Source organism: Carex rostrata, chromosome 2 (assembly GCF_964058835.1).
Source record: "Carex rostrata chromosome 2, lpCarRost1.2, whole genome shotgun sequence".
In the NCBI taxonomy this organism is placed as follows: Eukaryota; Viridiplantae; Streptophyta; class Magnoliopsida; order Poales; family Cyperaceae; genus Carex; species Carex rostrata.
The window spans coordinates 12267247-12339335 of record NC_135919.1 but is presented as its reverse complement, the minus strand read 5'-3'; the positions used below and the strand labels follow the sequence as shown (position 1 = coordinate 12339335).

The following is a 72089-nucleotide window of genomic DNA, read 5'->3' as shown; positions in this document are numbered from 1 at the left end:
AACCAAATACTAGCTTAAGCTTGCTGGGTCCATGGGGCAAGATGCATGTAGAAGCCAATAATGATTCAACAGGGCATTTCAGCAAACACCTCGTGAGCGTAGGGGAAGCGTAACCAAATTAACAACATGGATCCCAATAATGACAACCAATTTTGACAGCTAATTGCAATAATTAATCTTCATTAGTAGATTAAATGACGCGACAACAACTTTATCATATGCTAATATTTTTTGTTAAATAAAATTCAATCTAAATAAACTAATTATTTTGCTAAATATGTTGTTTCCCTCTCTGTCAAAATAGCTTTTGCGCACAGAATAAATAAACTTACCATGATCAAGGAATGCAGCAAGACGACATTTTTGTTTAGGAGGAGGCGAAGAAGGAGGCCGGTGAGCATGAACGCTGGTGCTTTTACGAAAGAGATGAAGGAAATGTGGAGGGAAGTTCTCAAAAATTTAGGAGGGAGTCAAAAATTAGTTTGCCAAAATGTGGAGGGAAATGTGTATAATTCAACCCAACATTGGTCGCCGAATTCAAGGTAGAAAATTGGTTTGGCAGCAATCAAAATATGTGGAGGAAAATTGCCAAAAAAGAAAGAAAGAAGGGAGATCAAAATTAGGAGAAAGTCTGAGAAGGGAGTCTACTGGTGAATTTGTATTCTCTGAGATATCTCTAGGGGTGTACAAAAATACTGCTGACCCACCTGACCCGTCCGACCCAACCTGTATTTTACCGGGTTGAGATGTTACTGGGTCGGGTACGGGTTGGATTTTGACAAACCCGTTACTCTGGGTCGGGTCATAAATTTGCTCTTAATAACCCGTTTATATCCGGACCCGGTCTCAAATCTACGTTTATACATTTTTACCACATTTTTATTTTTGATTCAAAAGGCCCGTAGGTTTGCACTAACTCATTCATACAATCTTCAAAGCTATCTACATCCATACCTATTCCATCCATTCACCCTACCCAAATTTGCTAGTGAATGTGCCTTAATCAAATCCTCATGCTCCCTGTTGCAGTATACAACCCTGAATTTAGATTGTGACTCAATCATATAAGCTTGCCAAATTTCTAGAAAAGACCTCCAGTCAGAGATATTCGGGAGCCTTGCGTTGATGGATAGAACCATTTCCCTTGAATCTGACAAGACCAGCTCTTCACCATTTGCCAATTCTTGTAAATTTTTGAAACCTTCTAGAATGGCTTGAGCCTCTGCCTGAGCCGGACTGTGTGCCTGGACAGCCTTTGACACCCACTTGACCATATCACCATTCTTCAATAAGCACATTCCTATGCCTGCACGGCCCCCTTCATCCCAGGAACCATCAACAAAGCATGTGAAGTTGCATACCTGATTAGAGAGTATGGAGCCATCAGCCTGTACCAGCAGCACTCCGGGTCGATTTTGTCGGGCAGCGTTATTTCTATTTTATTTATGTTTGTCACTTTTATTTGTACTTTAATAAAAAATAGTAAAAAGGTATATAATATATTTTCGATTAAAATTATAACTCGTTTAACCCGTCTAACCCGCATAACCCGTAATAACCCGTATAAAAAATAGATGGGTTGGGTTGGGTTATGGGTGGGTCAAGTAAAGAATTTTTTTAACCCGGTGTAATCGGGTTGGATTCAAATTTTAATAAAATATCATCAACCCGCTCGTTGTACACCCCTAGATATCTCATATGTTGCGTGACTTTTTGCAAACTCTCAACCATTCAAATACGTTATGTACGAATCTAAGAGCTCAAATATTACTAGCCCCTATGCCATCTTAAATGGAAACCAGACACGTCGGTCACTCAAAATATGAGATATCTCAGAGGAAACACAGTAGTCTGCTATCAAGCGGTTCTAGTGAATGGACACAAAAGGTTACAGTGAAAATAGCCTATGAAATGGAGAATCCATTGATAATATGCACACTTCATCACAAATCAGACGGCTCATATTTACAGCCCTGATCTGATTCTAAACACATGTACAGAATTAAATATGAAAAAAATCTAAAAAAAAGAACTAGTTTTTAACATCTTATATTTACAAATCATAACAAATATTGACAATTTTATAGAATTTCATTATTTTTAGCCTCTTCAAACTGAGCCAAAGATTGCAGACCGTTGATTTCTGCATGAGCATTCAACGGTTGATCTACAATAAAATGACGCCTAATTTCTTTTAAAATGATCAAGTTAGTACCAGGAACCTTAATAACAAAAAAAAAAAGAGTTCCAACAATTATAAGCTTCGATCCAATGTGTAATATTTATAGCCCTACGATTTTGCTATATTCGATCGTTTGGATGGATGTGTAAGTGAAAGTCAAATCAGATCAAACTCACCAACAATGAAGTTAGTGGAACACTCTTTAATTTTAATGGTTCCGATCGACCAATGGACGACATTTATCGTTATTCCTTCGTTAACTCACCTAGCAAGAGTTGATGTTCCATGGTCATATATGTTTGACATAAGTCATTGATACAACATGATGTACAACTATACAATTTAATTTGTCAAAATTATTTAACAATGCAATAAAAATGTTCTAGGATTATATTTTTAGTATAAATTTGATCAATATCATTTTAAATTATTGTCATTTAAACAAATTAATGTTGGATTAGTTTATTAATTGCTTAAATTTCACTAATCTGTCTACAATATAATTAAAAGATTATGGGAATGATAATAAAAACTATAATTTTACAGAATAAAAAAAAATTTAAAATTATAATTTTTACTATCATGAATTATACAGACTTGAAATCAATCCTATCACATGTTTTGTAAATTTTCATGCCGTCCGATTAGTGAAAAACGGTCTTGATTTATTCATCATGAATAGCTGTGGGTGGGAGTCCCTATACTTTGAGGTAACATAATATTTATGTTTAGATCTGGCGATAGGTAATGCATAGATTCTTTGATAGTGGTGCGTGAAGATGATTACACAGTTCGATCTAAACACACATATTACGTTACCTTAGAGTATATGAAAACCCTTTCTATCTTTTGATCTGTGGGTAGCGTTTTTTTTTTACTCATCACTCCAAAATCTCTCCTCTATGTGCTCTATCTCCACTCCCTAACCAAATGCGATCTCAAAATCCTAAAATTTTCACTTCCCTCCTAAAATTTCACAAGTTATCATCTCCTGCTCCCTCTTTATCCAGATTTTTTTTTCATCTCTCACTCTCCTCTTCCTTACTAAACCCTAGCCACTACTTTCCCTTAGGCTTTAACCCCCCCTCCTCTCAGCCGCACCCTTACTCCTCTGCCTAGCCGCCCTCTACTCCACCCAGCCGCACCCAAAGAGAGGTAGCTCAGATCTAGGGTTTTCGCCTCTTTTCCAAGTTTTCTGCCTCTCTCGCCTCTGAACAAGGGTGATCTATCAAGGTATATCCAATTTGAATGTTTTACAGTCCATGATATTTTTTTTGAATTATTCTTTTTAATTGCGTGTAGTTGTGGGGAACTTAATTCCTGACTTGTTGCTTCAGATTATCTGGTTTTAGTAACATTTTTGAGTAAGAAGAAATAATTTCAAGTTCGCTGATGGCATAATTTTTCAAGGTTGTGAGACTGGAAACAAAAGGCAATAGTCATTTGGTTCTGTTTTTTTAATTAAAATCATAAGTAGAATATGCTTTCTTGTGTTGTATGATTGTGTGAAATCATTTATTTTGGACAGAAACTTGAAAATTGATTGTGTAATTTGACTCATTTTTCATGGATTAGATAGAAGAAATCGTGTGGTTGATGTGAATGATCTTATTGAGGAAATATAACTTAAGTATTTTGGCCAAATTAGGTACAGTAATGCACAAAACTAGAAAAAAATTGTTGTGTAGGGGTCAATATTGGTGAGCATGTCCATATACTATATTGGATTGTCAGAGAAAGATCGTGTATAACATTAGTTCGTTTTGACTCATGTTTGTTGTTCCTTAATTTCCTTTTGCTAAACTTCACTTTTAATTTTGATTGAAGGCTAAAAAGGGAGCTGAGAAAAAGAACGTGCCTTTGATGGATGGTCAGAAGCCACAAGGCTTAATTACCAACATATAAATACGCGAACAATTCAGAGAAGTATATCAAAGATGATCACAAGGGTGAGAGAAGATCTCCGGCATCGATCACTTATTGTGTTTTTCAAAATCAATTTGTTGATGTGTCATGATTGCGAATGGAGATTTCCAACGCATTCTTTGTCTTGTCAAAACTAACGTCAATAGAAAGTAGAAGATCATGATCAAGGGTATAAGTCGCAAATTCGCCAACATTGTGTGCAAGAAGGCTGATATCTACATGACCAAGAGGTACTTGTAGTTCATTGTATCATTTATTGTAGTTATTTTTCTCTGAACTTTGTTTTAGGTTTCCTGTTTGGAAGTTAGAGGTTTGATCCCTTGGCTGATCTCGATTAGTTTAATTTGATGGTGTGTCTTATAGTTAATTAACACTCTCATTCTTCCATAGATCAGAGTATAATTTGATTGGCAAATAATGAGTTAAATTTGAATTTTATTTTATGAATTTGGCCTTACGGCTGTTCCCAACTGTTATGGTTAAGATTGATTCTAATTTACATGTATGCTTTTGTAGATGATTGTCCATACGAGGACTTAAAGTTAAACAGAATATACCTACATACATGAGAACTTAATATCTGCATGTATGTACTTGTATAGATTGAGAAGTTTGTCAATGATGCAACTTCAAAGGTATAATTGGTGGTAAGTTTAATTTCCTATATTATTATTTTTTCTGTTATTTTTTCTCATAGTATTTGAAATGAGCTGAATAATTTCAGCATTCGTGTTGCATGTTAGTTTTAATATTTTACTTTGTAATTTCTTACATAAAATGGAAATTCTTTTCATGCAGAGAGAACTTCATGACTGGCCTTTGTGTTGTCTTTGATTGGGAATCTTGGGATGGCAACATTTTGATTGTAAGTACTTGAATTTTCAAATCAGGGCAAAACTGTGTTCATAATCCTGTAAAATTATTTTTTTGTAAAAAAACAGCCTTTTTTTTTATCTTTGACTAATTATGGCTTTAGATAATATGCCCTTATAGTAACTATGTGCTATATTTCTCTCCTGTAAAGCAATAGATTGTTGATTTAGCTCAGTCACGAAATGAGAGTGTGGTCAACTCATTCCCTTATTCCAACAATTGCTTGTACAAAGTTAGAAATAATAATAAGTTATTTAAAGGCTTCAACTGCATAAATAATTTTTATAACAATAACATGTTCTAATATAATAATTTGATATACATAGGATGTTGCTGGTTCTATACAACCAAATCAGGGGCCTTTTCAAGCATTGCTGAGTTCTTAGAATATGCAAGAAATTGCCGGACATGATGTCGCAATGTTCGATTGGTTGGCCAATCAACCTTCAACATGAAGCAGGGAGGTCTAGTGTGGTTGGCAATATTAAAGGTGAAGTATTTTGGTAATATTTTGGGTATATTTTGCAAACTCAGTGGGGATTTATTTTATTTTGTTAATGCTTGAAAGGTGGGTATATTTTGGTTATATATAGAAGTTATTTTTCTTATCTTCTTATCTTGATAATTGTTTGAAAGGTGTTGTTTTACTGCCTTTATAATGTTGGAAAAATATATGATGACTATAGTCTTTTGGTTATATATTGAAGTTAATTACTCTTCTTATCTTGTTAGTTGTTTTCTATGTATGTATTCTTCTGTGTGTTTTATGTAAATTTTGTTGAATAGTAATTTGGGAATTGGTAAACAGTACTGGGTTGGTACCAGATTGGTACAGAGGAGGATTGTAAAATTGGATTATGTTTTCTTGCCTCCAAGTAGCTAATTTTAGACGTCGAATTTTCCATGTAAATATTGGTAAAGTATGTGCACGCAAAAAGTGCAAATCAATCATATCCGTGCAAATAGTCATCCATCTAATAACTATATATTCTTCCCATGTTATAACAAAATCATCTCCCATGCAAATAAACATATGGGGCCTACGTTAACTAACCTTGCAAATAATCAAGTAGGTCCCACGTTATCTATCCTTGCATATAGTCTAGTGGGTCCCGTGTTCCTTGCCTTGCAAATACTATGGTGGGACCCACGTCCGCTCCCTGCAAATAGTATGATGGGACCCGCACTCTATTTCCTTGCATATACTCCAAACTTGGTCAACTCTCGAAGTAGTTGCATGGCTAGTTATTGCATGACAAGTCTCATATAATAGACTTTTTACATGGCTGCCCTTGTAAATACTGACTATTTGTGGGAAGGCATTTGCATGGTTGCACTTGCATGCATAAGGCCATGCAAAAAGCCATTTCGGGGCTTGTTGCATGCCAAAGGCCATGCAACAAGTCATTTTCGTTGTCATGCAATAAACGATTATTCTAGTAGTGATGCAATTCAGTTAAATCATTCTGAGAGGAACTTCCTGCTTGGGGAGTGAAAGCTTTACCTTTTGAAGAGGCCACTGTGATCTCTGTGTTAACTTGCGTGACAAAAGAGTAAAACCCCTGAAAAGATGACTGCTTGCCTTGAAAAACCAAGTTATTTCTACTCCGCCAGCCCAGATAGTCAGACCCACCTCCTGTCACAAAGACTCTGGGGCCATCTCCATTAGATTAATTAGGGCACTGTGGATAGTTGGACCAAAATGATCCGATCTAATTGCAAGTCTCCCCCCAAGCCAGACTGATCTGGAAAACAGGCATAGCATCGCTAGATGGATGACATTTTCCTCTTCTTGACCACATATCTGATAAATAGGGTCTCCCATCCTCAATCTAGAACACATCACCTTCCCTAACGAAATTGCACTATGAGCCAATTTCCACAAGAAAACTCGCAATCTGGGAGGCATTTGACCTGCATGCCAAATATGCTTCCATAGCTTTGTTAGCCTCTGGTCATTTACCTCCAGCCCCTTACTTGATTGGCGACTCAATTTTGTCTACAAGGATGCATATGCCTTTTTGACTGAGTAAAGGCCATTTGAGGTGAGTAAGAAAATTAACCTGTCAGCTCCCCGTCCCATAGCTAGTGGCCTTATGTTGGAGATAATCGCCATTGTAGAGGCATATCCAAACCTTCATGCAATCAAATCCACTCGCCATTGTCCTGTCTCCTCATCCATTAGAGAGTTCACTGTTGCAACCTTATCTTGCTGCGATTGAGGTGTGTGAGATAGTGCTAGAGGGAACCATGGTTCTGCAAAAATTCTGCAAGTAAACCCATCTCCTAACTGCCATGAAACCATAGTTTGGAGATGCTCTCTCAAAGCTAATAAATCCCTCCAAAACACAGTGCATCTGGACCCCTTTTGTTGTGCCAAAGTTGACATCTGGGTAAGTACTTTACTCTAAGTTGTTGAGCCCATAAAGCCTTTGACTGTTGGGGTTCACGCGGTGCTAACCGGAACCCGTTTAGGCTTAAGGTGCGGAATGACCGTAGTACAATAATTTCTACAGCCAACTTAAGCTCATGATTAAACGGGGTATGTCAGGAAACTTTCCAAGGTGGTCCACCTTCAGTATTCCTTTGGCATCAAAATCCAATTTAATCCTTTTACAGATCTACTCCATGATTGATTTCTAAAACTTGAATCTACTTACCAATTAAATAGATTAATATAGCATATTTATACCTTGTTTCCAAATCACAGTTGGAATGCAGACTGAGCGAGTAGAGCCTCACCAGAGAAGGAATCGACTCGGAGTATCACACGTGTGATACCTCTATCGGTTATCCACCAGGACTAACCGGAGAGCGGTTTATTTCTTCTGCCAGAAATACCGTAAACCGCGGAATTCTGCAAAAACACTATTCATGGGGAAAAGACAAAAACCCGTAAACACGAATTTTCGGTTGCTCAGTTTCATCAATATACAAAACTGACATACCGCTAAATTCGGTAAAACACTATTCATTAATCCCGTAAATATACTCCACAACAACCCGCAAGATTATACGTCAACTACGTATAACTTTCTTTTCTCAACCGAAACACTATTTGAGAGAGAAACCGAGAAAGAGAGAAAATACCGATTCGATTCTGCACGAAACGATACAAGTGAATTAGCTATTTTCTCTCTACCCCTCCACCCTTATTTATAGTGTTTAGGGTCGGTTGCAAAAGACCAAAATGCCCTCCAAGTTCGGCCTATTTACAAGGTATGCCATTGACACCTCATCCTTTTATCTGTGAAATGACCAAAATACCCCTTCCACACCCTTCCACACTCTTCTCCATGTTTCTACACATGCAAGGTGGCATAGGTGTGAAATGACCATTTTGCCCTTGTGGATAGGATTGATGACATGTCATCTGGATAGGATCAATGACATGTCATGCGGATAAGGACGAATATGAAAAGACCCGAATGCCCTCGGCCCGAACACAAATAATATTCGTATAATTATTCTGAACAATTATATATATATTTTTCTTGTGGTTTGTTGTTTCGGTAATTTATACAACGTGTCCTGCACATTTATAAATTAACCGGTTAACTTTTATACAACGTGTCACACACGTTTATAAATTAACCAATGTTTTTGCTTGTTATTTTTACATAACATTTATAATTTAATTATAACACGTATAATTAATTATAACCATCTTACTATTGATCATAACCAATTTATAATCAATCACAATAAGATTCTCCGATTAACTCCTATATGGTGTGACCCAATAGGATCTGTGTTATGTTGGTAAATAGAATTAAAACTGTTTTAACTTCTATAATCATGGGTGGCATCTGGCAACACATCATGACCATCCAATTACACAGATGATGCTGTACTGTACAATATCACGATCCAGTAAACAATTTACTTGTGTCTGTTCTTCTGTCTCATAGCTATCAGATCAGTTTCAAGGTAGATGTGTGTCATCCTTGCTAACTGAATCTTTTCTTGATCTTGAGCAGATTATCAAATATAATTACTCTTGTAATTATACCGCTAGCAGATAATCTAACTCTACCAAGGGGCCCAGTGATGCTATAGCTCGTATAGAGATACGAGGGACAAATAGTATTCTTGGTAAACTATCACTTCCTCAGCTAAGCTATACATATGGAAAAGCTACCGTTATGACTGCTTTTTACGGACAGCGGTGGATAACAATCACACATACATATTTCTCAGTGGGAACGATAAATACCTCATACTGTAGAACGTGACACTGAATGAAAACATAAATGACACGAACACAATTCTATTTAATGTTTCATTCGGGGTCTATCAAATACCATGTTCCTAGAACATGTATCTATGTGATTAAAATGACATCTCGTGTCAGGTGGTTTGTAAAACTTAACCATCTTTTAATCCACATACTAACCTTATCGCGGTAATTAGTGTTCCTGCTAATTACCTTAGTCAGTGACTTTTTAAGAGTATATATCATCTATATTATGGAGTTTCACAATTTCAGTCATGAACTCGAAATGATCAATAAATTCAATAATACTCAAGGCGACAAAATGATATATAAATAAACATTCAATTCATGAACAAAGCTTTATGATAATTTATCGTATTATTGACTTCTAGATTATTACAAACTAACATTGACCCCATTGCCATTTTCCATAGCATTTTCATCAACATTGCCTTGTTTATAATGTATAAATCATGCAGACCAAGGCCCCCTAATCCAATTGGAGCATAGATCTTCTTCCATGCCAATAAAGCCATGTATCTCTGCTTATCAACCTTACCCAGAAAAACTTCCTGATCAAAGCGTTTAACTTGTTGATGACTTTTGCTGGGATCAATATAGTAGCCATGAAGTAGATTGGGACGGCTTGTAGAACAGATTTGATCAAAACAATTATCCCCGCTTCTGATTAAATCTTACTCTTCCAAGAGTTTAGTCTAGAGGAAACCGCCTCTATCAGAAAATCAAAGGCTTGAGCCGTCGTTTCGATTGGGGCCCTTAGGTAAATTCGGGTTTGAATAAGAAGAGGATTTAAAAGAGTGCAACACCTCTCTAATTAAAATCATATTTTCAGATATTTCTCTACCCGGGATAAAAGCAGATTGGGAGCTAGAAATGTTGGTCCCAAAGGCACCCAGAGGGGGGGGGGGTGAATAGGTCTTTTTATATTTTTTTATCTAAGTTATAATATTATAGCGTGTCTATAAGTTATTCTTGGCGGAAACTAGAATAACTTTGTCCTAAACTAAATGTAAAGTAAATAAAGTAAATAGTAGAGTTTAGAGACACTTGACACGAGAGTTGTTTACGGAGTTCGGCACTAACGCCTGTCTCTGGGGCTCATGACCTTCTAGATGTCGCACCTTTCTTTACCCAATGAGAAAGGAGTACAAGGTGGAACCGGTGAGCCCTTACAATTATTCTGGGAAGTCACACGGCCCTAACAACACAATCTAAATCGCAAGGACTTCAAGGATTGCAAGGTGAGCACAAAGCTTGAAGTAGTAAATGATTCGATCACGCATGATCACTCTAGGAGTTGGTTGATTGATTGAATAAGCTTGAGATTGATTGTGTATATTGAAGTTGGAGTGCACAAGCAACAACGGCTTTCTCTAGATCTGTAAATACAAAATATTGAAGTTTGAGGCAGCTAGAGTGATACTCCAAACCTTGGTATAACTTCTATTTATAGAGAGCTGATAAAAAGGAAGTAAGTGGTGCTAACCGTTATAACGGTACAGGGGACCGTCACAACGGTAGGTCAATCCGAGTGGTTTGGAGTATAACGGTGGTTACTGTTGATCACGGTAGATGACCGTGACAACGGTTCCCACCACGAAAATCCTCTGGAAGAGTTAGCGTTCGGTGACTCTAAAACTATTTTAAGCGTCATAGGATTTGTACAGGATTTATTTATTCCGTTGTCACGGTCCAGTCACGGTCACTGGACCGTGACAACGGTAGGCCTCACTTAGGTCAATCTCAAGCTTATTTTACTAATCTTACATATACGTTATCCTTAATCTTGAGTTAATGCTTTAGCTATCCAGTGTTTTGTGCCTTCATGACCACATCCATGATGTTGTATTGCAGTGTATTAATTCATCGTTGATGTGTAATTACTAGTCCTTCACTTGTCATGAACCTGCACAGATACTCAAGAGGAAAGCTGTAAAAATGCAATTATGTATGTTTTGTAAATCTAGTCAAACAGATAAGTCGAGGGCTCCCAAAAGCCAACAAGAGACACAATCCGCAATATAGGGTTTTAATCGTGTGGTTAGGATCTTGGATATGACTTTGTAGATCACGTTGCACACGAATATGGGGCGATAGTCTCCAACTTGACAGGGGTCTCTGACCTTGGGGATTAAGATAAGATTAGACTCGGGAATGTTTGAGGGCATTACCCCAATAACAAAAAACCGGCGCACTTCTTCAGAAACTAGAGGCTCAAATACATCCCAGTACTGTTACAATATATGGGCATTGAAACCGTCAGGCCCAGTTGCCTTATGCGGTCCAAGAGACGTAGCAACCTTGTGAATTTTCAGATTTGATGGAATTAACTCGAAACAGGGCCCAATAAAGTTCAGAATTTTTGGAAAAATCTCCAACAAAGCTGCACTATATACCGAACCGATATGGGCTGTCGGGCCTTTTATGTAGATGCCTTTGAAGTGGGAGACAAAAATGCGTCTGATTTCTCCTTCAGATGTAGCCCACCCTGTACCCAATACGAATAAAGACCCGATTTGATTCCTTCTTCTTCTAGTCACCATAGAGGCATGAAAAAAGGAGGTGTTACGATCTCCCATCACCACCCACTTAATCCTGGATCTCTGGTGCCAATACGATTCTCTCATCAAAAGACACCTTTCATGCTCCAATTGCAATCTATCTTCTTCCTTTCTAGAGATCAAATTCGGCGACCTTGCATTTAATTCTGCCATTTGGTCCTCTACTTCCTTGAGCATTTGGTTTAGTGATTTGCACTTCTTCACCCAAGCTTGCGACTCTGATCTGAATTGGGAGTGCATGTTTTCCCATGAAGAGCTAGTTTTCTGCACCACCTTCTCACAAACTGATCAGTTTTCTGCACCACCTTCTCACCAATTCTCACAATGAAATGGTGCTTTGGGATTCTTTTTAAAGGGGGTTGGCCTTAATAAGATTGGGAGATGGTCGCTGTTGAAAAGCGGAAGGTGATAGATAGTCGAGTTGGGGTAGTGTATAGTCCAATTTAGGTTCCCAAGAGCTCTGTCTAGTCTTTGGCTGATGTTCATGCTCCCCTGTTTCTTATTTGACCATGTATATGCGGGTCCCCTATGTTCCAAGTCAATTAGACCCGATTCGTTAACCCAATTGCGGAAAGCCTTGTTACTGAATTTAAAAATTGGAGACCCACCCCACTTTTTATCCATGGAAGCAATGGAATTGAAATCCCCGATTACCAAAATCGACAAATTCTCTTCCTCAATAATCTCGTCAATTTGTTCCCAAATTCTTGGATTGGAGGTTCTAGCCGGGTCCCCATAGATTAAGATAATGATCCAATTTGATTGGGGACCTTTTCCCTTAACCTTAGCTGCAATCAAATTGGAGTTCTTCAAAATTTGATTAACATCATAAGCATCATCCCAAAGTAACCATAACCCCCCCCCCCTCTTATTTGCCTTGTGAGGGAACTATAATTGAGTTCTTAAGCACCAACTCTTGAATTCTCTGAGTAGCCTTTCTAACACCACATCTTGATTCAGAAATAAAAGAAAACTTCGCATCCATACATTGGAGGTAACGGTTGAGTATAGAAACTGTTGAGCCCCCGCTGTCTCGACAATTCTAAGCCAAAATATTCAAAATTCCCTTGTCAGTGGTACCTGCCCCCACTGACTTCGGATTTTTGAGAGATTCTTAAGAGGATGAAGAGGGTGCCTGCGTTGTTTCCCCCTCTAAAACATCGGCAGAGTAGTTTAAATGCACCAGAGAAGAAGAAATAGAGTAATATAGGCCATACTGCCTAAGGTCCGGATTAGGGGATGGTTGTGGAGGAGCAGTTTGGTCAAAATGTCTTTTCAACCTGGGTCTAGGCTATGCTATTTGGGCTATTGGTATTAAGGTGGCATTTGTTATCCAGGGCCCTCTGGTTGGGGAGAGGAGTTGGTGGCCCGAAAATTTGGCTTCATTTTCTGGATTCTGTATTATAGTAGAGAGCCTGGTATGATCTGGACAAGAGGGTAATTCATGGCCCAGGTGCCCGCAGAATACGCATATGCGATTGACCTTTTCAAACACACAGTGGGCAGCCACCTCCCCAAGGACTGGATGAGTCACTTTGACTTTGTCTTTCAGAGTTTTAAGAAGGTCAACACTCACCTTGATCTTATAGAATCTCTTACCCCCTACGAACCCTTCCACCGGCCTTGAGACTAGAGTACCAACTTCATTCTCCAATAGGAGAAGACCATCTTCAGAGAAAGCATTAATGGGGACATTAAAAAATTGCACCCATAGTTGAACTCGCTTGAAATCGGTTGAATGGAGATCCTCATGGGACTTGACTGTTTTAAAAGCAACTAAGTCCCCTTTAAAAGTCCAGGGGCTTTTATGCAAAGCTCTTAGTAAATCAGACTGGTCAGAAAACTCAAACATGAAGGTATTTTTGGCCACTGAGCGAACTTTTATATTAGGATAAGCATCCCAAGCTTTCATCATGGCCATTTGCAGTTGGGACTCGATAGTTGTGCGATCAGAGATGACATAAGAGAGGAGGCAGAGGGACCAATCGGTGCTAGTGGTTGCTCCCACTGGAACCCGAATGGTTGGGCCTTGCTTGTCCTCTGTATGCAGACCAATGAAACGTTGTATTAGGGCTTCATCCTCTTTGATAAGGCCCACTATTTGAGAGAATGGGGAGGGGAGAATGGGTAGGGTGTTGTTTTGATTAAAGGGAGGAGAGATTAGAGAGATGGTTTTAGGGTAACGGGTTTGGGAAGAGAGTAATTTAAGAGGAGAGGATTTAGAGAGATTAGAGGTAAACGGAGCTAAGATGGAATTGGAATTGGCATTAGGTAGGAGAGATGTTTGTTTTGTATTTGCAAAGAGAGGGGGCACGTGATCTGAGCCTAGGCGTACCATAAAAGACAGAAGGTTCCCATAATTGTTTTGTAGTGGGGGAGAGGTTGTATTTTCGCTTGACTAGAATGAAAAGGGACAAAAAGAGATTCAGTTTTTTTTGGAGTCACCATTTGAATTAAGGGGACACGTGTAGCCTCTTGGTAGGTTAGGGGTGATTTGGGAAATTCAGCTACTATGGATATTCGTTATCCTTGTCGCGTAGTTCTGTAGGGAGGCTAACATCCTGAGCTGGCCAGTCATGCGTACCCCCACCAGGTTTGAACGAATTTGTCCTGCTCCTGGCTCACTTAAGAGATTAGTGGACCAATTCTGTCGCCCCCCTGAGGAGGTGGCCAGAGCGCCCTTGTGCGCATGATCATCGGCAGGCACTTGAATGTTTAAAATTCTTCTTCGCCATGTTGGAATGTAAAGGTGTCCAAACTGAGTCGAACCAGTTTGTAGGCCTTGCTGATGGTTCTCCTCCTCATTGTCATCTAAGTCTAGAGGGAGTGGGGGTAGAGATGAGGGGAAATCCAAGTGCATGTCTAATCTCCCCTCCATCAGAACTTGACAGTTTGTCGACTTGCCTTGATGTCCAACCACCAGCTGGAAGGGAATAAGGCCAGGGTCAGGGGTGTCCAGCCATAATCTGATAGTGGTGGAATCATCACCGGAGATGCAGTCTCGATGCATGCTCCTTACAAAACCCAAACCCGTCACTGCTTGCCTGATATAGAAAGGGTGCCAAAATTGAATTGGGAAATCCAGATAATACGAACTGTATGAAGGGGGGTAGTGGATCCAACCCGTTAAGGGCTTGCCATGGTTGGGGAATCAAGCTGTGATGCTCCCAATAGTGCGAATCTAGGTGAAGCTCATCCTGATACATGCCTAGATGGATGTAAATGAGGAAGCCCTTGGGAACTAGGCGCACTCTCCAAGATGCCCGACGGCCTCCATATCGTTCCACCAGAATTCTCTTAAGTTGAATTCGATTTAGGCTTGGTACCTGAACAGTGGAGTAGAGTAGAACTGTGGAGTCTAGGTCTTGCACCAATCTCTCATGACCCTCCATTAGGGACAAGAAGCAGTATTTCGTGAGAGACTGGTTTGGGATCGGAAAGTCGATCTCCATTGTGGGTTTAGGGAATTGGGAAGGTTGATCACCAAGCTGAGAGAGAAAGGGGTGATATTACGGTACAGTGTGGCAAAATGAGAGGGGGTGGCAGGGAGAAGAGAAAGAGGGAGTGGCTGAGCAAAGGGGGAGTGGGGGATGGCTGGGAGAGAAAGGGCTATGATATTTGCTTCTATTTCAGCATAAAGAAATTTACTATTTATTTTTGTTAAAAGTAATAATGTCATATATAAACATTCAAGGTATATTTGATTACAAAATAATAATAGCTCAAATAGTCAAATCAAGAATTGCTATTGTTTGTCTTATTAGAATAGTAAAATCTCAAAACTCTTAGAAATAACTTTTTCTAATAAGACATAACATTTGAATTCACTATTCTAGCTATTCTAACCTAACCAAACACCGAATAAGCTATTCCGAATAGCTTAACTCCAAAAATAATCTATTCTCAATCCAACCAAACATACCCTAAAAAAAAAAAAAATAGTCAACAGAGCATTTGTGGTTCAGGAATTATAAAACTATTATTTTGAAAATCAATAGCTAAATATTTTTATTTATTTTGTGATTTACATATTTTGTAAAAAATATTTTATTTAGGTATATATGATCCGTAATGAAACTCAATTGATAAATCCAACAAAAATTTATAATATCATAACACAAGAAGAATATCTTTTAGAAATTTCAAAAATACGTCTACAAAATATCTTTTAAATTTGTGACTCGCTCCATAATAACTTAATCATTATTAGTCTGAGTTGTTAACGAGCCAACTCTTTACAGACTTGGTTCAGATTAAACGAGTTTGAGCTGGATAAAGGTTAGGATTTACAACTTGTTTTTCTATTCAATATTAATCAAGGTTCTAAATAGCGATTATAGCGGCATAGCGGGGAGACCAAAAAAAAAAGCTATTGCGAATAGCGTAGCTATAGCGGAAGCTATCACACATAGCGATTTCCCTTTTCAAACTTTATATTCTATATTTCTACTAATTATCAACATAATCAATATTAGAGAATTGATGTAACAACTAAATGACAACTAATCTAAGTCTATACTTTTTATCAATTACGCAAATAAGAAGGAAAAAAAAAATCTAAAAAGTAACATTATTTAATAGTTTATACTTCATGTTATTACATATTATAATAGACAAAGAGCAATTAATTTTATAAGGTAAATGAAGTCAATATACATATTTAAACATTTTATAATTATAATAATAATCAAAATCAGCTTTCAATTGAAACGAACGATAATAATTTTACAAATGAATACTATAAAAAGAGTAATCAAAATGAAGAATTAGTATTTGAATATTTCTCGATATAGAACGATAGAATAAATCACAAATAAAAATAAAAGCATATAGTTTGGTTTAGTATACTTATCGTAGAAGACCATGTAGCATTAGAAATAAGAATAGAAGTATAGAAGTCCATATAAATTGCAAAAAAAAAAACCATGTAGCATAGCGGTAGCTATAGCGGGTCTCATCTAGCGGTAATAGCGGTCAGCTATTATAGCTATAGCGGTCGTAGCTGAATTAGCGCAATTTTATCTCATAGCTTAGCGTTTATGGTCCGGAAAAGCTATAGCGTAGCTATAGCGCCGCTATAGCTAGCTATTTAGAAGCCTGATATTAATTCATACATTTTTATCATTCTACGAATTGTGCTATGTTTGAAGCTTTGCTTGATGAGCTTGTTTCATTCTATTAATTATATTTGGAAATTAATATATGATGCTTTGTTTTATGAGCTTCATTATCTATTTTTTTTTTAAATTATACAATAGTAATTCCAATAAAGTTCAGGAAACTAAACAAGTCAGTTCGATTCTGCTTGTTGCTGGCTTGATCTGATTACAAGCTAAGATTTTAACTCAGTCCTTAATCTCGGAATGAGATATGTTACTCTCTAAATCCCTTCTATTTTCTACTTTCCTCTTTATCTCTCTCATCTCTCTGTCCTCTCTCCTTATGAAAAGAGAAATAAAGATAAAAGACTGCTGTTATTTTTCTTGAAATTGCAGCAGATTTAGATTCCTAGTTCATTTGACTGAATTTTTTTTATAAGCCATAATTAGAAAAAAGATTTTATGAAACCAACGTGATTTTTTTTTTTTACAAAAATCATAAGAATCAAAATGTCATTTTGGTTCCAGCCATTTTCACAAATTTCAAGAAAAACATTGAAAATTTGTAAAAATTCCTGGGACTGAATTGTCATTTCGGTTCAAAATAAAAAAAATTTCAGGACTGAAATGACATTTCAGTTCTTATGATTTTTGTAATAAAATAAAATAAATAATCATGTTGGTTTCACAAATTTTTTTTTTCTAATTATGGTTATAAAAAAAATTCCAATTGACTCGCTCAGTTGCAGACTTGCAGAGTTGCAGTGACAATCCGATCACATTTACTTCTCTTATTTTTTTGGCGAATGGTCAGCTCAAACAGTGTCATCACGGAATTCGCAGCCCCGTTTTCTAAAATATCAATGATTGTTATTATATTTCCGAAACAATAATTTTGAGACTAATTAAATATTTAACATAATAAAATTGCCAGTGCTAGGGCCTACAATGTTGCTTTATATTCTTTTTTTTCTTTCTGAAAAAGAAATTCATTTCTATTCTAGATTTGTACAAAATGTTTTGGTGCAGTGACAAAGGGAGGAATATATTCTCCCCTACTACTTGCTTTCTCTCTCTGTCTTTTCCACTGTCATCATAGATTCATACCCCATAGAATAACCCACACGAGAAGCCAAATATCCGCCTTACGCATATCTTTCTGTATCATAATATAACTTTAATCAAATCCGGCTGTCGGAGAAATTAATGTGAAGGTAAATTATATTGCAAGTTTAAAATATGTAAAGCCTAATATATATATAACCAGCTTATACACTATGTTGTAAGTTAATGAAAAATGTAAAGGTAAATATGTTGAGAAAAGTTATATAGGTGAAAATTAGGTGATTAAATGAGCCCAATTGAAAAAAATGTTAATCATGCTTTAAATAGTCAAGTGCTACCATACAAAAGGGGTAAAATTGAAAACAGAGAAACCAAAATAATTTGGCAGATTATTTGTCAAAGAAAGGGAGGGAAAATTGTTGGAATTGCACAGCCACAGGGCATTCCTTCCCTTGTTTTGGTCAGTAGAATTCTTGTAATAGGATTTATTATTTCAGATAGGGCATTATGTTTTATGGGGAGATTGAGTTGTAAGTTGCCTAAGGGCTTTTGAATATATATATATATATAGAGTTAGGCTGGGGTGCTATGGATAGCATAGTGGCCTCTATGCTACGGCTCAATATTTGAGTTTTCAAAATCCAAACGGTCGATCCGAACCGTTCATCTTATTCTCCATATTAATATCTGCTTGGAGACCAAATTTTATAATTTTCTGAATTTTTTTACTATTTATTAAGTATTTTACAAAATTGTTGATCCAACGGTGGCTGCACAAAACAGTAAAACCGTTGGATTAGCGATTTTCAAAGTGGCTTAATAAATAGTAAAAAAAATTCAGAAAATTATAAAATTTGGTCTCCAAGCAGATATTAATATGGAGAATAAGATGAACGGTTCGGATTGACCGTTTAGATTTTGAAAACTCGAATATTGAGCCGTAGCATAGAGGCCACTGTGCTATCCATAGCACCCCACCCTAACTTTATATATATATATATATATATATATAGAGTACGGCTAACGCGCTTCCTCTAGCATATGGGCCGAAATGCTTCTGGTGGAAAGTTGAAATTTCAAAATCCAAAAAGTCGATCTGAACCGTTCATCTTCTTCTCCATATTAATATCTGCTTGGAGACCAAATTTTACATTTTTCTGAAATTTTTTACTATTTATTAAGCCATTTGAAAATCGCTGATCCAACGGTAGCTTCTGATTTTTACTGTTTGGTAAGCCACCGTTGGATCAGTGATTTTCAAAATGGCTTAATAAATAGTAAAAAATTTCAGAAAAATGTAAAATTTGGTCTCCAAGCAGATATTAATATGGAGAAGAAGATGAACGGTTCAGATCGACTTTTTGGATTTTAAAATTTCAACTTTTCACCAGAAGCATTTCGGCCCATATGCTAGAGGAAGCGCGTTAGCCGTACTCTATATATATATATATATATATATATAGAGTTAGGCTGGGGTGCTATGGATAGCATAGTGGCCTCTATGCTACGGCTCAATATTTGAGTTTCCAAAATTCAAACGGTCGATCCGAACCGTTCATCTTATTCTCCATATTAATATCTGCTTGGAGACCAAATTTTATATTTTTCTGAATTTTTTTACTATTTATTAAGTATTTTACAAAATTGTTGATCCAACGGTGGCTGCACAAAACAGTAAAACCGTTGGATTAGCGATTTTCAAAGTGGCTTAATAAATAGTAAAAAAATTCAGAAAATTATAAAATTTGGTCTCCAAGCAGATATTAATATGGAGAATAAGATGAACGGTTCGGATCGACCGTTTGGATTTTGAAAACTCGAATATTGAGCCGTAGCATAGAGGCCACTATGCTATCCATAGCACCCCAGCCTAACTCTATATATATATATATATATATATATATATATAGGTGGGCTACGGTGAGTTGGGAAGTAAAACGCGTTTCTATTTCACGCCGTATTTTTATTTTGAAAGTCCAAACGACCGATCCGAACTGTTAGATATTTAATCCATATTGAAATGTGCTTGGAGACCAAATTTTACATTTTTTTGAATTTTTTTACTATTTATTAAGCATTTTTTTAAATTGTTGTTTTGCTGAGAACAGTAAAAAACAGTAAAATTTTCTGGACCATCAGATCAGCGACTTTCAAAATTGCTTAATAAATAGTAAACCAATTCCAAAAAATGTAAAATTTGGTCTCCAAGCACATTTCAATATGGAGAACAAGATGAACGGTTCGGATCGACGTTTTGAACTTAAAAATTGCAAAATATGAGCGTGAAGAAAAATAGTCGCTTTACTTTGCAACTCACCGTAGCCCACCTCTATATATATATAAAACAGAGAAGAAAGTGAAAACATTAATTGGGAACTCTCGTTTAAAGGTAGACAAATGTCCAAGATAATTTAGACAAATCTATAAGTTTAATTCTTTTTAATCTTCGTTAATCAATTAATGAAGGCTGCGTAGATCATCTTAAATTGTTGCCAGGTCGACACACCTTTTCTCCGTTGTTTGCTCTCGTCCCCTCAGAAATAGTTAATCGTTGCCCTTTACAAGCTTTAGGAACCACTCCGTTATAAGCTTTACAGATGTAATGTTCAAATTTCTCATAGTCCTGCATCACACAAAATAGAAGCAAGGGGAAATCGGCAAGAAACTTGGAGCTCAAACAAAACGAAAATGTATAGTAGCAGTTACATTGCAGGTCTGGTTTACAGTACCATAATGATAATGATATATCACCTAACTTATTTTGTTATATTTTATCTAGGAGCTAGGGAATTGCTGCCTATGACTATGATACATGTACAGCTAAGGCAGCTGTTACAACAACCTCCAAATTATAGTTTAAATTTTTTATAGGCCATTTTTTTATATATAATGAGAGAAGAACTTGTGAACACACAGTACTGAATTAGTAATATATACTCACTACCCACTATTACCTTATATGATAAAAAACCAGACAGGCCAATACTTGAGTTTTTGAATTCAAGAGCCAGATTGAAATCAACTACTGCCCTATACTGATAAACTACAAGTTTGTTATGAAAAATGAAATTAAAAACATAAAGTTTTATAAAGTACCTCGTAAAGAGGCTGCCCGTTGACGACAACCCAAGGCACAAACTGGCGAGCTGGCTGAAGGGAATTTGTTTCCTTCGCGTATTGTACCTCAAGCTACATGGTATCCACGATTTCGTTAGTCTCGCATAACAAAAGAGCAATAATGGACTTCTAGAATTTACTAAATTTAAAAAGCATATCCTAACTAGAGTGGAGTAGGTCCCATGAGCATCGGACATACTCTAGGTTAGAGCCATAGGCTCCAAGACCGTCCGATCCGCTTTAAACCGTGTGCTCCACTTTGATATTCATGCATGTCCACTTCAATTTTCATGCTCACGGATCATAAAGCGGATTGGACGATCTTGAAGCCCATCGAACCCAAAAATAGATCTGATGCCCATCCGATCTACTCCACTGTATGTCCTAATAGCAAGAAAAAAAAATATAATGATACTAATACCTAATCTTTCTGTTTCCCAGCGTATCAAATAACTCCTTTGATCTACCTAACCAAAGAAATTTTTTTTTTGGCGATTTAATTAACAAACTTGTCTAGTTCTAAAATTGCCATTGGAACAAAATAACTATTTGCCTCCCATAATACTAAAATATCTCGATTTTTTTTTAGCTTTTTGAAATCAATGTGCATTATACAAGTGAAATTAACATACCTGTTGGCCGTACCCACTGTTGTAGCAATTTACGATTGGTTCTGAACTTAAGCCGGTGGCTTGGAAGCATGATCGCCAACCATTCCCTTCCCGAGCTTGAACTGATTTCTCTACACATTGGATGAAAGGGAAGTGCTGTTGCTGTATTGGGAAATTTTGAAAAGCAATTATGGACTTAGTCCCATGTTTGTTTTGCATTTTTTACTTGTGTTACCTGGAAAGAACTTTGTCCAGTGTTAAATTAAAAAAAAAAAAAAGGGCAATTGTTTTATGCAACAAAGAGGAGCCACGAGTAAAAAAAAATAGTATGATAAGTTACCACATCAGGCCAGACTCTAATTGCACAAGCCTCTACGGCATTGAGAAGACATTCCCCTGTACCATGCTGCATTAGAAAAAAAAAATTGCAACTAAGAAAGTTCACTATATAGTTTTCTAGACATGTTATAAAAGGGATGGTAATCAACTATTCAAAATTGCATGACATATTTTCTTGTTAGCAAAACTGCCTTGGCAAAATTGAAAGCATAGCAGTTGGCAGGATTTGGTTCCTATTTTCCTTTCTTTTTGTGAACCACGAATTAGGTGCCAGTCAGTAGAAAAATCATACAAAATGTAAAACAAACTGTTTTTTATTTTTTATTTTTAAATTAAATAAGGCCTAGCCCTGTTTCATTAAACTGAAATTTAAGTTACCAAGCATGAGTCCGGCTAATACGTTTATATAAGAAATTCAACACTATATGCTTATAAGTCGCTTTTACGTTTTCAAAGTTCAAATAGTAGATCCGAACAGTTCAATATGACATCCATACTAAAATGTACTTGGAGACCAAATTTTACATATTTTCAAATTTTTTACTAATTTTTTAGGTAGGTAGAAAATCATTTTTTTAAGATCATCTTCTAAATCAATGGATTTTCAACCGAAATAAAAAAAAATAGTAAAAAATCTGTCTAATAAATTTCAGCAGGCAATTACATCAGTCTTGTTCTGGTATATAAAAAATGCGGTTCATAATCCCAATAATCTGAAAGGAACTCACCAATTTCCTTGTCTTATAATAAATTCGAACCCAGCAAAATATATATAAAAAGAAAAACATATTCTAGAGTTATTATCCTCAACAAATTAAGACTAAAAGAAAAATATTTTACTGATCTGACCTGACAAATAATAGATCCATCAGATGTGACCACTCCATTACCAAAAGGAACGAGGTTAAGATCCACGATTGAGATCAACCCATTTTGAAATATCTTGGCAAGATTATTGACTATAAAATCGGAGCAGTACGGACAGAGAGCCTCATAGTAGAGAGAAACAGAGACTTTATTACTGGCTGACACAGGGGACGGGGTGAAACAGAGGAGAAACATAAGTAAAATAGTTGAAAGAAGGGATGTAAAAGACGCCATTAAAAGTGAAGAGTGAGATCTGCAAATTCAGAGTTGGGGAGCGGGAAAGGGAGATACCAGTACCATGTGTACTTTATGTAGATAAGGTTTGAGACTGAGGAACTTAATTTCTCCATTTTTCTGAATAAAAGATTGTAGGCCAGACTGCCAGGCTGCCAACCCGGATGTGGACCAGTAAGCTTATACACAAATTGCATCTCTCATATACTGTTGTTTTTAGTATCATCATAATTCGGTCTTTAATATTATAACTAAGCCATTCCAATGTTATTTTGTTTTATAATATTTCCCGAAATGTTGCTCTTTTGCTTCCGCTTTACTTTTTGCATCTTCACTTTTCAGGAGTCCTATATACAAAGACAAAGTTCGCATGTTACTTTTGCCGAGTTAGATGCTTGAAACTCTTATCACGGCAGTTGTTTACTTTACAAAGCAAGAAAGAGTACCAAAAAGTCCTCAACCGGTTTCAGACCTCTCCTTTTGTAAATGAGCGCCTGATAGGTCTGAGTTCCTGATTGGCCATTGTGGTCATGTAAGTAATATTAAAAGATACATACAGGTCTGCAAACGAATCGAGCTAAATCAAACTTATTTCAATTTGATTTTGACTTTGAATAAGATTTGAATCGAACTGGTTTGATTTGTTTCAGAACGAACTTCAATTAATCGAACAAATTAATTGTAATTTTGTTCGAATCGAATTGAAGTTCATCAAATCACAAACTCGGTAGTTTATGAATTAGTTTTCTTCACGCGGAACAAAATTCACACTGATTAATTATGGGTCAATTCAAAATTCTCTTACCTTTTACACTGTTGGAATGATTGAAATAACAACATGAACCTAGTCAAATGAAACTTATTTTCATTGTTAATTTGTTATGCTGCTAAAATATTTTCCTATTATAAGTTATCATTATATTAACAATTTTGAACTCTGATATAAGTTTGGTTTCTGCATTATTAAAAATTGATGGTTGAAGCCATTAGTTGCATTATTTGAGATTCGAATATAAATAGTCCACGAACCAATTTCGAACGAACTATACTCAGTTTCAGTTTGAGTTAGAATAAGATTCGAATTGAACTGGTTTGATTTGTTTTAGAACGAACTAATTTCAAATCGAATTAATTACGAACTTTTTCCAAATCAAATTCAAATCAAATCACGAACTACAAACTTTTTGTGCAACCCTACATATATACCATAGATTCCCCTTCAGCTTGGAATCCGACTCTGCTGTTTTTCTTATAGAAAAGCAGGGTCCTGCTTTTTCGATTTCAACTATTCAAAATTTTTCATTCACATATCTCTATGAAGGAACTTTTTCATGCACAAATCTCAACAAATTTGAATGGCTGGGATTGAAAAAACAGGACCCTGCTTAATTTTCTATAAGAAAAGCAGAGAGTCTGTTCGCTCAGCTTGAGTTAAATCCAAACGGTCCGTTCAGATTCAAGGCCAATCCGACTCATGCTTGTAATGCACGAGGCTCCATTAAAATTTGCGCTAATATATAACAAATAAACCGGATTCAAACACAAACGGTGAGATACCTTAGGTAATATTAATTTGGTAACTGAGGCGATACAATGGATACGAACTTTAGCATTTCGTCTAATCTATTGACCCACCAAGGTGGGGGAATAAAATTAAAAAAAAAAGACTATATTAAAAATATTCAAATCCTATCCCTCTCCAAGGTGGGGGAATAAAATTTAAAAAATTGACTATATTAAAAATATTCAAATTCTATCCCTTTCCGTTAATATTTTATGATCTTCTCCAAAATGTTAACTCATATTAGTAAGCTATTCTGAACTCTGTTTTATATTTGAAGTAAATTTAAAGAAGTAAGATAGAAGTAAATTTAAAGAAGTAAGATAGAGTAATATTTTAGTTAATATGAAATAAATTACTCAAACCTTTTACTTGTGAATTCCACAATTTGAATAACACCTATCTTACAATTTTAACATCTATCTTATAATTTCCTCTCTTCTTCATTTTACTCCACCAAACTCCAACGAAACATGACTAAATATATCTATCTTAGGTTGAAGTAAGCAATTTACTGCAGAGTAACTTTACACCACAACCAAACACGACCAATATTAAGAATCTCTTGAATTAGCAGCTATTTCGTTATTCCAATAAAAAAATTGAATTAACGGCTATTCCAAGCTCTCGGTTTAACTGCTAACTACATGATTTATCCAAATACACCAATATAGGACTCAAGAACAAGACTTGAAAATTTCTCTGCGGTACTTTTAAACATTGTAACTATATCGGTAAATTTTAGAAAAATGTTCATTTTAAATAGAAAGACAAAAAATCTAGACTTCCAATTTCCATTTAATGTCCATAAAAATTTCCATCTAAATTACAAACTCATAACCTCCTAAACAGAAGATATTTTCCACTGCCACTACATAAAAATTGGTTCTTAAAAAGTCTATTAAATGCACATATTTAGCAAAACAACTAGACCTCAATGGCCACATATATGTTATAAGATGTTTTATTTAACATATAAGATGTATAATATAGCTATTTTTATGATATCTTCAATTTGCACTAAGTAAGGGCGTGTTCGGCCAGATCACTATTCACGTGGGAAAAAAAAAATTCAGTTGAATTTTTTTCCCACGGGAACAGTGTTTTTCAGTTCAAATCCCGCGCCCGCGCCCATTCCCATTTGTCGGCCGAACACGCCCTAAACGTTATTTCTCATTGGACTTTATTATACTAATTATTGATTTTTTTAATATCATTAATGGATATTGTTGAATAATTATTCTTTTTATTGGCCCATTTCATTATGAAAATATGTTATTTTGTATGAGATTTTTATTGTTCACTTATAATGTTCTGTTGCAACGCACATGTACGATACTAGTAAGAAAATAAATGAAGCATTTACAAAGATTTAGAATAAGAAGTTGAACTCTCTTTTGATTCCCAAATTGCAAAGTCAGAGTCCAAGTTAAAGCGAACGAATTACTTCATTCCAAGTTAAAGCGAACGAATTACTCTCTTTTCATTTCAAGTTGAAGAGTTTATCAAAGGCATAATCACATGGCCTTGACAATATATAATACTTTCAGATAACACCACTTTAAGCATCTTATTAATATTCATGGTCAAATAATATATATTCTCTTCATAACTTGAAAGGGAAATTAATCTAGCTTCTCCTTGACAAGATCATGTTGTCAAACACAAGGCGGGCACAATCTCTCTCCTACATCTATCTATATATAAGTGCCCATAAATCCAAATTAAAATGCATAGACAAAACTAATGGTACTAGATAAGTTGCAAGCTAGATTAGCCAAGAATAAGTGGATACTTTGATAGCCAAGAATGATTTGCCTATAATCTTTCTTCAGAGAACTAATTAATAGTCTTTTAGATCTCTCATAGTGATTTTATGGGCAATCTCCTTGGCTATGTAAGTGTCATTTATTTTCCATTTCATATAGTCAGTTGTGTGCGATCGATGAATAATATATAGTTAGAGAAAATTTGTTTTCTTCTTATTGTTGTGTTGATGCGCAATGTTGTTATTCTGTTATATTGTAACTCAAATTATATTTTTGGATCATCTATCATGTATTTTTATTTTACGTTTATATATATATATAGTTAGTAACATGGAATTATTGGAGAGAAAATAATACAATCAAATTTCATCTTAGTTCTCTCTTTCCGATCACTCTCAACCTTCCTGATGTCGTTGATATACCCTAGTAATTTCGGTACAAGAAGAGCCATACATTATAATAACTAGTAAGATGTTGCTTTACAGTCCTTGATGTGCCTATGATCTTTTCTGAGACATAGTTAATATATCTTTTATTAATGCTTAATTAATATGATCTTGTGGGCATATCTCTTTGATTATGTAAGCTTATGATTTTATTCTTATAGCCTATTTGACCCACATATAATCATTTGTCCTCACATGTTTTATGGAGGGCTAGAAATCTCTTACAAGTACCTCCAATAATCAAATTGCTCTGTAGAAGCCTCAAAGGGTATAATATAATTCAGACGAAATTACATTGTATTTCTTGAGTTTGCTTGACCATGAGTTATGTGGAAGATCATTTTACATGTACATGATGATAATAAAATCTTTTTAATAAATATTAAATTCCATTCCAGTTAACAAATTTTGTTTTGTTTTTTTTTCTAAAATAATCAAATAAGTCGTGATTAATTCATTGTGCCTCGACCACCCAAGCCACTTATATTTTTTTGCTTTTGTCGACATGGGATTTTTTTTCATTTTTTTTTATGTATAAATAATAACTATTCCTTACAGCAGATCGATGGAGCTTGAACTTGTGTCAGAATTTAAAAGTTGGTATCAAATTAGTTAAGGGCGAGGCACAATTAATGTAAATTTTGTTTGTTCCTCTTTTCGAACTTTCCTTTTTCATTTATATATATTTCTTTAAACACTAGTAAAAATTTGACACCTTTGGTGTCCCATATTAATTGAAAGCATTTTACATGATAATTTAACTCTACCATGATAGTCATTTCATAACAGTGCCGATCGTTCAGGGCAACAACTTAATTACTAGGTCATATATAAATTAATGATAATGTCTCAATTGGAACACTTCCAGTTCATGCATTTTTGTTTTCAGCAAAATTTTTGAAAAAATTTCATGCATAAAGTACAAAATCTTATTTTTATGTGGACAAGTTTTAATTTCGGTGGCACAAGTGGATCCGGGCATGGATCAGGTGCATGAGATAACAAAGAACAAAAGATTATGGGAATGATTATCCTTAAATTTATCCATTTGGAAGCAACATTCTCCTGGTCTCCTGGAGAATAATACATATCTCAACTCCTTTACGTAACAGAAAAAAAAAATGAAAAATATATATTTTAGGACCGGTCAAACCTTGTCTCGTGGTTCCTGATGCACATCCCCGAAATGGAATATGCGAAGTAATATAGCCTGGTCCATTATCGGCCCATAAAACTCAGCCCATTAAATGAGATGCATAAAGCCGAGAAAAAAAGGTCCATAGTAGTGTACAAATCTTGAAAGGAGTTAGGTCATAAACCAGGCCCATTGTTAGGGTGAAAGCCATCAGTTGCTTTTAGGCCAATTGTGATATTTGATTTGATTTTTAAAAGATAGCATTTTTTATATGCAAATTTTCTTATAACTTATACTATTTTTCAGAGTAATCTTTCAAAAGTTTAACAAATAGAAACTCTTTTAAAAATAATAAAAAACAATTTCCTATTTGATACGTCAATTAAATTGAATAACTTTAACCTACCTTTCCAACATAAAAAGACGTAAATGAATTTTTAAATGCAGAGACCGATTACGCTAGAATTCAAGCCACCATCCTATCTAGGGCTGCTAATGATTAAGGTTCGTCTGAAACTTGGCTCGGCTCAATGAGAGAAACAAAATGACTTGGTTCTAGTTCGGCTTAGTTTTGAAAGAAAAAGCTCGACTTAGCTCGGCTCATGTAAACACTTGATTTGACTTGGTTCGCGAGCCAGCTCATATTTTAAGTTGATGTTTTCAACCTACTTAACAATATTATATTAAAATTAAAGCTGCTGATAAGTGATAAGTTGCTAGCTCCAAGCCCCTTTACTATGCACCTGTGAGCCTGTACCTTATTCCACAGTATCTACACCGATCCTGTGATCCTGTACTACAGATGCACCAGTCAGATCAGACAGCTCTGATCGATTAATGGGACCAAGTTCTGGATCTTATCAGTATAACAGTACTTAACCTATTCATACTAAATAGACCTGGTCTCGAACAAGCTCTTTTTGTATTTCATAAATTATGCCTTAGATAATTAATTTTTATGAATTTTTCAAAATGATTGTTTTTCAGATTTAAACTTTCATCATTTGTAATTAATGTTGACTACTTAATTGACTTATAAACTTATCGCCACTAATTAAGAATCTAATCATGTTTGAAATTTCTAAGAAATACATACGAAATAATTGCATGGAGGGTTGGATTCTAGATGTGTAGGCCCGATTTGATCACTTTTAGGCAGCGGTTCATGTACAGACTTTATCTATATTTAAAAGCCTTAATTAGTACGAGAAAAATGTAGTTAAATTTGTACGGGAAAGGGACCGTTAGAATAGTTTAATCGCGAGATAAGAGAGAGAGGAGAGAGAGAGCGAGAGACGGAGAGAGCCAGAGAGGGAGAGAGCGAGAGAAGGAAAGAGGTCGTGATGGGTTCACGAGCTGGCTCAACGCATTAGCAGCCCTATTCCTATCAATTTCTTTTGCAACTTTTTTTTTTATATTTTTTCAAGGAGACGATCATGTTAAAAAAAATACAAAATAATGTTCATTCAACTAAATTAGGAAGTAATTTAATCAAAGGATATTTCAATTATTCAATTATTTTGGTATTTAAATTTTATTAATTTGTATTTATCTTAAAATTCATATAATTCAATTATCCGATAATTATTTGTTTCGTAACTGCATTCGAATCCGTATTTATAGATTATCCACTCTATATCCATATCCATTTAAGATGAATTTTGTTTTGAATTTTGACATTCATTTACTACTCGTATCCGTTTGTTGAATTGTGAATATTGAATTTAGTATAAGAATTATTCACTCCAAATCCACTCAGTTTACACCCCTAAACCGAGCTATTTAAACTTAAAAACTATTTAATGCACTAATAATATGTGCACGTTCAAAACTAAATAAACCGGCCCAAATAACCCCCATATTCGGAGGCATCCATATATTTGTCCCACAAATTCGCCATAGAAATAAATCTGCTTTGGAATAACATAAACATATTATTTCGATCCTAACTGTTAATCTTTGTTAAGATTCGTACATCAAATAACTTATTTCGTTAACATTCGTGCATAAAAAAATTTAAACTGTTAGCTCAGAATAACAGATTCCTGTTATTTTCAAGAAATAACAACATATTTTTTTCCAATTGGGATAAGATAATCTCTCTTTGAAGGACATGGTGGATGTAGATTTTTTATTTCAGTGCGTATTCTTGGTAGTACCGCCGGAAAATATAGAATAAATTTGGCTGAATCATAATTTTTTTTTTATTTAAAATATTATAGAGAAGTTCATTTTTAAGATTCGTGCAAATTTACATTGAATGATTTGGATTTAATATAAAAGAATCAGTTATCTTATATTTATGTCTGATCTGAATTCTGATTAGCTTGCCGTATATATGCGCATCATTAATCTATTTAATTAGCCGCCTAATCAAACATGAATATTAAGGCCCAAAGACCAAAGTTTTAAAAGCGACTAACCAAGCCATTCAAATAAATAAACAAATAAGGCCGTCAGTTGCTAGCATGATGGTAGGTATAATCCAACTTTTTCTCTCAACTAAGAAAATTGTCAAATTGATTTAAGAAAAAACAGAGAAAATTGTCAACTAGATAGAGTTTATTATAATTAAATTAATATTTTTATTTCAAAAACAATGAGCTAGCAAATAAATCCAAGTTCAACTTCACACATATCACAGCTGGTTTCATTTTCAAACAAATCCAATGTTGTAACGGATACTTTGCAATAACCGAAATTTTTATTAATAACATATAAAAAATTCAAATTCCAGAAAATAACACGTGTTTCTGAGAAATTCTGAAAACAACATTTCTGTTGGATTATCCAATGAATATTCAGGCCAATTTAGATCGGCCTTCCAGAGTATAAATGATTTCAAATTGTAAAAGAGCCAGGTAGCAGAAATTGTGTAATTTAAAGAGCTAGCAATCTCTGGATATCTCCATTTTTATATTATGCACGTAGTTGTTCTAATCCATCAACGGTTGAGATTAAAAAATGAATTTTTGAATTGAATATCAACCCTCCAATCATATAATATGTCTTCTTTTAATTAAATACATCTATTTTTATGTATAGAAATTTAAATTAAGTTAAAAACATGTTTGCAACACAGACTTCTATATGGTTTATCACATTAAAACTAAATAAATCTTTAGCAATTTGTTTCCTTATTTCTCCTAACAACTATCTTCTATTATTGCAATTAAATTATTTCTTTATTTCTCTAATTTCTCCATTTCATTTCCCTGCCATCTATAAAAACTAATTAATCTGTGCATGCCATGTTTTGTTAACTCTCAATGAAGGTTTTTACAATAATCGATTGTCATTAATATGTGTAGACTAACTTATATAGAAAGCTTTTTAAATACCGAAAAATTAACTCACATAATGAACAAAGATAGAAAAAAAACAATCCAATGTATTTTATGAAATAATTAATAATACCACAAGTTATCTAGAGAATAGTCATTATAATGAATATAAAAAATAGAAAAAAAATTAATAATAAGAATATCACAAGGTATTCTTTTATACAAAGTTATTCAGATGAGAGTTTCAATATAACAAATTTAAAATGTACAATTTGAGTTATAAATTTTCAAATATAAACAAAAAAAAATTGCTACAAAATGTAAAAGTATTATAGTGAATTTTTTATTTTTAAAAATTATTATTAAATAATATAAGAATATAGATTCAGTACATGAATTTTTTTATGGCTTAGAAGGCGCTGAGTGGGTAACTCGGATTTAAATTTTGGAATTGAGTTAGTAGTCTAGGTCCAAAGTTTAAGTCTGAACCACTAATTCAGCTTCAAAGTTTGAATCTGAACTACTAACTTGGTTCAAAAGTTTTAATTCAAACCACTAACTCAAAGTCTTCTAAACCATTGAAAATCTAATGTACTCAATCTATTTTTCTATATTATTTAATAATAATTTTTAAAATTCAAAATTCTCTGGCAATTTTTTTGTGCTATAAAATGTTCAAAGTTTACGTTTTCATTTATATTTGAAAATTTATAACTCAAATTGCACATAAAATTTATTGTATTGGAACTCTCTTCTATATAACTTACTTTTTTTTTATAAAAAAAATTCTTGTGATAATTTGTAAATTTATTTTACTTGTGGTATCATAATATAAGAATGGAGATTTCATAAAAATAAACTGTATTTTTGTTGACCACGTGAGTCAATTTTTCTATTTTTAGAAATATTAATGACGGATCAAGTATTTAATTATTGTGAAAACCATCATTGAGAGGTCCAAAACATGGCAGGCCATGATTGGTTAGTTTTCATAAATGGCAGGAAAATTCTGCCCGTCTGTCCACTGGTGGACAGATGATTTGATTCCTTCATTTCTCCTCTCCCTCTATAGTTTTGACAATGAAAATGAAAATAATCATATCTTTCCGTATTTTGTTTAGGATTATTGTATTTTTGTGAATAGATGAATAACATATCTTGTGCTGACAAAAGCAATAAATCTTTCTAATATGAAGAGAAAATGAAGAATATCTAAGACTTTTGTGTAGAGAAATTTTTTATTTGAATCATTTAATTATATATTTTTCAAATTTGTTTCTTTACATATCATCTCCTCTAAACCGTTTAATGATATTAGTTTGTAATAATCTAGAAGTCAATAATACGATAAATTATCATAAAGCTTTGTTCATGAATTGAATGTTTATTTATATATCATTTTGTTGCCTTGTGTATTATTGAATTTATGGATCATTTCGAATTCATGACTGAAATTGTGAAACTCCATAATATAGATGATATATACTCTTAAAAGGTCACTGACCAAGGTAATTAGCAGGAACACTAATTACCGCGATAAGGTTAGTATGTGGATTAAAAGATGGTTAAGTTTTACAAACCATCTGACACGAGATGTCATTTTAATCACATAGATACATGTTCCAGGAACATGGTATGTTCCAGGAACATGGTATTTGACAGACCCCGAATGAAACATTAAATAGAATTGTGTTCGTGTCATTTATGTTTTCATTCAGTGTCAGGTTCTACAGTATGAGGTATTTATCGTTCCCACTGAGAAATATGTATGTGTGATTGTTATCTAACACTATCCGTAAAAAGCAGTCATAACGGTAGCTTTTCCATATGTATAGCTTAGCTGAGGAAGTGATAGTTTACCAAGATTACTATTTGTCCCTCGTATTTTATACGAGCTATAGCATCACTGGGCCCCTTGATAGAGTAAGATTATCTGCTAGCGGTATAATTACAAGAGTAATTATATTTGATAATCTGCTCAAGATCAAAAAAAGATTCAGTTAGCAAGGATGACACAGATCTGCCTTGAAACTAATCTGATAGCTATGAGACAGAAGAACAGACACAAGTAAATAGTTTACTGGATCGTGATATTGTACAGTACAGCATCATCTGTGTAATTGGATGGTCATGATGTATACTGCCAGATACCGCTCATGATTATAGAAGTTAAAACAGTTTTAACTCTATTTACCAACATAACACAGATCCTATTGGGTCACACCATATAGGAGTTAATCGGAGAATCTTATTGTGATTGATTATAAATTGGTTATGATCAATAGTAAGATGGTTATAATTAATTATACGTGTTATAATTAAATTATAAATGTTATGTAAAAATAACAAGCAAAAACATTGGTTAATTTATAAACGTGTGTGACACGTTGTATAAAAGTTAACCGGTTAATTTATAAATGTGTAGGACACGTGTATAAATTACCGAAACAATAACCGCAAGAAATATAATTGTTCAGAATAATTATACGAATATTATTTGTATTCGTGCCGAGGGCATTCGGGTCTTTTCAGATTCGTCCTTATCCACATGACACGTCATCGATCCTATCCAGATGACACGTCATCAATCCTATCCACATGACACCTCACCCCCCTAGGTGGCATGCCTTGTCATAGGGGTATTTTGGTCTTTTCAAATCATTTTAGAGGCTATAAATAGAGGGGTGCATGGAGATAATAAAATACTAATTCATTCGTATCGTTTCGTGTCGAAACGAATCGGTATTTTCTCTCTTTCTCGGTTTCTCTCCCAAATAGTGTTTCGGTTGAGAAAAGAAAGTTATACATAGTTGACGTATAATCTTGCGGGTTGTTGTGAAGTATATTTACGGGATTTATGAATAGTGTTTTCCTTAATTTCGCGGTATGTCAGTTTTGCTTATTTGTGAAACTGAGTAGCTGAAAATTCGTGTTTACGGGTTTTCATCTTTTCCCTGTGAATAGTGTTTTTGTAGAATACCGCGGTTTATAGTATTTCTGGCAAAAGAAATAAACCGCTCTCCGGTTAGTCCTGGTGGATAACCGATAGAGGCATCAGATGTCTGATGCTCCGAGGAGAATCATTCCCGTGATGTAGCTCTACTCGCTCGGTCTGCATTCCAACTGTGATTTGGAAACAAGGTATAAATATGTTATATTAATCTATTTAATTGGTAAGTAGATTAAAGTTTTAGAAATCAATCATGGAGTAGATCTGTAAAAATGATTAAATTGGGTTTTGATGCCAAAGGAATACTGAAGGTGGACCGCCTTGGAAAGTTTCCTGACATATCCCGTTTAATCCTGAGCTTAAGTTGGCCGTAGAAATTTTTGTTCTACGGTCATTCCGCAGCTTAAGCCTAAACGGGTTTTGGTTACCCCGAAACCCAACAAATGACCTGTCTCGCTTGTGGAAAAAATTAGATATTAAATCGCAATGATATTAAAAAAAACATTCATGTTATATTTGCTCGTTTTTTTCATTTGTTGTTGTTTCTTTTATTGTTATTATTATTTGGATATCCGTTTTTTTTTTCAATTTGTCTTTTATTTTTATTTAATTTTTTTTAATTTTGTGTGAATTTCAAATTAAAAAGTCTCTTTATATTTTATTTAATCTTATAATATATCTCCGTTGCAACGATGTGCACGATACTAATATTTTTTTTATCGTCATAAATTAATCAATAATCATTTCTGTACCCGCGCTACAGTACCCACACAGTACACGCACTACAGTAACTACATTTAGAGGAATAATGTATTATGGTCCCCACTAATTATATTATGTCATTTAATTATTATTCTAAAAAGATATTATATAGTCTCAACTAATTATTATTCTAAAATCCCAGTAGCACTCTTTCAAAGCCTCGGCACTAATTCCGTGTCAACATTTCTGAAACAAAAATAGTTGACCTCATAAAAATAAATACTTCAGTCCATAGATATAAATACTTTCAATACTTAGATATTAATACTTTCAGTGTCATATGTAAAAAGAGAAGGGATCCAATTACAACATTATGGCAGTTTAGGTCTCCACAAGCAGTTATGTAAAAATTACAACATTGTTTACTATATAGATATAAATATTTTTGTTCTTTGAACTATATACTTCAAGATTTGATTATTAATATTAAGAAAAAAGTTATAGATCTAGAACGATTGCGGTCTCCACAAGCAATTATGGCAGTTTAGGTGTGGGTACGACGTCAGAAATTTCAAAAAAAAGGTGCGGGTACGATTATTTAAAAATAATTAATTTATCATTTACATTGTTTACTATATAGATATAAATACTTGTGTTCTTTGAACTATATACTTCAAGATTTGACTATTAATATTTTAAAATAAAGTTACAGATCTGGATCAGTTGTGGTCCCCACAAGTAATTATGACAGTTTAGGTGCGGGTACGATATCATAAATTTCAAAAAAAAAGTGCGGATACGATTATTTAAAAATAATTAATTTATCATTTACATTTTTTACTATATAGATATAAATACTTGTGTTTTTTGGACTACATACTTCAAAATTTGACTATTAATATTAAAAAAAAAGTTACAGATTTGAAATGCAGTTATGGCAGTTTGGTCCCCACAAACAGTTATAACAGTTTAGATGCGGATACTGTGCGGATACTATAACGCGGGTACTCATATCAGCTTCATAAAGTAATAGCCCTAAAGTAATCTTATCCGTACTTAGTTATACGTACCTACTATTTCTATTGTTTAAATTAAATCTTGTTTGACAGCTTCCAAGTGCATGCATCTTTCGCCCGACTAATTCATATGCAACAAGTAATTAGAAGTTTCCCCAAATTATATCTTCCATATAAAACTAAAAATGAGCTTGTGACCACAGTAATTTGACCGAGCATTTCCTTGTTTGAACTATTCTGGATGACCATGTTTGGTTGTGCAAGTGCAAATTATGAATAAAATAAAAATAAAATAAAGGTAAGTGGGAGTTAATTAAGAACTAGATAACTTAAATAGAGTATGGCTAAATTGTTACCGGTAGCACTTTGACATAAATACTTACGGAGTAGCACTTTGTCAATGTGTCTTGTTTTCAACTCGAGTGGTCACCACGATTTTTTGGTTATCTCTTCATAGTTAGAAATATTCTTGATCAGACCCAGGCCACTTTGCATTATCTCAAATATTTAAAAAATTTATCCGTTGCCAAGTGTATTATAATTTTTTTGTTTTTTTTTTTTAAACTTGACTATCAAAGATTGTATAGTGTATTATAAATTGTTTTGAGCAATAGTGGTGAATCAAGTTGCAGCCTTTTTTTTGTATATATGCCAGCAAATTAAAATTGCAATTTGTAGGAATTAATACATTAAGAATTAACAACTCACTATTGAGGACTCCGCAAAACAATTAACGAAGTCACCGCTAGAGGTGCTATCGGGTCGGGTCGGGTCCGGGTACTATTATATTTGGACCTATACCCTAAAATTGTTCGGGTCCGAACTTCAATCCATATACTTATTTGTTTCAAACCGGGTCGGGTCCGGATCCGGATACCTATCTACCCGTAGATATTTCGGGTCCAGTCTTTCGGTTCCGGGTAGATAGATACCCATAACTTGTTTGTGAATTATCGGATCCGGTTCGGATACGGGGCGGTTCCGGATCCAGAGCGGGTATAGGTCACAACTCCAAAGCATTTGAGAAATTATTTACATTTAAATATAATTATAATTTCTTAAACATCTCATATAATAAATCATTACAATATAAATTAAAAACTGCTGCAAAATAAAAATTACACTATTGATCTTGTTCATAAATAATAAAATATATCATACTACATAGCAAAATAAAAATAATAACTCTAAATTATTAGTTATCTATCTAAATTAAAAAATACTATCCTATTGATTCAACATTTGCAAGTACATTATCTCAATTACTATTTTGCCAATCGCTGTAACAAATAAGAGCTTCAATTGTTGATGCCTTCAAACTTACTCGTTTGTCATCAATTACTCTGTTACCTGTGCTAAAAGCAGATTCTGAAGCTCATGTGTGTATAAACATAGCAAATTGAATTGGAGGTATCATATATTAGATTAGTCATATGAGCAGAATTTTTTTTTATTAGTAAAATATAGCACAGAAGAACCAAGCTTGTTAAGGCCGTAATTAAAAAGCTAGTGTAAAACAGCAACATAAACCTAGTTAAGTTTTACTAAGCTATAACACAGCTGAAATATATTATCTAACACAAAAACTTGATGCAGAGTTATTAATATATATTTTATCGGGTATTTATACGGCTATCGGGTCGGGTTCGGTTATGGATCGGATAATTAAATGATATCCATATCCTACCCATTATAGTTCGGTTCCAGTTCGGATCCGGGTCGGATATTAAATTATTAATTTTGTAATTGTACCCATAATTTAACCGGTTATATTTTTTAAAGGGAAAATTTCCAGTGTGCGCATCAAAACTTTTGAAATAGCCAATATCCCCATGAAATCACCATAATATCCAATATTCCCACTCAAAATTAAATCTATTTATTTTATCCCCTTTTATTTCTTTTACATTTTATTTAATTGTTTTAAAAAATAAATTTACCATTATGACCTTTATGTTAAAGGGAGATGTTCAGGTTCTTTCTTTTTCTTCTCCTTCATGCGCTAGCAAGTTCATTCCCTGAATCACAATCCCATACATCCTCTTCTCCGCCAACTCCCTCATATAAATTATTCAAGAAACTGAGACTCATTGAGAATAAAACAGACACCCAACATAAAAATGAGTTGTGCAAACATGGGCTGGTACAGGAGGCAACCAAACTGATCAGTGTGATGCGCGAAAAAGACGCAATTCCTGAGGTGGTAATCTCCACTGCAATGGTTGAGGTGTTCTATAAAGTCTCGAGATCCAAAGATTTGATCAAAGTTCTTCTCAAGATGAAGAAGAATGGGATTGTACCAAATGCGTACAGCTATGGGCTGTGCTAGGGGAGGAGGTTGTCAGCTTGAGAAGAGTTACCCTTTGAGATGAAGAAGGAAAATAGAATAGAAAAATTAAAAGGATCAGACACCTTTGTGCTTTCAGATGAAGAAGGCATTAGAACGAACACAAATTAAAGTGACTGGATCCCTCCCTTTAAAAATAAAGGTTATAATGGTAAATTTATTTTTTAAAACAATTAAATAAAAGGTAAAAGAAATAAAAGGGGATAAAAGAGATAAAGTTAATTTTAAATGGGGATTGGCTATTTCAAAAGTTTTGATGGGCACACTGGAAATTTTTCTCTTTTTAAATTATTTTCTATTCAAATTAATCGGATCCGGGTCGGATCTGGTTCGGTTCCGAATCAGATCCAGGTAATCGAGTAAAAGTAGCACCTCTAGTCACCGCTAGCTTCTGTCTTCACCAATTGATAGGTCGTCCTTAAGAAAGGAATTGGATGAAAATAAGTTTGGTCACAACTCACAATGCATGTACCGCAACTCAAATCTGTGAATTTGATTCTACTAAAAATGAATATATATATATAGAGGTTGTGGCTAATTTGCTATCGACGGTGCTGCCGCCCATTTTTTTGTTTTGTGATGTCCAAACAACAAATCCAAACCGTTAGATGTTTAATCTATATTATAATCTACTTGGAGACCAAATTTTACATTTTTTGAAATTTTTTTACTATATATTAAGCTGATTTGAAAACCGCTGATTTCAATGCTGCAGAAATTTACTGTAATCAGCGGTTTTCAAACCAGCTTAATATATAGTAAAAAAATTTCAAAAAATGTAAAATTTGATCTCCAAGTAGATTATAATATAGATTAAACATCTAACGGTTTGAATTTGTTGTTTGGACATCACACGACTAAATATAGCCCTGGCAACACCTCTGCTGAAATGCTGCCAGCAGCAATTTAGACATACCCTATATATATATATACATACATACTCCTAATGCTTTGGTTATACTCGATGTTAGTGCAATAATCATTTTATACTTAAATTAATTCATATGGCACTATATGGGAGTCCATGGAAGTACTTTTGATCAAATATATCGACAAGTGGAGACAAGTAGACTAATTAAATGATTTTTAATAATAAATTATTTATTTTCCAAATTGCCTCTCAGAGAAAAGATAACGTCTACTTAATTGTTATTGTTGTGAGTAATTTTTTAAGCTACTTGATGAATTTGCAAAATATATAAACATTGAATTTTATAATTTTTTTGTTTGAGATGTGTGAATGTTGATTACTATGTCTGAAAGTTAAATAAAGTCAAAGATATATATCATGATAAGTTGTATAAGATAATCGGATACATGATCTACACAAGTTAAGAGGAATGATTTGATACATGATTATTGCAAGATTCAAATTAACTAGGCAAGTTAATACTGGAAACTAGGTACAAACATAATAGGCTAATCCATAATTCTGTGGATCTTGAGATCTGCATTAAGTTGTTGGCTCTTCTTTGAATTTTATTATAAATAGTGAGCTCGGTCATCTGTCTAATAAGATTAACAGAGAATACCCTCATAGAAAATACAACCCTTTGAATCCTTTTGAGAGATTAAACCCAATCTATTGCTCTTGTGCTTAGACTTCAATTATCTTTCTAGCAATAGCAAATACATTTCACTTAAATTGATCAGTGTTGAGATTAGAGTGATAGTCAGTGAGTGTCTAGACTTAGAGCTTTTGTTGCTCGCCTATATTAAGTTGTTGTGCTTGCTCTTGAGCTTTGTACATGTGCTCACTTCTCTATTTGAGCCTTTAGTGCTCCTTTTGTCTTTGGGCTGTTGGAGTGTCATCTCACCGGTTCCAACTTTTATTCCTTTATGTATTGGATAATAAAAAGACATCTAGTTTTGGTTGTGTTGTCCCGGAGATGTAGGTCTTTCAGTTGGTCGAACTCTGTTATCAACTCCTGTGTCACTTTCTTTAACTCTACCTATTTACTTCACTTCACTGCACTTTATTTATTTTATTATATTTAAATTCATAAGTTCTTGATTCCGCCAAAAACTACATAGTTAGACATAATTGCACACAAGAACATTTAATACTTGAGTATCTAATCGATAGGGTTTAAATTTTTAAAAGGCCTCATATTCACCCCCCAGGTGTCGTTAGGGACAATAATTGAAAAATATGCATGTTGTATATGCATTATGTTACAAAGATGCTTACATCAAGTCTCTTGATGAGACAAACTGTTAAATTTATTATATTGGTTTTAAAAAATGAATTCAAATAGTTTAAATTGATCTACTTCACAAGTGATGTGTTTCTCTGTAAAATTTATAAATTTTTGATATAATTTAGTATAAAGTCAAGGTGTCAATAAATATGGCTTATAATTAAGTTGATTTCAATGCATTTATTTTTCATTATTTTTTAACATCGTTTCTTTATACTAAATAAATTTTAATTTTTATAAATTCCGTAAATCAGTTTTAATTTAAGGACTCAATCCAAAAAAAAAAAAAAATCTAAAATTATGCTGTACCGATGAATATCTAGATAGCTATAAGGTGAATATGTTGGAAAAATATAAATTAACCAACTAGTTTTAAATCTGAAATTTGATCAATAAAATAAACAACAATTATATTAAAGAATATAATCAAGAATATAATTAAAACTTTATTACCTGGAGCTGCAAAATGTGAACCTAATGCAACTTCCCATCCGAAGTGCAGGAATAATTGGTTAAGCTTACCTCAAATTACGCCATTATTTCTCTACCTGCAGGCGCAACCATGGTAGAGATTGATGTAGCTTCTTTCAACAATGGTAGTAGAATAATATGTTTTCTATAAAGAAAATATTTATTTGTGCACTACTACAGAATAACTGATTGCACACAGACATAAACAGCGGAGCTACACGGATTTCCTGCCGTGTGGAATGCGAGGGTGTAGAAATCCCTGAATATTTACACACGGATATTTACCCGTGTGCGATTATTGAGAGCTACACAGATTATTACATAAACAGCTGTGTACAATTCCTTGACAGTGGCGCTCTCCATAACTGAGCTATACGGATTATTACATAAAAATTTGTGTACGATTACTATTCTACACATACATTTAGCTAAATTTCCATATACGATTGCTCTTTCTACACAGATATTTAGCTAAATGTCCCTGTAGCTCTCTTATTTTTTTATTTATTAATTTCTTTTAATATTTTTTTAATGTTTAAATACCTTTCTACACGGATATTTAGCAAAATGTCCGTGTAGCTCTTTTTTTTTAATATTTTTTAATTTTTAAATACATTTCTACACAGATATTTAGCTAAATGTCCGTGTATCTCTCTTATTTTTTATTTATTAATTATTTATTAATTATTTTTTAATGTTTAAATACCTTTCTACACGGATAATTAGCTAAATGTCTGTGTAGCTCTCTTATTTATTTATTTATTTATTAATTGTTTCTTAATATTTTTTTAATTTTTAAATACCTTTCTACACGGATATTTAGCTAGATGTTGTGTAGCTCTCTTACTTTTTTTTTATTAATTGTTTTTTAATATTTAAATACCTTTCTACACGGATAATTAGCTAAATGTTCATGTGGCTCTCTTATTTTTTTATTTATTGATTTTTTTAATATTTTTTTAATTTTTAAATACCTTTGTACACGGATATTTAACTAAATGTCCGTGTAGCTATCTTATTTTTTATTTATTAATTATTTTTTAATATTTTTTTAATGTTTAAATATCTTTCTACACGGATAATTAGCTAAATGTCCATGTAGCTCTCTAAATTTTTTTTATTTATTAATTTTTTTTAATTTCTTTTAATGTTTAAATACATTTCTATACGGATATTTAGCTAAATATTAGTGTAGCTCTTTTTTATTTATTAATTTTTTTAATTTCTTTTAATGTTTAAATACATTTCTATACGGATATTTAGCTAAATATTAGTGTAGCTCTTTTTTATTTATTAATTTTTTTAATGTTTAAATAGCTTTCTACACAATTTTTTTTAATATTTATTAATGTCCATCTATAATTGTTTTATTTTTTTTTGGCTAGCCTCTAGTTTGCTAGTCATTTAAAATTAGATCAATTCCAAAAAAGATAATTTCCAAAATAAGAATTCCAAAACTCCTAAACAAAATTCTTGTACACTAAATTAAATAAAAAATATTATACAAAATTCATGTACACTAAATTATACAAATCCATATTCTGGTGTATAAAATTGTTTCATAAACCAACCCTGCCCACGTACATCTACAATGATCTAACTGCTCCTTGGAGTAACTCTTTGACTCTGTTGTATACTACAAAAATTCAAAATATGCAAGTTACAAAAATACAATCTAACAACTACATCTCTGTTTTGCTTTATAGAAATAAATATTGTAATTATAACAATGCAACTAATAAAACAAATTTAGAGGAAATCAATATTAATTATATGGACAAGTCAAGGCAAACATATGAATTACATACCAGATATGTTGGCCATTGGAATTGTATGCGTTCGACAAAGTGATACATATAAATCATCGTGTAATAATCGCATTCCCAATCGTCTTCCTGTTGCGGGGACAGAAATTTACATTTAGCGACCTATGTTAGAATGACAATAATTTTTTGAACAAAAATATGAAATTATAAGCAATAATAAGTAACAGAAAATTAGAGAAAGAAAAGAGAAATATATATATGACTAACCTTAGCAAGCAAGATAGAGAGGAAAAATGCAAATTAACTTCAAAGATCTCAGATCCAGCCTCGATCCTTGTGCGCAGAAATCAGACCAATTCAATAAAGAGAGAGAGAGAGAGAGAGAGTTATTAATTGATCAAAACGGCGCTGGAAGAAGGCCCTTTATATGTTATAAAACCCTAAAATAACTTTTCTACACAGATATTTAGCTATAAATATGTGTAGAAAGCCTTGAGAGAGCTACACGGCTGTTTATATAAACAGTCATGTAGAATTATCTTTCTACACGGACTTTTGTATAAACAGCCGTGTAGAATTATTTTTTTACACTGTTAATTAAACAAAAAATCGTGTACAATTTCCACCTTTTACACGGCTCTTTATTAAACATCCGTGTAGCATTATATATTTTTTTTTGGCTATCCACTAGTTTTGTTTCTATGTTTTCAGATAGCAAAACAAACAATTTCCAAAACAGGGGAAGATATTTAAAATCCAGAATTCCAAAACATATATAGCAATTTAAACTAAAAATTCATGTACACTAATTTATACAAAATTATACAAATCCATATTGAGCATTACAAAAGTTCAATTCATATGTAAACTAAAAATTTCCATTAAGGACTGGAAGAGGGGACAAGTGGGTGGTTCTTTCCTTTTGGTGCTAGTAGGATTTACAAAGGGTAATATGAAGATACATGTTTTAATAAAGAAAGAGTTGAATAAAAAGTTGAATTATTTTTTTACACTGTTAATTAAACAAAAAATCGTGTACAATTACAACCTTTCTACACGGCTCTTTATTAAACGTCCGTGTAGCTCTCACAAGCTTTCTACACTGTTATTTAAACAAACATCCATGCACAATTCCTACCTTTCTTCACGGTTCTTTAATTAAATATCCGTGTAGCTCTCTCAAGACTTTCTACACTGTTATTTAAACAATAAGCCGTGTACATTTCCTAATAAACGTCTGTGTAGCTCTCTCACGGTTTTGTACACTGATTCTTTAATAATTAAATATCCGTGTAGAGATCCCACAGATATTCCAGGAATCCAAAAAAATTACAATTTCTATACGGTTTTTATATGAAATTGTCAAATCCGTATACAATGTGCAGTATACAATGACCATTTCTGTAGTAGTGGTGGGAGAATAGAAATTGTGTTTTATGAATTATAGAGCTAAGAGGAAGAACTAGAGAATGTGAATTATTGAATAGATTGTTGGATGATGAGCTGTTCAAGTATTATGTATTATTTATAGGCAAATAACATTATTGTGCATATGGCAATTAAGATAATATTCATTCTAATATTACCGTTTTTATATTAAAAGAAAATAAACAGTCAATATGAATGAATGGTCAGCATATACAAATCAACTCAAACGGAAATTGATTTTAATGCTTGCGCATGCTATTCTCAATTGCTTCAATTGATTAGAATAAATACAGAGAGCATTGATGCCATGCACAGCTCATATTCAATATGTATTAATTGGATTTGATTTTCTGAGGCAGTGGATATATATAATGATCATTTATGTAGAAACTGGATTAAAATAATTAATTCACAATTAGCTCTATATTTTATAAAGTTAAAAATAAATATTATTTAAATTTTGAGTTTTAAAATAAATTTCTAACAGGATACTCTTACGTGAACCTTGGGATGACATTTTGTGCAACCAATTACGAGTAACAATTCAGGAAAAACTAAAAGTTATTATAACATAGAAGGAAAGTGTAAATAAATTGTTTTTTTTTACCGTATATAGGTAATTTTTGTTTACAATGAATATTTAAGTCCATATATTGATACTAGTATCATATTTGTGTGTGTTGCAACAGAGACATATTATAAGAAAAAAAATATATCAATGAAAATAATAATTATCCAAAAATTAAGACACATGTTAATAAAAAAATTATATGATTCGATATTTTTAATTAACTTTAATTGTGATCTCTGATAACAATTTGATGATGTGATGATTCTTTATTTTTAAATTCCAATGATATCAAATAATAACTCGATTCGAATCTAATATCAAATATCGTACAACAATTCAATATTGACATATAATATGATTTCAATAAATACAAATAAAAGTGTTATCGTGTGTATGTATAGGATACACACACACACACACATATTATAAGAGAAATATATATTTACACACGTTCCAATTTATATTCTTCTCTGTTTCCAATTTATATTCTTCTTCTTCTTTGTTTTCAATTTAGAATACACACGCACACACACACACACACACACACATATTGATATATTTTATATTGAAAATATATTCTAAATTGCTCACAACAATATGTATAGAAACAAAGAAAGAGAAATAAAAAAATTGATTTTCATTGTGAATCGTATAGAAATGAAGAAGAAGGAAAAAAAAAGAAAAAAAAAATGGAAGGTGAAGTCTTCTCAATTGAAGATGAGAAATATGAAAACAAAGAAATAAGGAAATGGAGAAATATATCGCTAAATTTTAGAATCTGTTCAATTTTAATTGTAATGTATCGTATGCAAGCATGCAGCACATGGTGAGTATGTTTTTAACTAAATTTAGACTTCTATACATAAAACATATGTATTTAATCAAAAGAAGACAAATTATGTAATTGGAGGCCTGAGATCAAACCCGAAGTTTCATTTTTCAATCGTAGCTGTTGGTGGATCGGACACCCAACGTGCTTAATAATAAAATGGATATATTAATAATAGAATGTATATATGACAAATTGAGCTTCTTTAGACCCAACTTGCGAGTAATATAAAGGGGGAGGCTGGTCACAGCTAGATGTCCAGAATCTGATTGATTCCTTCTTAATTAATCACAAAGTGGCATTTTACTTAATACAACAAATTTCCGTGAAATCTTTATATTTTATTACTTTTCCCTATCGTACTTGTAACTTTTATTTGTATATATGTGACATGCTTTAGTATTTAACTTGGCTTATAATCAGTAAAAATGATAATTAACACGTGCAATATTAGTAGAAGGTAAAACAGCCCATATATATTTAATCTAGTTTAGCTCCTTTAAAGGGATAATAGAAGCACGCACAAAAAAAACCTACTGCTACGTACGTACGTGCCAAGTTCATAATTAATTAATATAATGGGCTGGAAAATCAGGAAGCACATATGCATGTTACTTTCTGTGGGACAAGAGAGAGCGGGAGTATTTTACGTTTGGAAATCACAAAATTTGAACTGCAAATATATATGGGATCCTATTGCAGTCTTGCAGATGAATATAAGTATAATTATTTTTAGGATAAATACCAAGATTATAATATTTTCATGACCAGATACCTTGCATTCTTGCCTGCGCTAAAAAAAACGTCGTCCTTAGACCCTTTATCGCATGCAAGTTGTATTTAATTTCTTTATATTTCTCAAGTCTCAACCTTCCTTTACATAAAAACCTTTCTCAACCAAAAAAATCATGTGCATCCCGGATCAACAAGCAAGAAACTCGGTACTTCTTCCAGTGAATAGAAGGCTGGCTATTCATATTTTAGTTCTTTCCTCTGTAGTTCTCTTCCCCAAATTATACCATTTTTTTATAACTTACTACAAAATTTAATTACAAAAGGCAGATCTTTAGATTAGATAGATCAACTCGTATATACATTTTGAAACAAGAAGCACACTACGTCTTCAAAGATAATATAAAACAAGAATATTGTTTAATCAATTAATCCTTTCATAAGGTTTTGTCTATTAAAGGAGATAATTAGTATGAACAAGAGCTAGGGCTCCTAGCTAGGCATTATCCACAATGGTTTGTTCTTACATAAAACCCAAAAAAAAAAAAAAAACAGGAACATGGGAATAAAATGATAGCGGAATAAAAGTACAACTATGCACTTAAAACACCTTTTGCAAGATCCTCGGCAGTGCGTGCCAGTGACTGGAGGTTGCACCGCACGATCGTGTCAACAAAAACGTGCGTCTCGTCCCTTGTGTTACCCGTCGGTACATCAACCACATATGACTCTACCACAATTGTTTGCTCCTCACTTGAACAATGTAAATCATTTGGTGGTGGAGCGACCGCATGAAGTGTCGTGACTGACCTATAATTCTTCAACCGGTGCTCCCCTCCAACAACGCTAAAACTAATAACGTGTTGCTCTTCGTCTAATATTTCTAATCGCTCCCGGCTTGTAGTTGCAGGGAGACCTGACACGACATGAATCTCCCGTACAGTTCCGACGTCACCATCTCCATCGATGACATCGCAGCTGCGTATGAAGTGCTTGTAGGTTTGTGGTTGGTCAAAGCGGCGCACGACTGACCAGACCGACTCGACTGGTGCATCAATGGATTGAACGACAGCTGAGCAGCACTGGTTTGGTCCCACAAAGTGCTCGTGCTGCCGCGCTACTACCGCTGGCACTGCATGACCAGTACAACGCATGGCTGGTGCCATTCCAGGTGAAAAAGTTAGTTTCGTGGCCGGGCCTCCACCTATCCTGTGGTGTTGTTGCAGTGATGGCCGCGAACACGAGCTAGTCATCTTCTCTCTCTCGATCTCGATAAATCCTTCAAGATGGCAATGATCTTGAGGGGAGGTGCGATGTTTGCCCGTTTTCATAAATACCACGATACGGCTGGGAATTAAAAAAAAAAAAAAAAAAAGGATTTCGTACTATTGATTCGGACCATCATTAAATGCTTAAACTAATATTTATGATTCAAACTAAAATCTTCATTAAAATATATTTTTGGTTAACTTTTTATTTTGAAACAAAAACTAAATTACTCAAAAAGAATTGACTAATGTAACAATTAATGGATGTATTATTGGAAGTCAACATATTGGGCTGTGTGTCGTTTATTAGTTAAGAATGTATTTTGCATTGTATTTTGTGTCTGTTTTATTAGAAAATTTGTTGGGAAAATAATTTGATGTCAAAAATTGTGGTAGCAATTAAAAGTCTGCCCAAATTACATAATTTGTAGGCGATCGCAGTTGTATGAGAGGTTAATTAGATTAATTTATTAGATAGAAAATTTATAAATCGGAGAAATCTAGTTTATTGTACAAAAATGTTATATTTATTTTCAAAAGTCAAGTAATGAAATTAAGAGAACGCATGTTATTACATACATCCTCTGATAGAAAATTATTATATTTTACTTGTGAAAATTTTTTATCATCACGTTTATTAATATAATAACAAGTACATTAATTATCAATTATCAGTATAACCATCCAAAGTGACTGGATGAGTTTGCAATATACTAGAATGTAAAACATAATTACTGCACCGGGTCTGTTTAAAAAACCTACACGAAAAATGGTTTAGAACAACAAGGTGTATTATATTAAAGGAACGACTCTGGAGCATGTACTGGTAATAAGCAAGTGGACATAATGAATGGATCTACTGTCTTTTAGTAAGGCAGTAGAGTGGTTTCGGTGTGCTTCCTGTGGGTGGCATGGAGGATAGGGAAAGCTGGTTTTGACAACTAAATAATATTAATATCAGCCAATTGACTTTGGAGAGACCTCACATCACCAGCCATCAGGATCGCTGCATAAAATAATTTATAATTTTAAAATTCAGTCAGTGGTCTTTCTAAAAAAAAAAATCGGTCAGTAGTCGATATCTTATGCATATATATATAGATATATATATATAGAGAGAGAGAGGGGGGCTAATATCAAAACGTTTGCACCATGTCTCCCGTGCAACCAAGTTATTTTCTGATTTTTAAAGTCCAAATAATCGATCCAAACCGTTAGATGTGTTCTCCATATTAAAATGTGCTTGGAGACCAAATTTTATATTTTTTGGAATTTTTTTACTATTTATTAAGTATTTAACAAAATCGCTATATTCATACCGTTGAATTTTTGTACCCATCTTAATAAATAGTAAAAAAATTAATAAAAATGTAAAATTTGATCTACAAGCACATTTTAACATATCCATCAAGTTCAACGGTTTGGATCGATTGTTTGGACTTCGAAAATGCACAGTGTCATCCGATGTCACCAAAAAAGGGTGTCATCCGATCCCTCCTCTCTCTCTCTCTCTATATATATATATATATAGCGCGCAAATTTAGGGTGTTATGTGTTCCAAAAGTATATCAAATCGACTTCAAACGTCGAATTTAAACCGTTCAAATCTATGTACTTCATGAGTGATGCATGTACATGCAAAATTATAAAAGTTTTGAGTTTATTTGCTACAAGGTTAAGCAGTCAAAGAAATGAATATTTTATAAGTTAATTTATAAGTTGTTTTACATATTCAATTTTTATCATTTATTTGACTGCTTGACATTGTAGCAAATAAACTCAAAACTTTCAAAATTTTGCATGTGTATGCATCACTCATAAAGTACATGGATTTGATATTTGAAGTCGATTCGATATATTTTTAGAGTTGTACTCACCAAATTTTTTTGGTGAGCACATCACACTCTAGCTTTGCTTTATATATATATGTGAGTAAGGCTACCATGCTTTGCAAATTAAAGTAGGTGTTTTAATTTGTGCTCATATCTTTAGTTTCAAAGTTCAACTAGTTAATCCGAACTTTTCAACATGTTATTCATATTCAATATGCTTAGAGACTAAATTTTACTATTTTTTTAGAATTTTTCAAAATCAGTGTTTTGCTGAATTTTTTATTATTTTTATTTAATTAAACACATATTTTGAAAAATTCTAAAAAATATTAAAAAAATTTCAAAAAAATGTAAAATTTGGTCTCCAAGCACATTTCAATATGAACAACATGTTTAGAAGTTCGGATTAACTATTTGAACTTTGAAACTAGAGATATGAGCCCAAATTAAAACATCCACTTTAATTTGCAAAGTATGGTAGCATTACTCCATATATATATAGATGAGCTACGCTACTCCATGGAGTAAAACGCGTTTGTACTCCACGCCGTATTTTATTTTGAAAGTCCAACCGACCGATCCGAACCGTTAGATGTGATCTCCATATTGAAATGTGCTTGGAGACCAAATTTTACATTTTTTAGAATTTTTTTACTATTTATTAAGCAATTTTGAAAATTGTTGTTTTGTTGTGAACAGTAAAAATTTCTGGACCATCGGATCAGCGATTTTCAAAATTGCTTAATAAATAGTAAAAAAATTACAAAAAATGTAAAATTTGGTCTCCAAGCACATTTCAATATGGAGATCATGTTGAGCGGTTCGGATCGGTCGTTTGGATTTTCAAAATAAAAATATAGTGCCATGGAGCACCAATGCGTTTTACTCCATGGAGTAGCGTAGCTCATCTCTCTCTCTCTCTCTCTCTATATATATATATATATATATATATATATATATATATATATATATATATATAGGCTGTGGCTAAATTGCTGCTGGCAGCAGTTCTGCCCAGGTGCTGCCAGGGCTATTTTAGCCATGTGATGTCCAAACAATAAATCCAAACCGTTAGATGTTTAATATATATTATAATCTACTTGGAGACCAAATTTTACATTTTTTGGAATTTTTTTACTATTTATTAAGCTGGTTTGAAAACCGCTGATTTCAATGCTGCAGAAAATTACTGAAATCAGCGGTTTTCAAACCAGCTTAATAAATAGTAAAAAAATTCCAAAAAATGTAAAATTTGGTCTCCAAGTAGATTATAATATAGATTAAACATCTAACGGTTTGGATTTGTTGTTTGGACATCACACGGCTAAAAATAGCCCCGGCAGCACCTGGGCAGAACTGCTGCCAGCAGCAATTTAGACAGATCCTATATATATATAGAGAGAGAGTGGCTAATATCAAAACGTTTGCACCAACCCTCCCGTGCAACCGAGTGAGTTTCCGATTTTTAAAGTCCAAATGATAAATCTGAACCGTTAGATGTGTTCTACATATTAAAATCTGCTTGGAGACCAAATTTTACATTTTTTGGAATTTTTTTACTATTTATTAAGCCACTTTGAAAATCGCTGATCCAACGGTGGCTGTTTGGAACAGTAAAATCAGAAGCCACCGTTGGATCAGCGATTTTCAAAGTGGCTTAATAAATAGTAAAAAAATTCCAAAAAATGTAAAATTTGGTCTCCAAGTAGATTTTAATATGTAGAACACATCTAACGGTTCAGATTTATCATTTGGACTTTAAAAATTGGAAACTCACTCGGTTGCACGGGAGGGTTGGTGCAAACGTTTTGATATTAGCCACTCTCTCTCTCTCTCTCTCTATATATATATAGTATGACTAATTTGTTGTTAGCAGCATTTTAGCATCTTGCTACCAACGTTACCAACCGTTCAATTTTTATTCAGATTCGTGCTGATTCACACTTTGATAAGTCACTGGTTGAGAGAAACGGAAATAGAAATAATTAAAAGGAGATCCGTTAAAATAAGAGTAGCCAGCGGAGAATAAAAACGCGGGCTGTCGCACTTGAGATGCCAGTTCTCTATCTTCTATCACTCTCGCTTCCTCCCCTTGGTCTCCTCCTCCCCTCTCCTTTCTGGTGTCGTCAAAAATTTCTCGGTCTGGTGTCAAAAATTTCTCCTCCTCCCCTCTCCTTCCTGTTTGGAGACCAAATTTACATTTTTTGAAATTTTTTTACTATTTTTTTAGATTTATTGAAAATCGTTGTTTTTCAGATAAATATGGACCATAAAAAATAATAATTTTCAATAAATCTAAAAAAAATAGTAAAAAATTTCCAAAAAATATAAAATTTGGTCTCCAAACAGATATTAATATGGAGAACAAGATGAATGGTTTGGATTGGTTATTTAGACTTTGAATCCGGTGATTTATAGCCCAATGTATAAAAATGCCTATGCATTACAATGTATGGTAGCCTTACTCTCTCTCTCTCTCTCTATATATATATAGAGTAAGGCTTGGGTGCTATGGATAGCATAAGAACATCCGTGCTACGGCCTCAAAAACATATCGTATAAACTTCAAACTTAGATTTAAGTAGCTCAATAAATTAGTTATATAATAATCTTGTAGAATACTAATTTTTACTATTTTTTATGATTTATGAAAGATGACCTAAAAATAAAAGAAAATTATCAATATTTTAGGCTATTTTTTGTGATATATCATAAATCATAAAAAATAGTAAATTTTTTTCAAAAATAGTAAACATCAGTATTCTACAAGATTATTATATAACCAATTTATTGAGCTACTTAAATCGAAGTTTGAAGTTTATACGATATGTTTTTGAAGCTATAGCACAGATATCCTTATGCTATCCATAGCACCCAAGCCTTACTCATATATATATATATATATATATATATATATAGAGAGAGAGAGAGAGATAGGCTACGGTGAGTTGCGAAGTAAAGTGACTATTTTACTTCACGCTCATATTTTGCGATTTTAAAGTTCAAAACGTCGATCCGAACCGTTCATCTTGTTCTCCATATTGAAATGTGCCTGGAGACCAAATTTTACATTTTTTGGAATTTTTTTACTATTTATTAAGCAATTTTGAAAGTCGCTAATTTGATGGTCCAGAATTTTTACTGTTTTTCACTGTTCACAGCAAAACAACAATTTTCAAAAATGCTTAATAAATAGTAAAAAAATTCCAAAAAATATAAAATTTGGTCTCCAAGCACATTTCAATATGGATTAAATATCTAACTGTTTGGATCGGTCGTTTGGACTTTCAAAATAAAAATACGGCGTGAAGTAGAAACGCGTTTTGCTTCGCAACTCACCGTAGCCCATCTCATATATAGAGATGGGCTATGGTGCATTGCAATACATGGAGGGATTTGTGCATTGGACCATAAATCTAAAATTCAAAATTCAAATGACCGATCCAAACCATTCATCTTGTTCTCCATATTAATATGTGCTTGGAGACCAAATTTTACATTTTTCTGAATTTTTTACGATTTATTAAGTATTTTACAAAATTGTTGATCCAACGGTGGCTGCTGATTTTACTGTTTTGTTAAGCCACCGTTGGATCAACAATTTTATAAAATACTTAATAAATAGTAAAAAAAATTCAGAAAAATATAAAATTTGGTCTCCAAGCACATTAATATGGAGAACAAGATGAACGGTTTGGATCGGTCATTTGAATTTTGAATTTTAGATTGATGGTCCAATGCACAAACCCCTCCATGCATTGCAATGCACCATAGCCCATCTCCTCATATATATATATATATATATATATATATATATATATATATATATATATAGGCTACGGTGAGTTGCGAAGTAAAATGCGTTTCTACTCCATGCCGTATTTTTATTTTGAAAGTCCAAACGACCGATCCGAACCGTTAGATGTTTAATCCACATTGAAATGTGCTTGGAGACCAAATTTCATATTTTTTGGAATTTGTTTACTATTTATTAAGCATTTTTGAAAATTGCTGTTTTGCTGTGAACAGTGAAAAACAGTAAAATTTTCTGGACCATCAGATCAGCGACTTTCAAAATTGCTTAATAAATAGTAAAAAAATTCCAAAAAAATGTAAAATTTGGTCTCCAAGCACATTTCAATATGGAGAACAAGATGAACGGTTCGGATCGACGTTTTGAACTTTAAAATCGCAAAATATGAGCGTGAAGTAAAATAGTCGCTTTACTTCGCAACTCACCGTAGCCCAGCTCATATATATATATATATGAGGAGAACTATAGTGTTCTTAAGTCCACTAAACCACTTGGTGAACTCAACTCTAAAACCTATCGGATTGGCTTCAAACAACGAATTCAAATCGTTGAAATTCTTCTACCTTATGAATGATGCATCTACATGTAAAAAATTTAAAATTTAAAATTAATTTTGTTTAGCGTCAAGTGGTCAAAAGACGTCCAAAAATGAATGCATTAAAATTAATTTAAAAACTTCTAATATTGACCACTTGACTTTATACTAAATTAATTCGAAACTTTAAAATTTTCACATGTAAACACATCACTCATATGGTAGAAGGATTTCAATGGTTTGCATTAATCATTTAAAGACAATTTGATAGGTTTTAGAGTTGAGTTCACCAAGTGGCTTGGTGAACTTAAAAACACCCTAGTTCTACTATGTGTGTGTGTGTTAAAATAATAAAAAAAAAAAATGAAAAATCATGTTTTGAAAAATTCTGAAAAAATAATAAAAACTTCCAAAAAATATAAAATTTGGTCTCCAAGCACATTCTAGTATGGAGAACATGTTGAGTGTTTCAGATCAACTATTTGGACATTAAAACGCAAGAATGACTTATAAGCATATACCCTCATATGCTTATGGAAGTAGAGTAGCCAACCTCTCTCTCTCTCTCTCTCTCTCTCTCTATATATATATATAGGAATATGCTAGCATGCTACGCGTAGCATAGAGGGCCTCCGTGCAACGGCTCAATATTCGACTTTTCAAAATCCTAACAGTTGATCCAAACTGTTCATCTTGTTCTCCATATTAATATATGTTTGGAGACCAAATTTTACATTTTTTGGAATTTTTTTACTATTTTTTATATTTATTGAAAATCGTTGTTTTCTGCAAATCTGGACCATAAAAAAACATCGATTTTCAATAAATCTAAAAAAATAGTAAAAAAATTCCAAAAAAAATGTAAAATTTGGTCTCCAAACACATATTAATATGGAGGACAAGATGAACGGTTCGGATCGACCGTTAGGATTTTGAAAAGTTGAATATTGAGCTGTTGCACAGAGGCCTTCTATGCTACGCGTAGCATGCTAGCAAGTTCCTATATATATATGAGTAAGACTACCATACATTGCAATGCATAGACATCTTTGTGCATTGGATTATAATGTACATATATGTATGATAAATTATAACATCAAAATGATATATAATATTACAACGGTCCTTATATTTATTTATCGACATTTCATGAAATATTAAACAATATTAAAATTACATAAAATTTATAAACAACCAACCTAAGAATATAGTTGTAGAAATATTTTATCGGCATTTTATCAGCATTTTATCGGCATTTTATATGATTTGTACGCAAAAATAATTGTAGTATCTAGGTTTTACAAGGATTTGCACGCATGATAGATGTTTCTAACTAATTCTGCAGTAAAATCAAGTGATTATACCACCAAGATTTATAGTTATATTTCAAACAATATTGTTGTAGAAATAATTATTACAACATTTCAGAATATATAATACATATCTAGTGCAAAAAAATTCTGTGTTTATGCAGGTATTTTGGCAACTAAATAATATTTATGTCAGCCAATATATAGTTATATTTCTTTTCTTTTTTTAGAACCATATATAGTTATATTTCAGTTAGGTATTATCTAGTGCAAATAGTGTTTAAGCAGATTTATTGGCAAAATCCGCGTCTTTCAATTTAGTGCAACAATCAAATTCATAATTCTGCAACCTTATCAGATGGCTCTAATCAATTCCGAATATATATGTTTGGATGTTTCAGGGTATGTTTGGATGTATTAATAATAGAAGCTATTCGAGAATAGGATGAGTTATTCAAAATAGTAATATGCATTCAAATAACATTTTTGTTATTCAGAATAGTTATAATAGATGTTATTTTTTATTTCTTGTAAATGTTGGAATAATTACTATTCAGAAGCATGAAAAAATATATTTTTTCTTAGATTTTAGCTAACATAGTCCCGAAATGAAAAAAAAATGACACTATTTTTTTTTATCTCCACGTCATAATAATTGGTTTGAAACCCCACTTACCTATCTTCCTCATAATTAGCATATTGTTAACACTATTTTTTCTCAGTTACAACTATTCACTATTCCAAATATACAATCCAAACAATAATTTTACTAATCCGACTAGAACCATTTTCACACTAATATAAAAATTACTATTTTTTCTCATTTTTCATTTACTAATTTCAAATTTCGTTATTTTAGCAAGTTCTTATCTATGTCCAAAAATTGCGAGTCGAAATAAATGCCACACACATAGTTTTATCATATTTTCAGAATGCTAAATTCAAACTTAATTGCAAAATCATTATTTTCATTTCTTGATTGTTTTAGTTTATTTACAAAAGGCTCGTGTCAGATTTTATTTTACATAATAGTTACTTTGTTTTCATAAATCAAATTTTAGAATTTACATTACATTTTTTTTTAAATTCTTTTTTTCATACGGATGTTCGGGATTATCAGGAATCCTCAATTACTTATTGAGGACGTGTATAATCATCACAATCTCCCTTTTTTTGTGTAATGGAAATACCCATTATTAATTAGTGCCTTTTCCTATTAAATTAAGTCGACACTTTAATTCAATTTCTTTATTCCAAAATATGAGATGTCTGGACCGGCCCATTGTATTTGGTTAATTCTCGGATCTAGGAGGTTTAAATCCGGCTCGTCATATTATAAAATTTTATGGGTTACAGAATTCTCATCTCTCCGCCTATGTCAAGTAAAAGCCCACTCACCTTTTTATTTCTTTTATATTTTCGTTCAGGCAGCCCACTTTCGGTGGTGCATAAATTTTATTATCTTACTTTTATAGGAAAGGTTTAAATGCCTTCAATTTTTGCGCCTTTACATTGTCTTCATTTTTAAAACTTTATTAACTCAAACTTTAAAATTTAAAAGTTAAAATAAAACCATTAGATTTGATCTATATTATTTCCTCTATGTGCTCATAAAAAATTATCACATTTCAATTTTGTTTTTATGTGAATCAATAAGTTCAAAAATCAACGTCTACAAATTATTCACATTGGTATGTTTTTTACAAGCTCTTGATGACAATTCAAATAAAATTGAAATGCCATAATTTTTTACACTTGCATAAATAAAATGATGTAGATCATATCCAGGGGTGGACTCATGTGGAACCAGAGGGGGACAGGCGCCCCCCTCTGGATTTTGAGTTTTAGTGGTGATTTGTCGTTTTCGATCGACTCTGCCCCTCTCTGAAAATTTTTTTGCCCCTCTCTGGATGTTTAATTTCTAATTCGGGTTAAATATAGGGTTAAAATCAAAATAATTTTCTTAAATTATGATTGGTAATTAGAATTATAAGTTAGACGATTAGAAATTACAAGTCAAATTATTAGAAAATATAAGTCAAAGTATTATTTTTTATCAAGTACCCAATTAGTTAATGGATTTAAACTCGATTAGCTATTTAAATCCGATTCGATATTTTTTTGCCCCCCCCTTGACGAGAATCCTGGATCCGCCCCTTGTCATATCCAACAATTTTATTTTGACTTTTAAGTTTTAAATTTTGAATTATTAAAATTTTAAAAAATGTAGGTACGGTGGAGGCATTTGAACCCTCCTCTTCTTACAAAAACTATAAGTCAAATATTCAATCAGTTTGAAGTTTGAACGATGGAAAGAAATATATATTTGACATTGTAATATCATTTTCTTAAAATGTAATCATTGAACTTCATCTTGGAGAAACAGGTTTAACATTAATTAGGGGTAACAGATTTTAAAAATATTACTTTAAAATGTATTGTACCTTAGTACAATCACCTGGAACGCAGCAGGTGCTGAGTCAGAAGGCAGTCAACTGGACTCGCCATTCTATAAAAGTCATAAATGTTCCTTAGAATTAAAGGAACGAAATTTGACTTCTAAGATCACAATCCCGGAGAAGCCGAGAGATCCGACTCGTACGTGCCTTAACATTCACGGCCTTTAATTACGAAAATCGTACACCTGCCCCAACTATAACTTTGGATCTATAATTCTATATAAATACACACCTTGGCGGCATCCATCCTTTCATCACCTCATAACTCCATGCATTCTTTCATCCATTCAGTAGTTCTCCTCCTGGTGTTTTAAGAGAGAAAGTACGGATGAGTCCATAAAGCTCAGGAGGGATAGCGCCATGCATGGTGGGTAGTGATATTGAATTATATACGTCTTGCCTATTTGCGCTATCTATCCTGAGTTTCATGGTTCCTTCCTACTCTGCAAATTGTCCTAGTTTATTGTCATTACATTAATTCCGATTGACAATTAATATATCAATGGTGAGCTACTGGGTTACATGTCAATACGTTTCTCAATTAAATTAATATGGTTTCTTAATTGTATATATATACTCCTTTTCTTGCAATTGATTCAAATTTTTTTGGGTATATTTTATGCATTTCTTATAGTGCTTCAGCTTTATACGAGGCTTTTCCTGTTTCTTCGAAGACAAATCTCAAAACTTGTTCTTTAATTGGACATTTCTTGCTTTATTAATTCGCTTATTTTTATTTTGGAAATTTATTTTGACTTCATTAATTGTAATAATCATGAGATATGACAATAGATACCAGCTGATGCCTCTCTATGAAGGTTCATGCGACTTGCACATTACAAATTATCATTTCTAACATTTCTAGAATTGTAGATCTTGTTGTCATCTTTCCAGCAAGCTTTAATTTACCTAAAACAAAGTTCGTATGACCCAAATATGGCCAAAATACGAAAGAGTGTCGAAAGTTGAAATTTCTGAGAATATTTGTGCGGCCAGACGTGCATGCAAGGGTGGCTGCACATAATTTTTGATTCTTCTCCTTTTGCTCTGCTGGGAGGTTGTGCATGCATGGGGGCCGCACATAGCCTCTGACTTGGCTGAAACTTTTGGCCGCACAAAGTGCCATAGAGGTCGCACCAATGATGCAAATACTCCAAAACTGCAATTAAATCTAGCAAAATGCAGTAACTTGGTTCTTAGTATAATTCTAAAGTAAATTACACTAAAATGCAAGAAAATTGATCAAGTTATTGAGATTAAACCCTAATTAAAAGTATATATAATTGAGGCTTATCATCTGTGCACGAATTTAAGGCGCTGTATGATCAGCATGCCGCATTAATTTCTCAATCATTTGGATTTAAGGCCACCCCCTTCACATTACTCTCTCAAGGTTAATTTTTTTATTTTGTGATGTATTTATTATTTATTTTTCTGTTATTTTGTTAATTTTCTGTCATTTAATTTTTTGTTATTTTATTAGTTTGACCGAATTATTGTATTGTTTTGTATTGTATTGTGATCCATATTGTCCCGAACATCATGAATTAGATTGTCTTTTAGGTCGATACCCATTCAAAATTAATTTGATAGGGATTAATTTTGAATAGTTTCCTTTTTGGGACTCCTCTTTCAATGTTTTTGTCTCATCTAGGATATGAACAAATGTAAGTAGATTTAGCATTTAAGAAAGATTCGGGAACATTTCTCCTTATTGTTTCCACGAGTATGTGTTGACGTTCCTTTTCGTGTCTATACGACCAGAGGTGGATCTTACGCATACTTGGGGGAACATATAAGAAATGCTGTCAAATTTTTCTTAAATGCTAAATCTGCTTACATTTGTTCACTACTGAGACGTAACATTCAAAGAGTGGGTTAGAATTGTGCACCGGCCATATATATAAGCTCTAAATAGAAATGCCAAGACATTAATTAATCTTGTTCTTATTTTATATCTTTATGTGTAGATATGGATCGGGATTAGATGTATAGAGCATAGTGTAATAGTTCTGAGTTTATGAAGAGTGTTGATCATTTTATATAATTTGCTGAGAAAAATAGGGAAAAGAAGGGTTTAACAACTATTCCTTGTCCTTATTGTTTATTTTGTAATATTAAATTATTTCTGACTTTGCGTATATTAAAAGTCATTTGATTTGTAATGGATTTAAAAATGGATACACACGTTGGATATGGCATAGTGAGGGTATCATTTTTAATGTCCTTGTCGTTGAATGCCAACTATGAGGGTACAATTTTTAAAACCACTGGTTAATTTGTAATGTCCTTATCGTTTTTTTACTTTATTCCGTAATTTAAAATGTTTTCTAATATGAAATCATTTTTAATGACAAAATGATGACTCGGCCGGCTTTGCTGGGTAGCTATATTAATTAGTTATCAATTATTATTATTTTAGTAATTTTATTTTTAAGAGAAATTTGGATATATACTCATCACAACTTCTTTAATTAGATATTTTTCCATCTAAACATGACATATTTATTAATATACCCATTACCAATTTTTTTCACTAAAAAATGTAAATCAATATTAATAAAATATTTAAGTGACTATTTTGTCCTTTAAAAAGTTGAGCACCCCTTTTCTCCGTGTACAATTTCCTATTGGTTACTCTGTGTCTTTCAAGAATTTTTTTTTTTTTGTGCACTCCATAAAACCTTAGAAATACTAGTATATTACGAATAACATATACAAGATATCACCTGTCATGTTCCAAGTTTATTTTCGAAAAAATAACTTCGTGAATTATCAATAACAAATTACAATAGTTGTTTGTGAATCAGGTGCTACATCTAATTTGTCTTTCCGCATGTGATGATTTTCTAGACCTTGAAATTTACATGAATCTCTCAAAACATAAATATACAAAAAATAAGCAAATGAACACACAATTAGTGATCTCCTTTCACAACTATTTTTTATAACATGGCACCACAGGAGATTAATAAAAAGAGAAAGATCATTAAAACCATAATAATATTGCTGCCCCGGTACTTTCACAGAGAATTTTATAATTCAACAATTCTCATGTTTGAATCTAATTAAAGTTGAACTGGCCCCATCTAATAACTGCACATTGTGCCTTCATATTTCCTAGCAAGAAAAGGTAAAATATGAAAAATATATAAGCCTCATTGCATCTGAAATTTAAAGCATCTGAAATTTAAAAGAAAATGCTAAGGATAAATTAGCATAAGAAAGTTGGTACTAGTAGTATTTATTTGTTTCTCTGTTAGATTGACATGCAACAAGTAGTTCAAGTAAAAGTATAAGGTTAATTATTGAAAAACATTGATATATCAACTATTGGTTCATGAGAGTTCAAGGTTGTAAAATAGAAAAGAAGATCACAACTGACAAAACAACGGGCATAAAAATACAACTTAGTCCCTATCAATACTCATTATTATTCTTTGATTGATGATCTAAAAGTTTACAAATAAATCCTTTAAATCTTTTTGCATAAAACACTAATTGAACCAACACTTAAAATGGTGCCAGTAAATGAACATACATATTGGAAAGCCCGTCACAGATTGAAAAACCAATTTTCATTGTAACTATTACTGAACATGGCACTGCTGGTTCATACATATTGACTCTAAAATATTTCTTACTGAACATGAAACCTTGCTGGTACAGTTAGTTGCCAAAAAGACCTTTCTTAGTGATGAGTATTTTGGGTTATGGAATTATGCTTTGATTATACTCGTCTTTTATGCCATTAAATTTATTACCTTCAATATCCAAAGAAAGATTTGTTGCAAGCGCACAACCTATCGATGTAGTATTTAGGGTGTCGAACCACAAGGAGTACGTTTAAATACTTAGCTTAAACTTTTGCAATTAATTTCAGAAAAAAGTAAATAAAAGTAAAGTACAATAAAGTAAATGGGGGATTTTGTTCTAATTAATTCTAAGTTTGGGTTCAATACCCAAACAAAGGAATTTAAAACAATAAAAACAAACAAAATAAATGTTGGTTTTCTTTCTAGTTGAGGAGATCTAAGGGTATTCGGTCTACAATCCCTTGATAATTCCATCTATTCGGTATTTGTTTAAGTTCATGTATGATTTGAGGAGGTTTCTAACCTAATATGTCATTAAGGGTCACTTTCGTGAATTAATAACGTGTCTAAGTAATTTGGACTTCACGATTAGGTCTACAATCTCTTGTTAGTCTCTCCTCTCCTCAAATATTGATATTTCACGTTAAAGTCCATCATACCAATATCCGATTCGATTTGAGATGTCCTAATTAGGGTTTGGCTTCACGGTTAGGTCCTTCACCAAGTTCCTAACCTTAATTTCTGTAGTTCCAGCTTAGATTACAAATTAGTTAGATCCTAATCCAAACCTAAGGTATTTGCATTCATAATTTGGTACTATCCTATTGGTCCTAGTCAATTTTGGTTCTTTCGAATCCAAAATGGGATAACTACAATTCAAGTACTAATTATGTAATTAACACAAATGATAAATCAAAGAAATTAACATCAAATCCCATAAAAACAATCATCACAAAAACAAATATCCAAATAAAATAAAATTAAACAAGTTCATGCATTGACCTAGACCCCTAGAGAGAGATCTACTCCCTCATGGAGAGATCCATTATAAAAATTGACAAAAATAAGAAGAAATGAAATAAAGAAATGATTACACTCTTTATCGAATCAAAAACCTCAAACTTGCCGAAATCTTGCTTAGAACTTCTTCTCCTTCCTAGAAAAGCTTCTGGAACTCCAAAAATTTCTGCTGAATTATTGTTATATCTTATGAAAATAGGCATGCACCAAAGGTGAGAGAGAGAGATGAGAATGGATGTCCCTTGAATGGGAAATAACCCCTCAATTTATAGCCAATGACTATGCCAAATCAAGAGGCATAGTTGTGAGGTGAGTGGGTGCTATATTTGGATTGTTTCCCAGGATGTCTTGTTTAGGTTTGACTGTAAAAACACGTCCATGATGCGCCAAAAATAGAAAAAACTGTCAAACCGTGTAATTTTGGTTTTCTGCAGGTCCAGTGCGTCCGCACTGGTGGTGAGTGCGGGTGCTCTATCCGCACTGGAGCATGTGATGTGCAGTTTCTGAAATCGGCTAAGTTCTCAGTACGGCTGGACTGATCCGCACTGACTCTGAGTGCGGACGCATTAGGCTCAGGAAAAAAAATCTTGGTTCTGCTGAGATGCTGAAAATTTGGCTAAGTGCTGAGTGCGTCCACACTGGCTGTGAGTGCGAGTGGATGACCCGCACTGAGGGATATTTTCTTCAATTTTCATCTTTTCCTGCATTTTAAAGCCAAACAACAGCAGTAACTTAATTCTAGGTGTATTCTATTCACTTTATACTCAAAATATATGATAATCAGAGTTATTTTATGATAAAAAACTAGATCAAAATGTGTATATAATTTATGCTTATCACTTAGCACAATTAACAAATCAATCCAAGAGCACTCGATACCAAAATACCATATTACCATATTACAATAATACCCGATTATCAAATAAAAGCATATCATAGAACTAAACAATTTTGCAATATTACCATAATTTTGCCATATGGCTAAATATCTATTACCAAAAATATATTACCAATGATATATGCTATGTATCATTTACAAAAACGAATGAATATGTTAGCACCCCTACAAAAATGGGTGAATATGTTAACACCCCTAAAAATTACTAGACTAAAGTTTATATATTTTCTTTTTCAAGAATCTTGAAAATAGTTGACGGACATGCCCTCTTCTTTGGTTGTGTAGCACCAATGTTAGCATCCCTACAAAAAAGTTGGAAAAATTACTCGTGCTAAATTTAAAAGTTTTGAAATTAACTTTTGATCAATAAATTAAAGTACAACATTTTTCTGTTTGATCCACTTAAGCTATCTTCATTATCTTGTGAAGGGATGCCATTTTTACATGTGTTCCTGTAATGACCATACAAGCCATATTGTGTACACTTGTGGGACCTCTTTGTCAGTTCATCCCACGCCTTTATACGGCTACTCTTTCTTGGCCTCCCCACTGGCCTTTTTAGTATTGGAGGGAGCATGTTGTAACCAAGTTCATATTTCATCTATTTATCTTTACTTGGCATTGGAGCAATTCCATTAGAATAAGTTGTCTTTAAATGAGTTATTGTGAAATACGAATCAACATAATCTTCCCACCGTGCATTCCTAATTAAAGGCAATGAGTGATGTTACATGAACACATGGAACACCCTTCACTTGCCATGCTCCAAGAACATCTTTGTTCCTCTAAATTCACTTCCCATCTCAATCCATTTTTTGTTACCTCAGCCGAAAAATCCACGCTTCTATGGACATTATAGGCATTCAAGCCCTAAAAAAAGAGTAATTTAGATATGTACCCATCATAAATAACATGAATAAATATTGTAATCAACATTGCTTAATTCTCAATTATAACCTGTAAGCTGGTACATAGTACAAATTATATATAACAAGTAATATTACTCGAGAAATCAATTTTATGTAGTCCAACACTTTAGGTACAACTGATATGCCAAATTTTGATTCTAATTTTTGTTTTTATATCTCCTTCCTTTCTGAGATCATCAATAATGCTCTTTGGAGTGTTATATTAGGCTTGCAACCACCCTATTCTCTTGTTATCTGGAGACATTACTAGTGTGCTGTAAAGACCTTCAATTGGAGTGTTGTATTAGGGTTGCAACTACCCTATTTCATTGCCATCTGGGCACACTACTAGTGTGTTGCAAAGACATTCATTTGGAGTGTTATATTAGGGTTACAACTACCATTTTCTATTGCCATCGCTCCACACTACTAGAGTGTTATAAACACCTTCAATTTGAGTGTTCCATTGGGGTTACAACTACCTTCTTCTCTTGCCACTTAGAGAAACTACTAGAGTGCTGCAAAGACCTTCAATTGGAGTGTTATATTAGGTTTGCAACAACACTCTTCTGTTACTAGATGGAGACACTACTAGTGTGCTGCAAAGACCTTCAATTGGACTATTGTATTAGGGTTACAATAATCATTTTTTTTGTTGCCATCTGGAGATAGTACTATAGTGCTAAAAAGACCTCTAATTGAAGTGTTATATTAGGGTTGCAACTACCCTCTTCTCTTGCCATATGAAGACACTACAAGAATGCTACAAAGACCATTAATTGGAGTGATGTATCGGAGTTGCAACCACCCTCTTCTCTTGCTATCTAGAGACAATACTAGTGTGCTGCAATGACCTTCAATTGGAGTGTTGTATTAGGTTTACAACTACCTTCTTCTCATGCCATCTAGAGACACTATTAGTGTGGTGCAAAGGCCTTAAATTGGAGTGTTGTATAAGGGTTGTAATCACCCTCTTCTCTTTCCAGATGGAGACACTACAAGAGTGCTACAAAGACCTTCAATTAGAGTGTTATATTAGAGTTGCAACTACCCTCTTATCTTGCCATCTAGGGACACAACTAGTTTGCTGCAAAGAATTCAATTGAAGTGTTGTATTAGGGTTACAACTACCCTCATCTCTTTCCATCAAGAGACACTATTAGAGTGCTGCAAAGACCTTGAATTGGAGTGATGTATAAGAGTTGCAACCACCCTCATCTCTTGCTATCTAGAGACACTATCAGTGTGTTGCAAAGAACTTCAATTAAAGTGTTGTATTAGGCATACAAGTACCCTCTTCTCATGCCATATTGAGACACTACTAGCGTGCTGCAAAAGGCCTTAAATTGGAGTATTGTATACGGGCTATAATCACCCTCTTCTCTTGCCATATGGAGACACTACTAATGTGCTGCGAAGACTTTCAATTGGAATCTTGTATTAGAGTTATAACTACGCTCTTGTCTTGCCAGATGAAGACACTACTGGAGTGCTCCAAACACTTTCAATAGGAGTGTTGTATTACAGTTGCTACCACCCTATTTTCTTTTCATCTGAGGACACACTACTAGTGTGCTGCAAAAAATTCAATTGAAGTGTTATATTAGGGTTACAACTACCCTTTTCTCATGTCATCTAGAGTCACTACTAGAGTGCTGCAAAAACTTTCAAATTGAGTGTTGCATTTGGTTTGCAACAACCATCTTCTTTTGCCAGATGAAGACACTACTAATGTGCTGCAAAGACCTTCTATTGGAGTGTTGTATTATGGTTACAATAACCCTCTTTTATTGCCATTTGGAGTCACTACTAGAGTGGTGCAAAAACCATTATTTGGAGAGTTGTATTAGGGTTGCAACTACCATATTTTCTTGCCACTAGTCAAGTGCCCGTGCGTTGCAACGGGGGTTGACAACAAATTGATATCACCTGAAGAAATGTCTATTAGGATTTTATTGTTCTTTTCTGTTTGACAACAAATCGATATCACTTGATTGAACATTAAATTCAGCTAAGAATACTGGTAAGTGCATCAGGCGCTTAATTGGCCCTCCAATGTTAGCCTACTGTTTATGTATATTAGCCAGAGATTATAAGAATCTGTTGCAACTTGCAAAGAAAAAAAAAATTGGGAAAAAAGCCACAATTAACACATTAATTCGTTCTACTTCCTAAAATTTTGAAATCAAAGAAAAATAGAGAACATGATTTGTAGAATTTACTGATTTTTTTAATATCAACAGTGGCTAGCTATTAACTTACATATTCATTAGAGAAATCTTTTAAAGTATCAGGATAGCTGTACCAGTTGTTCTGGTCCCTAACTTCCCAGTACCCACCAATGTAACGATATGTGCCTTCCTTTCCATCCTTTTTGAACATCTCGGCTTCCATCCATCCTCTCGCACGCTCTTTGACTGTGCCATAAAAAATAGATTAATGAATATATATGCAATATCAGCAGATTAAAAAGAAATCAAATTGGCAGGTGTCCAATACTTTCTTGTACAAGTAGTTAGACCCAATGCCGGTACCACACCTAACTTATGCAGTGCAATAATCTTACTAATTATGAGCACTAAATGATTACGATCCTTGTTGGCTTTCTAGAGAGATATTGTAAAGTAAAAAACTAAACTTGTACGATACCAAAATCTCAGAAAGGCCTTGCCCAATTCTACTTTGATTTGAGACAAAGCAGTTGAGGGGAGAGAAGAGAGGGAGAGGAAGAGACGTACCAGTCTCCGTCTTTGCTCTAATCGCAACTTCTCAGCATTGGCAACTGTCATACTCACCATTCTCTAAGTACCGTTGGTCTGGTCTCAGCCGTGAATCCGTTGGGGGGCAATTACTGTAAAAGTCCCTCTCACAAATACTAGAGATTTTCATTTCAAAATAATCCGTCATGAGGATATAAAACCATTCTTATATATAAGTACAAGATAAACTTCTTCCCCTTGCAATTCAAATGATCAGTGCAAGTCCTTTAATTATCACAAATCACACTAAGTTTAGTCAAATAACAGAAGTATTGGAAGTGCTCACAAATCACAAACACACCCGGAATGTAAAAAATAAATATGAATTCATCACAAAACTCTTCAAAATGATTAAAAAAAATACCAAGGAGCCTTCTTGAAATCTAAGATTAATTATAGCAGAAAAGAAATTCCTAAAATGGAAACTCTAAAGTGGAAGAGAAAAGCCAGCATTGAATTGATCTACTACCTAATGGATGACTTTGAATTTATCTAGTAGCAATTGACGAAATGAAAGAAACAAATAACAAAAATATATAAAAAAAATCACCTTGTCAGGCATGTACTGTGCGTTTGGCAGGACCCTCTTCGTCATGGCTTGATTCAGCTTGAATGAAGGGGATGCTTCAGCTTGAACAAACTCTTCGCCATGGCTTAATTCCTAAAATTTTTCCAAGAAAAGGAAACCATTAACCCCCCAAATTGATCAACAATCCATCAAATTAAATAGTTGAAAAAGAGGAATCACAAAAGCAGGGAATCCAAATCGATTCAACTCACCTATTAAAGAAAGATATGCTTATCAGATTGTAAAGAAAGAGAGGTGGAGACTGCGATTAGGGTTTTTCTTCTTTGAGCGATGTTAGGGTTTTTCTGATCTTGATGACTCAGTTACACCGGTAAAGATAGCAGTGGGGATATTGAGCATAAAGAATTGCCTCGCCTCGCCCTAGGTCTGATCCAAGCGGAGAAAAAGAAAAAAAAAGGTTTCGCATGGGGCGGTTTCCTTCTCCACACCGGGAAGGAGACTCACGCGTTATCTGCGACGGGAAGTGAAGAAGGAAAGCGCGTTCCGCGCACAACTACCGAGAAAAAGAAAAGAAAAGAGTATGGCGAGTATAATGCCTCATATTATGTATTGCGTTGAAACGGGTATATTTTTAGTTAAATTTAGACTTCTACACATTTTATACTATGAAACAGATACATAAAATCGAGATTAGTAATTAAAGGCTGAGATTAACATGTGTTTTGATGAGTGGCTCAGATCTATTGAATAAACGGTTGAGATTTTGTTTGGACAAATAGAGGCTTGGATCCTAAAATTTTCAAGGTGATATTATAGTAGTACTGATAAGGACATACTACTAGAGTGCTACAAAGATCTTAAATTGGAGTGTTGTATAAGGGTTGCAACTACCCTCTTCTCTTACCATATAGAGACAATACAATAGTGCTGTAAAGACCTTCAATTGCAGTGATGTATTAGAGTTGCAACCACCTCTTCTCTTGCTATCTAGAGACACCACTAGTGTGTTGTAAAGACCTTCAATTGGAGTGTTGTATTACGTTTACAACTACCCTCTTCTCATGTCATATGGAGACACTATTAGTGTGCTGCAAAGGCATTAAATTGGAGTGTTGTATAAGGGTTGTAATCACCCTCTTCTCTTTCCACATGTAGACACTACAAGAGTGCTACAAAGACCTTCAATTGGAGTGTTGTATTAGGGTTGCAACTATCATCTTTTCTTGCCAGATGGAGACACTACTAGAGTGCTCCAAGCACCTTCAATTAGACTGTCGTATTAAGGTTGCAACTACACTCTTTTCTTGCCATCTGGGGACTATTACTGTGCTGCAAATAATTCAATTGGAGTGTTGTATTAGGGTTACAACTACCATCATCTCTTGCCATCTGGAGAAACTATTAGAGTACTGCAAAGACCTTGAATTGGAGTGATGTATCGAAGTTGCAACCACCATCTTCTCTTGCTATCTAGAGACACTACCAGTGTGCTGCAAAGAACTACAATTTGAGTGTTGTATTAGGGTTACAACTACTCTCTTCTCTCGCCGTATGGAGACACTACTAGAGTGCTTCAAAGATCTTCAATTGGAGTGTTGTATTGGAGTTGCAACCACCCTCTTCTCTAGCGATCTAGAGAAACTACTAGTGTGCTACAAAAACATTCAATTGGAGTTATGTATTAGGTTTACAACTACCCTCTTCTCTTCCCATCTGGAGACACTACTAGAGTATTGAAAACACATTCAATTAGAGTGTTGTATTAGCGTTGCAACCACCCTCTTTTGTTGCTATCTGGGGACACTACTAGTGTGCTGCAAAGAATTCAATTGGAGTGTTGTATTAGGATTACAACTACCCTCTTCTCTTGCCATCTAGAGACACTACTAGAGTACTTCAAAGATCTTCAATTGGAGTGTTGTATTAGAGTTGCAACAACCCTATTCTCTTGCTAGATGGAGACATTACTAATATGCTGCAAAGACTTTCAATTGGAGTGTTGTATTAGGTTACAACAACCCAATTTTTTTTTCATCCAGAGTCACTACTAGAGTGGTGCAAAGACCTGCAATTGGAGTTTTGTATTCGGTTTGCAACTACCATCTTTTGTTGCCACATGGACAAACTACTATAGTGCTATAGAGACCTTCAATTGGAGTGTTGTATTTGGGTTGCAACTACCTTATTCTCTTGCCATATGGAGATACTACAAGTGCGCTGCAAATACCTTCAATTGGAGTGATGTATCGGAGTTAAAACCATCATCTTCTCTTGCTTTCTATAGACACTACTAGTGTACTTCAAAGACCTTCAATTGGAGTGTTGTATTAGGTTTACAACTACCCTCTTATCTTGCCATTTGGAGACACAAATAAAGTGTTGTAAAGACTTTCAATTGGAGTGTTGTATTAGGGTTACAACTACCCTCTTCTCTTGTCATATGGAGATAACACTAGAGTGCTTCAAAGACCTTCAATTGGAGTTGCAACCAACCTCTTCTCTTGCTATCTAGAGAAACTATTAGTGTGCTGCAATGACCTTCAATTGGAGTTATGGGGTTTACAACTACCATCTTTTCTTACCATCTGGAGACACTACAAGAGTATTGAAAATACGTTCAATTGGAAGGTTGTACTAGGGTTCCAACCATCTTCTCTTGCTATCTAGAGACACTACTAGTGTGCTGCAAAAATATTCAATTAGAGTGTTGTATTAGGATTACAACTACTCTCTTCTCTCGCCGTATGGAGACATGACTAGAGTGCTTCAAAGACCTTCAATTGGAGTTGTAACCACCCTCTTCTCTAGTTATTTAGAGAAACTACTAGGGTGCTGCAAAAGCATTCTATTGGAGTTATGTATTATGGTTACAACTACACCCTTCTCTTGCTATCCAGAGACACTACTAGAGTACTGCAAAGACCATCAATTGGAGTATTGTATTGGGTTACAAGAACCCCGTTTTGTTTCCATCTGGAGTCACTACTAGAGTGCTGCAAAGACCTTCAATTGGAGTGTTGTATTAGGATTGCAACTACCATCATCTCTTGCCATATGGAGACTCTACCAAAGTGATACAAGGACCTTCAATTGAAGTGTTGTATTGGGATTGCAACTACTATCTTCTCTTGTCATCTGAAACTCTATTAGAGTGTTGCTAAGACCTTCAATTGAAATATTGTATTTGGGTTACCTACCATCTTCTCTTGTCATACAGAGACACTACAAGAGTGCTACAAAACTTCACTTGAAAGTGTTCGGAGCACTCGAGTAGAGTCTCTAAATGGCAAGATAATTTACAAACCTAATACAACACTTCAATTGAAAGAGTTTGGAGCACTTTAATCGAGTCTCTACATGGCAAGATAATAGGACATTTACAATCCTAATACAACACTCCAATAGAAGTTGTTTGGAGCACTCTAGTAGTGTCTCTATACGACAAGATAATAAGGCATTTACTACCCTAATACAGCACCCCAATTGAAGGTGTTTGGAGCATTCTAGTAGTGACTCTATATAGCAAGATAATACGTCATTTACAACCCTAATTCAACACCCCAATTAATGGTGTTTTGAGCACTCTAGTAGTGTCTCCAGATGACACGATAATAGGACATTTACAACCCTAATACAACACTCCAATGCATGGTGTTTAGAGAAATCTAGTAGTGTCTCTAGATGGCAAGAGAGTAAGGCATTTACAACACTCAAATTGAAGTTCTTTGGAGCACTCTAGTAGTGTCTTCAGTTGGCAAGATAAAAACGGCATTTACAACACTATTACAACATTCCAATTAAAGGTGTTCAGAGCACTCTAGTAGCGTCTCTATATAGCAAGATAATAGAGCATTTACAACCCTAATACAACACTCCAATTGAAGGTGTTTGGAGTACTCTAGTAGTCTCTCCAGATAGAAGGATAATAGCGTATTGGCAACCCTAATACAACACTCCAATTGAAGGTATTTGGAGCACTCAAGTAGAGTAACCAAATGGCAAGATGATAGGGCATTTACTACCCTAATACAACACATCAATTGAAAGAGTCTGGAGCACTCTAGTAGTGTCTCTATATGGCTTGATAATAAGACATTTACAACCCTAATACAACACTCCAATTGAAGATGTTTGGAGCACTCTAGTAGTGTCCATTTACAACCCTAATACAACACCCCAATTGAAGGTGTTTGGAGCACTCTAGTAGTGACTCTATATAGCAAGGTAAGACGACATTTACAACCCTAATACAACACTCCAGTTAAAGGTGTTTGGAGCACTCTAGTAGTGTCTCCAGATGGCTTGATAATAGGGCATCTACAACCCTAATACAACACTCTAATGGATGGTGTTTGGAGAAATCTAGAAGTATCTCAAGATGGCAACATAGTAAGGCATTTACAATCCTAATACAACTATCCAATTGAAGGTGTTTGGAGCACTCTAGTAGTGTCTCGAGATGGCAAGATAATATGACATTTACAACACCTATACAAAACTCCATTTGAAGGTGCTTGGAGCACTCTAGTAGTGTCTCCAAATGGCAAGATATAGGGCATTTACAACCCTAATACAACACTTCAATTGAACACGTTCGGAGCACTAGAGTATTCTCCAAATGGCAACATAATAGGGCATTTACAACCCTAATACAGCATTCCAATTGAAGGTGTTTGGAGCGCTCTTGTAGTGTCTCCAAATGGAAAGATAATAGGGTATTAGCAACCCTAAAAAAATACTCCAATTGAAAGTGTTTGGGGCACTCTAATAGTGTCTCTATATAGCAAGATAATAAGGCATTTACATCCCTAATACAACTGTCCAATAGAAGGTGTTTAGAGC

At 33.7% G+C, this 72089-nt stretch overlaps 2 protein-coding genes and 1 long non-coding RNA gene across 3 annotated transcripts; all 3 read right to left on the bottom strand.

Moving 5' to 3' along the window:
* Positions 1 to 20284: 20284 nt before the first annotated feature.
* LOC144550097 (gamma-interferon-responsive lysosomal thiol protein-like) lies at positions 20285 to 23288 on the bottom strand. The gene is made up of 5 exons (XM_078298519.1): positions 22860 to 23288; positions 22012 to 22077; positions 21693 to 21833; positions 21040 to 21132; positions 20285 to 20566 (listed from the first exon to the last, which is right to left on the bottom strand). Exons 1-5 carry the CDS (start codon positions 23109 to 23111, stop codon positions 20420 to 20422), a joined length of 699 nt encoding a protein of 232 aa, XP_078154645.1. The 5' UTR covers positions 23112 to 23288; the 3' UTR covers positions 20285 to 20419.
* A 23447-nt stretch (positions 23289 to 46735) lies between these two features.
* Positions 46736 to 47584, bottom strand: LOC144550081 (abscisic acid receptor PYL4-like). Its single transcript, XM_078298518.1, has one exon. It carries the CDS (start codon positions 47570 to 47572, stop codon positions 46913 to 46915), a length of 660 nt encoding a protein of 219 aa, XP_078154644.1. The 5' UTR covers positions 47573 to 47584; the 3' UTR covers positions 46736 to 46912.
* Positions 47585 to 66209: 18625 nt separating this feature from the next.
* On the bottom strand, positions 66210 to 67015 carry LOC144550070 (uncharacterized). The gene is made up of 2 exons (XR_013510064.1): positions 66698 to 67015; positions 66210 to 66376 (listed from the first exon to the last, which is right to left on the bottom strand). It is a non-coding gene; the product is annotated as an uncharacterized LOC144550070 (long non-coding RNA).
* Between the last annotated feature and the right edge of the window lie 5074 nt (positions 67016 to 72089).

Bases quoted from the DNA above. Each gene is read 5' to 3' on its own strand.
- LOC144550097 (XM_078298519.1), bottom strand. From the start codon at position 23,111: ATGGCGTCTTTTACATCCCTTCTTTCAACTATTTTACTTATGTTTCTC. The intron at 22,078-22,859 runs GTCAGATCAGTA...TTTCTAATGCAG, and splicing joins ATGGATCTATTATTTGTCAG to CATGGTACAGGGGAATGTCT. The intron at 20,567-21,039 runs GTACTTTATAAA...TGTGTGATGCAG, and splicing joins ACGGGCAGCCTCTTTACGAG to GACTATGAGAAATTTGAACA.
- LOC144550081 (XM_078298518.1), bottom strand. From the start codon at position 47,572: ATGACTAGCTCGTGTTCGCGGCCATCACTGCAACAACACCACAGGATA.